The sequence below is a fragment of the Cryptomeria japonica genome, chromosome 7, assembly GCF_030272615.1.
Source record: "Cryptomeria japonica chromosome 7, Sugi_1.0, whole genome shotgun sequence".
NCBI lineage: Eukaryota > Viridiplantae > Streptophyta > Pinopsida > Cupressales > Cupressaceae > Cryptomeria > Cryptomeria japonica.
The window spans coordinates 426714218-426786306 of NC_081411.1; the positions used below are offsets into that span (position 1 = coordinate 426714218).

General features: G+C 36.7%; 1 protein-coding gene across 1 annotated transcript; it reads right to left on the minus strand.

Moving 5' to 3' along the window:
- Positions 1 to 22715: 22715 nt before the first annotated feature.
- On the minus strand, positions 22716 to 27848 carry LOC131030402 (lysine histidine transporter 1). Its single transcript, XM_057961226.2, has 8 exons — positions 27644 to 27848; positions 25577 to 25752; positions 24969 to 25352; positions 24490 to 24883; positions 23679 to 23784; positions 23464 to 23555; positions 23254 to 23322; positions 22716 to 23039 (listed from the first exon to the last, which is right to left on the minus strand). The coding sequence occupies exons 1-8, from the start codon at positions 27695 to 27697 to the stop codon at positions 22941 to 22943; spliced, it is 1374 nt and encodes a 457-aa protein (XP_057817209.2). The 5' UTR covers positions 27698 to 27848; the 3' UTR covers positions 22716 to 22940.
- Between the last annotated feature and the right edge of the window lie 44241 nt (positions 27849 to 72089).

The window sequence follows — 72089 nt, forward strand, 5'->3', positions numbered from 1 at the left end:
GAAACAACTCAGTGATCAAAAACTTTGTCCATGTCAGAACTAGTCTATCCTAAAGTCGAAATTCTGTCCAAAACTAGTCTGTCCGGGTAAAAAATCAATCCATCTCAGAATTGGTCATACTCAGTTGTCATACTCAGCTATCAAAAAACTCAGAATTTTAGTCTCTACCCTGTGAATAGTCATACAAATCTGATTATTTATCATCCTGCACCACATCCTATGTCGTACGAGTCTACTAATTTGTCGTCTTGCATCATATCCTTTGTCGTATGAAACCAGAAGTCTATCATCCTGAGTTAAATCCTGTGTCGTACGAAACAAAACTGCACTGAATCCTTTCTCGTTTGGGACATTACCCATTTATCGTACGGTACTAGGCAGCAACTCGTATGAAACAGAACCTGGAACTGTTATATTGTCGTCTGGCTCAGAAAAACATGTCGTATGAATCTCTGATTTTGTCAGTATAGAGAAGTCAAACTTGCCTAAAATAGTCTGCAATGAACATAATACTGGTTATCATCATCCTAAGCATAAACAGATCAAGACAGTGTATCTCTGCCATTTGTGTTGCATGATTTGGTCGATCATCCTTCAGCTAGTTCAATCAACTACCTATAAAACCTAAGTAACTTAGATAACATCTTACACAGGATAGATCATTCGTGAAACCAGACTGAATCTTAGTCACTATTCTAGAATCAACTTAGATAAAATGTCTTATACAGGATAGATCTTTCCTGAAACCAGACTAAGTCTCAATTGTTTCTCCCAAACAATATGTTAACCTAACAAACTAGCTCTGAAATTGATCTTGACCTCTGCATCACAAACAGCTTTAGGTCACACTAATCCATAAAAATGCCTACTCAAACCAGGAGTTCTCGTAAGAAAGAAGCTAAAGGCAAAGGACAACCCTCCTTCACATATCAAGATAACCCATATTACATGGAGGACCCGCTCACTGACAAACCTTCGTCATCAAGGGTACCAATTTTTTATGAACCTGAATCTCCCACTATATATGAGACAGAACACAATGAAAAGAACAAGAACAACATTAGCATTCATGAAACTGATAATGATTCCTCATCAAGTGAAGCTGAAGAAGACACTGAACCTCCCAAGAAAGATATTCGTGACTGTCAAAAGGACAAAGACTTTAGAAAAATGATGAAAGCTATCCTGGCTAGAGAGAAGGAAGACTATTTCTTAGAACTAGCAAAACAAGGTGCCAAACTTCCTGTTGGATATGATGTTCACACACTCATCACTAAAAAGGAAGACTCACCTATACTCACAGTACACAAACGATTACAAGCCTTACAGATGGAGCTCACATAACTGAAAAATAAGGATAAGTCCCCAAAACAATACTCTCTGGAGACAATATGCCCCTTTTCATTTGACAAAAATCTATACATGCCTCCATTTCCTTCACAAGTTGAGATCCCAAAATTTGACAAATATGATGGTACCTCAGATCCCCAAGATCATGTCAGGGAGTTTTGTGTTGCCTGTATGGAGTTCATGCACGATCAAACGTATCTCATGCGCCTTTTCCCAAGGAGTTTGGGAGGACAAGCCATGGAATGGTTCTCAAGTCTACCTAAAGGGATAAAAACATTTGAAGAACTAATCCAACTATTCTTGCAACAATACTCATACAACATTTGACATCCTGTGACTATGATCGATCTTTGCAATACTAAATAGAAAACAGGGGAGCCTTTTCTCACTTTCCTCCAATGTTGGAGAAAGATGTTCTCCAGGTATCCACAACCTATCCCAGACTCAAAGAAAATGGATATATTTGTCAATAACCTGGTCCCATAACTGAAATATAGTATACAAATGCAAGTACACCCATCATTTAACAAAATGGTAGATAATGTCATTCGAATGGAAAATGTGCTCATAAAGAAAGGGGATATCTCACCTTCGAAAGAAACACAACCAGGATCTAGCTCTAAAGAGAAGAACAAGTATTGGAAATTTGGCAAAGACAACAACAAGAATGTTTTTAATGACGGAGTAGTAGACACTGTTAAAACCAACTCAAAACCCATGATATTCAACTTGGCTAGTGGCACGCAAGCACTCAAAGTTGCTGAAGCTGCAACAAAAAATCCTCCTAAGAAAACAAAAGAGTGGTTCAAAGAGAAACCTTGGCTCTCCAAACCTAAGCGTGATTTCACTCCTCTCAAAGAATCATATGAATCTGCTTTCAAAACTCTATTGGCAAACAACCTGATAATGTTACCAAATAACTCCAGGCCATATGATCTGGAAATCAAACCAAAATGGTGGAGAGAAAATGAATACTATGACTTCCATCGGAATAAAGGTCATAACATAAACAATTGCATGAAGCTCAAACATGAGATTCAAGATCTCATAGATGCTGGTAAAATCATTGTCGGAAATCATCCAACCAATCCTGATCACAAAGCATTTAAGGATCCTTTACCTGTTTATGAACAAGGTGATTCATCAAAGACCAAAGAAGGTGCCAAAGTAAATTATACTTATACCAGCAATGACAACATTATCAACATGATTAAGCCTTCCCAATCAAAATATCACAATGTGATTATAGTCCAAGATAAACCAAATGACTCATGATATGCAAGAGCTCTAACCCGTTCTCAAAAGAAAGTCACTCTCCACGGGGCTAGTTCTTCCAATCCGGCTCAAGCAACATCAGACCCACCAGCCCCATTAAACAAACAAAAAGAATCAACCTTGGATAAATTTAAAAGGCTAACTTCAACATCATCCTCTAGATATAGTGTTGTTGAACAATTGAAAAGGACAAATGGTCAAATCTCAATATTTGAATTGCTAAAAATCTCTGCTGCTCACAAAGAGATCTTAGATAAAGCATTGCTCACCACTAATGTTCCAAAGGATTTAGATATTGATCGGTTTCAGTCTATGGTGGGTCATCTAGCCTCACCTCACTATCTGACCTTCTCTGAATAAGATGACAACTCGCTAAATCATCCACATAACCAGCCATTGCATATTGAAGCCATGATCCATAAACACAGAGTCAAACATGTTTTGATAGATGGAGGCGCGGGGTTGAATATCTGTACTTACAATCTGCTCACACAACTAGTATTCTCTGAAAATGTCATTGACCCCTCAAAGAAAATAACAATTAAAGCCTATGATGAAGAAGAAAGGACCTCTAAAGGTCTAATATCATTGCCAATCAGAGTGGGACCTGTAGAAAGAGATGTCCTTTTCCAGGTACTTGATCTTCCTTTGTCATACAATATCTTACTAGGTAGGCCATGGATTCATGAGATGAAGGCAGTTCCATCAACATACCATCAATGCTTAAAATTCCCCTATAACGGAGTTGAAGTCAATATTCCTGCTGATACAAATATCATCTGTAATGCATTGACAAAAGGTGTAGATACTTTTGTGCCTCATAATAGGACAACTTGTACAAATAAAAATCTAGAAGCTTTGATGAAAGACTTAGAAAAGAGATTGAAGATCACAAATACCGACATGGATGGCTATAAGATAGAACCGGTACTTTCATTAGTCTCTCTCCCTCCATCACCAAAATAGTTGGGCAAACCATCAGAATCTATGAGAACACAAACTCCAACTCCTAATGTCATATATGATGGTCTTTTTGTACAGTCTTCTACTTCCTTGGTAGATGAAATAGAAGAGGATGCAATTTTTAACGGGCTTTTTAAGGAAGATAGTCAACATGAGGAAGTATGACACTATGAGATTTCTTCTACTCAGTATGGTCCTGGTTACAAAATGATTCAGCGCATGGGATATTCAGGTACTGGTTCTCTGGGCAAACAAAAGGAAGGTATTATTGAACCAATTCAGCTACAAACAAAAACTACAAATGATAAAGCTGGACTGGCATACAATCTGAGAAAAACATTAGACCAAAAACATGCTTCTAAGACTAAATGGAAGAAAAAGAAACTTCCTTTAACATTACAAGAGGTAAACACTCAACAACAACTTCAAGATACCTACAAAATTGAACAAGAGGAACCAGCAACCAACAGAGAATAAACAATCATTGCTCAAGTCCCGATGGTATTAGCTACAAGACTACAAGAGGTAGAGGTCCCGAAAGATATGAGGGAGGAAATAGAAAGGTTCAGAGAAATGTTCACACCGCTGAAAATTCCAGTCACATACACTGGTAGACAATAGGTAGAAGATTCTGAGACTGACTCAAATGAGTATGAATGGGGTTCAGATCACCTCTCAGACACATGATCCACTACAAAAACTCCAGAAGAGTCTACTACCATCACAGATGATACTCAAGAGCTAATGCATATAAAAATAGAAAAAGAAATACAGGAAATCAGACAAAAGAGACAAGCCAACTATGAACAAGCGTTGACAGAAGGAAGATTACCAAAAAGCTTTTCATCTATGTACCCCTATACTAAGACAAAACAAATTAGGTATAGCACTACACAAGAAGAGTTGGAAGCTACAAAACAAGAACCAGTTATCAGTCCAGAAGAAGCTGAATGGAGTAGACGACAAGGAATCATAGAGACATTAAGATCATGTCAACAAGTATGTCAGATACAAACAATGAATGAATCAAGTCTTGAAGGAACTTGCAACATTAAAGATGTTGGTATTGATACCATACATATACTCACTAAATCACTTGAAGAAGACTGAGAAACTTCATCCGATGACACTGATGACTCTGACAACAATCCTATTCAGGACAATATCTATTCAACATCAAATTTTGAATCATCCGAAGAAAATAATGAAAACTTGTCTATTGATCTTGTTGTTGTTGAACCACGACATGAAGTCCAGTCTGGCGTAGAGAACGACACTACAAGTATGTCTGTTGGATTAGATCTACTAAATATTAACGTGAACTTTAATAATCATGATCTGACTCTTCCTGGTCTCGAGACACTTACGCAAGGTATACTTCTAGAACTCGACTTTTTGATCCGCAGTTATGATGACAATACCGTGAACGCTCTCGAACCTGCCCAAAATTTATCCCTAGTACACCCAGAATTGATTGACTACACGTTACAAAACCAGCCAATGAATATACCTAATTTTGCCAATGACTATACATTAGCCTATTATCTCAATGCAGTTGAACCTATGGACTCTTCCACCAGTGAACAAAGTGAAAACATGACTGAAGCAGATATCAAGTATCTTAGTCGCAAAAACAAGAAAAATAAAAATAAAAGATCTGATGGCGAAAACCACATTGTGGCAGTGTCAGAATCTAAAAAAGAGAAAATAAAGGACGTACCTAAAGGTGAAAACCTCTCTGAGGCGCCTGAAGGTGAGATACTTGATATACTACCAAGTCACTTCCAGGAAAGGTCTTCCATATTGATTGAGCCAACTCAGCTAGTGAACATTAGGAGTCAAGAGACACCACACATCATTCATGTAGATCAATCACTATCAGCAGAGGAATTGAAGGATTTCACTCAGCTATTCTCAAAAAAGAAAATAAACTTTGCATGGACGTACTCCGATATGCCGAGCCTGGATCCTAATCTCATCATGCACCATCTTTCTATCACACCAGGAGTTAAACCAGTTAAGCAAAAACTCTGTAAGATGCACCTCATGTGGCACTATTAGTCAAGGTTGAACTATAAAAACTGCTCAAAGCTGGATTTATCAGAGCTATAGATTATGCCGAATGGATTTCAAACATAGTCCCTATGTCAAAGGCAAACAAATCTATCAGAGTTTGCACAAACTTCAAAGATCTCAACAAAGCGTGTCTGAAGGATGACTTTCCATTACCAAACATTGACATGATAGTCAACATGACTGCTGGGTATGAAATGTACTCACTAATGGACGGCTTTTCTGGCTATAATCAGATTAAAATTGCTCCTGGAGATCAAGAAAAGACAACTTTCACCTGTGCATGGGGAACCTTTTGCTGGAATGTCATGACATTTGGGCTAAAGAACGCAGGAGCAACCTATCAAAGAGCAGTCACTACCATTTTTCATGACATGATGCACAAGAATATGGAAGATTATGTTGATGATACATTAGTGAAGACTATGAAGAGATCAACACATATTCAAGAGCTAGGTCCTATACTAGACAAAATGGAAAAGTTCAAACTCCAGTTAAATCCAAAAAAGTGTGCATTCAGAGTGACATCTGGTAAACTACTTGGCTACATCATTTCAAAGAAGGGAATCGAGGTTGATCCTGAGAAGGTCCAAGCCATAATGGAAATGCCACCTCCGAAGAACATTAGTCAAATGAGAAGCTTACAGGGACGTCTCCAATCCATTAGATGCTTCATTTATCAGCTAGCAGACAAAGGTCAACCTTTCACAAAAGTATTGAGGAAAGGAGTAATATACAACTTAGATCAAGAATGTGAGCAACATCTTTAGCAAATCAAAGATTACCTGTCAAATCCACCAATATTAATGCCACCTATTCAGGGTAAACCATTGATATTATACATTTCAGCAATTGATTTATCACTGGGGGCACTTCTGGCACAACATGATGACAATAAAAAGGAATGATCTATCTATTACATCAGCAGGACATTGGTGTTTTATGAAATGAACTACACTATAATAGAAAAAGAAGGCTTGACATTAGTCTTTGCATCACAAAAACTGAGACACTACATGCTAGCACATTTAGTCAAGTTGGTGGCTAAAATTGATCCACTTAAATATCTTCTTAGCAAAGCAACACTCACCGAAAGATTGGAAAAATGGGTCATGATCCTTACAGAGTTTGACATTGAATATATGGAACGCAAAGCCATAAAAGGATAGGTAATTGCTGATCAACTTGTTGAAGCTCCAATTGAAGACTCTCAACCACTGCACATCAAGTTTCTAGATGAATCAATAATGCACCTTACTCAACAACCCTGGAAGATGTTCTTTGATGGGTCTTTTACTCAAAATGGTTCAGGTGCTGGCATATTATTTATTACTCCTCAAAAGTACTCAATCCCAAAGTCTTATAAGATTTTGTTCCCTTGCACAAACAACATTGCAAAATATGAAGCTTTGGTAAATGGGATAAAGCTAGCCATTGAATGGAAGGTTGTTGAATTGCACATCTATGGAGATTCTCAGCTGGTAATCAATCAAATTAACGATACATATTAGAATCGAGACAAGAAACTAATGCCTTACAAGAGGATGGTGGATGATCTCAAGAAGTACTTTGCTTTTATATCATTCTAGTAGATTCCTAGATCCGCAAATAGAGCAATAGATGCTATGGCCACCTTGGCAACTATACTTGAATTACAAGAGTCCAATGTTTGCTTTGAATTCCTGGTGGAAGAGTTACATTACCCGACCTATGATTCTCCTGAGACCCAAATAATATGCTCTATTATTGGACATGACTCATCCCGATATAGTCACATCTACTCCTATCTACACGCGACCAAATTATCCCTGAAAATCTTACCCGAAATGAGAAAAGAAACTAACCCAAAATGCTTCGCGGTATGTTATCATAGAGAATGATCTATTTAGACGAGGTTTGGATGGTACATTGCTTAGATGTCTAGAAACTGAAGAATCTAAACGTGTATTATCGGAAGTCCATGAAGGTATTTGTGGATCTCATTCGAATGGTCTTACTTTAGCATGGAAACTACTAAGGGTTGGTTACTACTGGCCAGGCATGGAGAAGGATGCAGTCAAATTTGCTAAGACCTGTGAGAAATGTCAGCTACATGGGAACATCATACATGCCCCGACAAGGGATCTCATACCATTCATTACACATTGGCCTTTCCAGCAATGGGCCTTTGATCTCATTGGTCAGATCTATCCTGCATCATCTAATAGACATAAATTTATCATAACTGCTACTGAGTATTTCACCAAGTGGGTAGAGGTGGTTCCGCACATCAAAGCAACTGGTAAACAAGTCACCCTGTTCATCTTAAACTATATCATCTACAAATATGGGATACCTTCGTCCATTGTGACTGATAATGGAGGACAGTTCAAGAATAAAGCCCTAGACAAGCTCTGTGAGAAATTCAAAATAAAACAACATTGGTCATCAGTATATTACCCTCAAGGTAATGGACAAGCCAAGGCATCTAACAAAAACCTATTGACTATCTTGCACAGAACAGTGAACAAGTCAGGGAAGGATTGGCATCTGCAGCTCAATCCTGCATTACGGGCTTATAGAACAAGTATCAAAACACCTACTGGGGCTACACCTTTTTCTTTGGTGTATGGGTCTGAAGCAGTATTACCTATTGAAGTGGAAATACCATCTCTAAGAGTTTCTTTGCAAGGTCTTGTTACTGATGAAGACCATAGAATATCTAGATTGCAAGAACTCGAATTGCTAGATGAACGTCGACAAGTGGCATTTGATCATCTCAGAGTGTATCAAAAGAGAATGTCCAGAGGATATAACAAGAAGGTTAGACAGAGAGAATTTCAGGTTGATGACCTAGTCCTGAGAGAAAATCTAAAAAATCAACAGTTTCGAGACAACAAAGGGAAGTTTGAACCCAATTGGCTAGGTCCCTACATCATTACTCCAGTCTTCGGCTCTGGTGCCTATCAACTCTTAACATCGAAAGGAGTCGTGAACCGATTAACACCATCCACTTGAAGAAAATTTTCACCTAGCATTTTCTACTCTAGAAAAAGTCCTGAAAAAAAAAATGAAAAAAAAATATAAAGAGAGAAATTGCCCTGGTGAAAACCTGGTAAACAGGCACCTTGGTAAAAAAAAAAGAATCTCTACCAAGCAGGTGAAAACCTGGTAAACAGGCGCCTCTTGTACCCAAGCGCTCCATCTATCAACGCAACATTGGCATTCTCGCTTTCCTGCATATTTGCTTTCATTTGTACATAACTTTCAGTCACTTTCGTGACATCCTGGTTCATTGGAACCCTCATGACTTGAAACTAATCAATTTCCTAGTCTTAGGCTAATCAATAGAGCACCTTACATGTCCTACGCACTGTCAACCAAGTCATCTTTCCGTCAGTGAAACCTGGTCGTTCACTCCGAGTTAGTCACCTATCTCCTGACTACTGAAGAGTTCTGTCACTGAGTTAACAAGCAAAACAACATAACAGAAAATAATCACTAAACAGTTTGAGCTATGCATGAAAAATTTCTTTGTATGTTGTCTTTTATATTGGTTTTCGGTTATTATCCCTTTGAGTAACTCAAGGAAGTCTATCTTGACTAAGAGGAGCAAGGATTGGGGGCATAATATTTTCTTTGTTTTCTTCTTGTAGGAATGATTCTGATGATCTGAAAACATCTAATCAGCTAGGTGTCCGTGATAAGAGCCTTCACATCAAGGTGAAATCGCCTCACATACCTCGACTCTGCTTATTTGAATGCTACAGGGAGGTCCATATCATTTCTTTGTCTGTTTTGAGGGAATTTCTTTATGATGCAATTTGGGTCCCTGCGAAATGTGTCCAAGGATATGAACGAAAAAAGGGTCATTGCGGACAAGATAATGAAAATTGCACATGAAAAGAATGGAACTCTAATTTGCCTGTCATGTTCATTATGCTCGCTGATGAAACTTAAGTATTTTACATTCAGTGACTAGGTTTAGGTTGCATTTCATTTTGTATATCATTTTGCATTTCATTCTGTATTTTATGAATTTAGAGTGATTTTGGTGTGATAATAATGATCTCTTTATCTTCTAAATGAGAGCTGGAAGCATCATCATTTCTTAGCTAAGTGGTCTCTTTTTCATCATTTCTCCGATCGAGTACTTGTATTTTGAGATGTTAGTTGCATACATAAACATCTTACATAGATTCATTATTACTCATTTGCATTCATCTTATTGCATAGAAAAATGAAAAAATTGCATTACTTATTACTCATTTGCATACATTCATCTATTTGCATATGAAAATAAACAAAATAGACATCAATAATCATTTGCATTACATTCATCCATGCTGGAAAGAAATGTATACATATAGAATAAAGCATATAGAAAGCATCTCATAGTCGAATCGACACAAGTACGATGAAGTCAAATCAGATCTCCTATATATATATATATATATATATATATATATATATATATATATATATATATCGTATAAAGTCTCAGAGTACAAAATGATGTCAAATGACATATACAACTCCCATCGGAGAAAGAATCGTATAGGCTACAAAAAAATGGGTGTGTCTACAAAAAAATATCAGAGCTACAAAAAGAATATCTAGCTCTCGGCCTCTCCCTCATCGCCAGGTGGAGGAGGAGGAGCATGCTGACCGGGATCCTGACGAGGTGCCCGAGCTCCCTCTGATCGCGCCATATACTGCGAGTATGGGACAACCTGCTGCGCAACTGGAACTGCCACTCTATATGCTGCAACATAGTAGGTTGCCCTACTAGTCTGATGTAATACCTCCTGCCGCAAAGAGTCTCGCTCTACTCTCATCTCTGCAAGCTGTTGATCTCGCTTCGCCAGCTGAGTTTGAGCCACTGTCAACTGTGACTGCTGCTCTACTAGACGTGCCCTCATCGACCGTCCAACGTCAGCCCCCTGCTCTCTCGCAGGCTCTCCACCGCCATCTCCACCTCCAGCTCCACCATGCTCCTCTTGCCACTCCCAGACCTGTCTTGGAGTTGCTTGCTCCTACTCAGTCCCGCCCAACCACACACCAATGCTCCCAAGGGATCCTCCCTCACCCCTCTATTGTCCAAGCTCAGCTAGAACCCTGCTGCTACTAGCACTAGGATCACCACCTGCCCACCTCGGAGCCTTGACTCTCTGACCCCATCCCTGTCTCTGTCCCTGGCCCTGTCCCTATCTTGGTGTGAGGGCATCATCCTCAATCTCCTCAATGCGAGGAGCCTACTCAACTGGATCTGTCAACCTAGGGAAAGGGTGATACTGGAACCAATCCTTGTATTGGGGTAATACCCCTGCATTCACAACATCGTCCATATAGTCCCATCGGAGTCTTTGTAGTCTGGTCAACTCTTGTATACTCAAGGCATAGGATAACCTCGGTGACTATCCTCACCTCTCCTCATCAGCATATCGGGCATATGTTGTGAACTCCTATGATAACCCCCTGAGGCCGGTCATACTGCCTCATCACCCGTAATACTACAAATCGCTCCACTATAGTCTACGATCTGCCAATAAGTGGGCACGTAACAAAAAGGTCCCTGCGTACCAGCCGCCAATCATCCCATGGCTCTAAACCCCTATAAGGTCTCCATACCACGGCTATCAGGTCATCTAGCTTCCATCGCCAAAAATCAGTCTTGCCCAGATGGGGCTGCGTAACATAACTGGCATAATTATATACAATCGGCTGCCCAGGCTCTCTGCTATCATCTACAATCGGCTGGCATACTGGGAGGTGCTCCCAAGCCCATATCTATAAGATCAAAACTCCAGCGGCCATGCTCTTCCCCTCTCTGTACACTATCTCATGCATCTCACGATACATGTGGGCCAAAATGCAAGAACCCCAACCAAGCCTCTGAGGTGTCTCAATCAACCTCTCTAACATCCAGCCCCATCCACACTGGAAACCCTGTTGTCCTCTATTCGGCATCAGAAAACAACCGATAAACATTGCTAGAACACAAGCAAGAGGAAACTCATCACTATACCTGCTCATCATGGTGTCCCAACTGATGGAATGTGTCAATATATCTGGATCCCTGAAGACATGCTTGACTGCCTGTAATCCGAGAAGGTGTGCTACATCATAATCCACCTTATCCCCAACAAAAGGGATATAGAGGATCCTATATACATCCTCGGGAGCAATAGTCATCTCCCCAATTGGTAAGTGGAAGGTATTATGCTCAGAATGGAATCGCTCAACCAATGTTATGAGCATACCGCGATTCACATGGATATCAAGTAATCTAAGAAGGTGCGTCAAGCCATACAAGTCAATATGAGCCTGCTCAACCTTTGATAGCTGCCAAACTAAAGTCATGGTGGGTGGATAAACACATCTGAAGAGCACATGAGGTAATTGAACCTACAAAATTCAAACAACGAAGCATCAAAAAACAAGTAAAACATCAGGCAAATCCAACTACGTCAATTACAAAAATCAAAATTTCAAGTTTAGACCTTCAAAAATGCTCATTGTTTTCCAAACAACAAAACACAAAAGGGCAGAAACTTGTACGAGTCAGGATTAGGCATAGTATGACAAAAGACTCCCATACGACAAAATATTAGACCCTGGACGACAAAATGGTCTTTTATGAACGTTGTCGTATGACATAAGGGTAGGGTTCGAATGACAAAACTAGTGGCCTGAAATGACAAAACACACTTTGACAATTTGTCGTACGAGATAGGATCCTGTCTCACACGACAAAACGAGAATGGCCGACTTCAACGTGCCAAAAAATGTAAAAATCAATAAAAAAATTCAAAATTGAAATAAATAACAGGCTTAAGATTGATCACTTACCGTTGGCTCATAGTGTCGAGGTCAATTATGTCATCTTTGGCACTCGAATCGATGCTTGCGAGTAGGGACCACCATTTTCTTCACAAAAGGCTTTTTGAATTTTCAAACTGGGGAGGGTTAAAATGAATTGAAAATGACACTTTTACCCCTTATATAGCCAAAACCCTAATTTTTCAACTTGCTCCGATGGACAAGAAAATTATACCCTTAGCTAATTCGTCCATTTTGATTCCATTTTCGGGATCAAAATCAAAATTTGAGATCATTCTCCTAGTCAATTTCAAAATTTTGAGCACTTAGCGCTTTTCATCAAATGCTCATTCTTTCTTCAAATTGTGCTCAATTTTAACACTGAATCTCAATTTAATTCTACAAATCAACTTTGTGATCAATTCAACATCATCGCCAAATTTTCAAAAATTCCTCTGAATCAATTTGTGCTCAAATAACTTATCATCGCCAACAATTGCCTATAATCATGTACCCTCGCTATCTTTCGATTTTGCTCTCGAGGGGGCATACTCGTGACCTTATGACCTCACATCTTCAAAGTCAAGAAAATTTTCAAATCTTCATCAAAAGTCGAGCAAAAATATTTTCAACTAAAAAAAATCAAACAAATTCTTATTGCTCAGGGGCATCTCATCTTCATCGCTTCATATCAAGTTGAGATCTCTCAATCATCTGAATCGAATCAATCGCTAGGGGCATATTAGTTTCATCGCTTCATATCAAGTTGATATTTGTCTTCTTTTGAATTAATCTCTTAACGTTAATTAGTTTCATCGCTTTACATCAAGCTGATTATTCGTTTAAACTCAATCAAAAGTTTAAAGAGTATCTTTGATCACACGCTAAATCTAAGTAGGTGTTCAGTTTCATTGCATTGAATCAAGTTGGATAGTTTATCTTCGCTCATCATGTCTTGATCCATCAAGTTCAAGATCAATTTTTATCTTCGCTCACTGTATCTAAGTTCAATCAAGTTCTAGATCAATAAGATCCGCTTCTTGATCAATCAAGTTCAAGTTCGATATCTTTGTTTTCTATCATTCCTCAGTTCAATCAAGTTTGGGATCGGTATTGCTTTAATCAGACTTTATTCAGCTTCATCGCTTCAATCAAGCTAAACACCTTGCTCTTTATCAGGTTCGTGATCAATCAAGTTCAGAACTAGTATCTCCTAGACATCACATATTCCTTGAACCAACGCGTTGCTCGCACATTAACTCAAAGAGGGGAAAATGTAATACCCTAAAAATGGCCATCTAAACCATGGGCCCCTAATCTCGACAACATCACCAACGTCCTAACCAAAAGGCAATTAAATCAATTTTGAGCACATAATTTATTCTTTAATCATCAAATGTCACATGGCAAGTGAATTACTCAATATTAATTAAATATTTATTTAATTAATTGAATCATTCCAAGAATATCATTTTTGATCAATTATCCTATTTTAATTTATTAAATATCCTTGCATATTTAATTAATTAATAAATTTATCATTTAATCATGCAAAAAATGAATTAATTTATTACAAAAGAAGAATTGATTACAAAGCAAGAGTTGAATTGAAAATTAAATAAAAGAATTGAATTGAGAGAGAAATCAAACTTGAGATATTATTTCTTTTTCTAAATTTAGAATTTGAAATTAGAAAAGCAATTAATTGAATTATTGATTATTCTCTTAAATTGGAACTCAAAGCTTTTCAGAAAAAAGAAGTTCGGTTGCATTAAAAAGACTCTTTTCTTGAATAAATCAAAGAATTATCTATTTTTATCATAAGTGCATGGAAAAAATTAAATCTTATTTCTAATGCAACTTGAACTTCTTATTTGAATGCATTTCAATTAAACTATAATTGGAATCTATCTCAAGGTTAACTGAACCTGATTTCTCAATTATTTTTAATTAATCCTAAATTGAGCTTTTTCATTATCTTTCTTGAGAATTCTCTATAAATTTAGCCTTCAACTCTCATTCCAAACACCCCAGAGATTTTTGAGAATACGCTTGGAGATTATTATTATGCTAATTTTGCTCTGGAGTCATTGAATATATTGTGCTTTTTTAGATTATTTGCATTTTTTAGTTTACTCATTATTGCTTGAATTTATATTGCTTGAATTCATTATTGCTTGAATCTTTCATCCATCTTGCATCCATTTAGCTTAATATCATGCTCATATAGATTAAATCCTTTGTCTTGGTGTAGTCTAGTCACTGGTATTGTTTATAAAAAATCCGAGAGCAATCTTATACTCGCATCTTTTAGAAGGTAATTGGTCGATTTGTTATGGTTATATTATTCATGCTTATATCTATCTAACCATACATGTAATGACTTAATTGAAGTGTCGTGTCTTGCAGATACATATTCTTATTCCACTTTTCACACACACAACCATCAACATCCTGAATCTCCACCAAAAGCCACACCAATACCACTTATGTATATCATCAAAGATCTTCAACAAAGCTTTGTCAGTGAAACCCTCGCCGAATCAACAAACCAAGCTTGCCAGCAAACAAGATAGCATCTGATCACCAGAACAAAACCAACTGACTGAATATGAATCTGAGTAGCATGAATAAGCCAATTCCATAACTCAAACATACTGGAGCATATCGGATCATGATGATCCAATCCAAGTAGAAACCAAACAACCTACCAGGACCAGAAGGATGTTGGTAAAGCAGCCATAACAGCTAGTGTTGACATCAATGACAAAACATCAATGCAACACATAATCAATTCCTCCAAATGGTCAACAATCTCCCCCTTTGGCATTGATGACAACACTAGATGTGAAAAAATCCAAGTGCTAAGAAATGCCAAACAAGTCTCCCCCAATGGAAGACAACCAACAGTCTCCCACACAAAGATATAAAAATGAATTTTCGAAACAAAGACCAAAATCGCGTTGTGAATGATATCTCTGTAAAGCTTTGCTTTTCACATAAATCTCTCCCACTTTGACATCAATACAAGAAATCTAACAAAAATATCAAAGCATAAACATAAGCCACTAAATCACAAGGCTAACTACTCCCCCTGTGCAGTAGCATCCCCACATCAATCCAAAAATAATGACATCTCTGATAATGCATACCGGACTAATGCCAAATAACATCAATCAACTATTTGTCGGAGGGGCAAAAACCCCTAACCTATCTCTGAGGTACTCAAATGACTCTTTAGGCAAAAGTTTAGTGAAAAAGTCCGCAATCTGCTCTTTAGTGTTCACATAAACCAGTCTAACCTCATTTTATTCCACCTTCTCCTTCAAAAAGTTATACTTGATAGATATGTGTTTTGTCTTAGAGTGAAATACCGGGTTCTTTGATATGTCAATAGCAAGAGAGTTATCACAGTGAATAACTATCAGCCTAATGCAATGCACTTTAATGTCCTTCAACATTTGCTTTATCCATAGAACTCGTGTATAGTTAGTAGCAGCAACAACATACTCAGCTTCAGTAGTAGCTAAAGAAGTACATGATTGATTCTTGTTGGTCCATGAAACCAACTTCTTTCCAAGAAAGAAAGCTCCACCATAAGTACTTTTTCAATCATCAACATCACCTGCCCAATCTGCGTCTATATATGCACATAAAGTAAAGTCATCATACTTAGGGTACCACAAACCATATTCAGATGTACCTTGCAAGTATCTAAAAATTCTTTTCACCGTACTCTCATGATTTTCTCTAGGATCACTTTGATATCTTGATGCAATACAAACAACATTCATTATGTCAGGCCTAGTCTGAGTCAAATATTGAAGACCTTCAATCATAGATTTGTATCTTGTAGGATTTATTGGTGCAGATTCATCTTTCCTTTTCAATTTCTCACTTGTAACCATAGGAGTACTTACCAGTTTAGAGTCTACCATACCAAATTTCTTCAACAATTCCCTAGCATACTTAGTTTGATAGATGAAAATACCTTTGCCAATTTGAGTAATCTGCAAACCTAAGAAAAATTTCATTTCCCCAATCATAGACATTTCAAATTCTTTCTCCATATTCTTAAAAAAATTTATGCACAACTTATCTTCACCTCCAAAAATGATGTCATCAATAAAAACTTCAATCATCAGTATATCATCATTAGTGACTTTATAATATATATTACTATGAGGATTACCTTTAGTGAAACCAAGCTTCAAAAGATATTTATCTAACCTTGCATACCAAGCTCTAGGTGCTTGTTTCAATCCATATAAAGCTTTCTTTAACCTACAAACCATGTTTTTATCATTTGAAAGTGAAAAACCATCAGGTTTCTCAATATTAATTTCCTCATCAAGATCCCCATTCAGAAAGGCACACTTAACATCCATCTAATAAACCTTGTAGTTTTTATGTACAGCATAGGCACAGAATAAACTTATAGCCTCAATCCTAGCTACAGGTGCAAAAGTTTCACCATAATCATTTCCTTCCTTCTAAGAATATCCTTTACAAACCAATCTAGCTTTGTTTCTTACAACTTGTCCATCTTCATTCAATTTATTCCTAAAAACCAATTTAGTTCCAATAACATTCTTATTTTTAGTCCGGGGAACTAAAGTTCATGTGTTATTCTTCTCTATCTGATCTAATTCTTCTTCCATAGATTTCAACCAACATTAATCTTTACATGCTTCAATTACTGATACCGGTTCAACTTGAGAAATTAAACATACCTCATTAGTTGTCAATCTCCTTCTTGTCATCGCTCCATTGTTTTTATCCCCAATGATCTGATCTTCTGAGTGATTCAATCTCACATACCTAGGAGTCTTCTGACTCTCTGTTCCTCTTCCCGGTTCTTTAGTCACTATTGAATTTTTTCATACTACTGGAGTAATTGGTTCAACATTTTGTTCCGGTAAAGGTATTAACAGTTCAGTTATGATCATTTCCATTGCCTATTCTTGCTTATAAACTTTGATTTGACTTCTATTCAACTCATCCACCTTTATATTAGCGCTCTCCACAATTCTCTACAATATCTTGTTATAACATCTATATGCCTTGCTTTTATTAGAATAACCAAGAAATATTTCTTCATCACATCTAGGATCAAATTTTCCAATGATATCATCTCTCTTGATATAACATTTACTACCAAAGATTCTGGAATACTTAACTATAGGTGTATTTCCAAACCATAATTCATAAGGTGTCTTACCAATTTCTCCTTTGATATGTACTATGTTTAATGTATAGACGGTTGTGCTCACTGCTTCTCTCCAGTAGATATGAGGTAGACTAGCTTCTATCGTCATTGTTCTAGGAGCATCCAAGATAGTTTTGTTCTTCCTTTCCACAACTCCATTTTGTTGAGGTGTCTAGGGAGCAGAAAATTGTCTCCTTATGCCATGCTTCTCACAAAAGTTATTAAACTCACCGGATGTGAATTCTCCACCATGATCTGACCTTAAACATTTAATCTTCAATCCTATCTCTGTCTCAACTTTAGCTTTAAAGATTTTAAACTTTTCAAAAGCCTCAAATTTCTCCCTTAGAAAAGTAACCCACATCATTCTAGAATAATCATCAATGATTAGCATAAAATATCTATCACCTTGAAAACTTTTAACTCCGGCAAGGCCACACAAATCACTATGAATAAGATCAAGAAAATCATTAGATTTGTCTTGTATACTCTTAAAAGAGGTTCTGACCTGTTTTCCCATTTGACATTCTTTACATACCAGATTATAGGGCCTCACAATCTTAGGTATGTCTCTAATTGCCTTAGTTGAACTGATCTTTAAAATGCAATCAAAATTCACATGACATAGCCTTTTATGCCATAGCCAACTCTCATCAATTTGTGCAATCAAACATGTCTTCTCACCAAAATTCAAATGAAACATATTACCTTTTGTCTGAGTATTGGTTGCAATCTCCAATCCAGATCTATTAATGATTTTGCATTTTCCATCCTTGAACTATAATTGAAATCCCTTATCCACCAATTGACCTACACTCAAAAGATTATGCCTTAAACCTTCAACATAATAAACATTATCAGTATTGTGCTTACCATCCAATGATATAGTTCCTTTTCCCTTGATCATACATGCTTTGTCATCTCCAAATCTAACCAGACCGCCATCAAATTCTTGCAAAGATAGAAACTTCCTTTTATCTCTAGTCATATGATGTGAACATCCACTGTCAATTACCCATTCATCCTTATATTCAATTTTAGCAACAAGTGCCTTCTCTTCAGGTACATTCTCTTCCAGTACCGGAATATCTTCCTTGATAGCCAGGACCACCCATTCCTTTCCATTACCGGAACCACTGTCAGATTCTTGTGTTGGTTCATCATCAGAATCAATCACACCTTCCTCATCCGCTATGTAGCATGATTTATCTTTGTTTTTCATGTACTTATACTTGTTTTGATAGCCAGGGTTAGGCTTAAAAGATCTTATATCTCTCTCTTCAAATCTTGAATTCCTTTCAGGACATCTAGATACAAAATGACCTATCTTATTACATGCAAAACATTTAAAAGGTGTTTTTCCTTCATACTTACTTCCTATCGGTTCTTTAGGTACTCTTCTAGAAAATAGGGCTTGAAGTTCTTCAAATTCTTCATCTTCTCTCTTCATATCATCCAATCCCTTTGCATATAAAGCTTTCCAATCTTGCTTTCCAATTGATGATGTAGATGCATGAAAAGCAGGTTCAGACTTCACAGCTCCAGAGGGTCCAAATTCTTCAAGCTCAAAAGAAGATAATTTCCCAACCAAGGTATCTCTATTGACATAAGTATTAGCCATTGTTCTCAATTCATTAATTGCAGTAGCCTTCATCTTGTAAGTCGATGGTAAAGCTCTCAGAACTTTAGAAACTATTTCATCTTCACTCAGAGTTCCACCACAACATTGAATTCCCATAACAATCTCATGTACCCTTTCCATGAATGTAGTAATCTTTTCATCTTATTCCATCTTCAAGTTTTCATATCTCACTCGGTAACCATCAAGTTTAGCAATCTTCAAAATAGGGTCACCTTCATTAAGAGTCTCCAATTTGTCTCATATAGCCTTTGCAGATGATTTGTCAGTTAATCCCATTATTTGCTGATCAGAAAGGGCACACAAGCGGGCTTCTCTTGCTCTACAATCATTCTCAAGATCCTTATCCAGGTTTGTCGAAGGAGGACTGTTAGATGTCGTATCATAAGGTGTAACACCATTCTCTGTGATTTCCCAAATCTCCTTACCGAGACATCTTAGATGAGTCTCCATCTGAATCTTCCATACTCTGTAATTTGTTCCATCAAGCCTAGGATATCTTTTCGAAAGATAGCAACAAATGAACTTGAATTGTTAGTCACCATAGGATCTTCCTCAAGCGGTTAAGCTTCTGCAGAGATGACCAGAGCTCTGATACCAATTGTTAGACAATTCAAATAACCAGAAGACAACTAAAAGGGGGGGGGGGTGAATCAGTTGTCACCAGATTACCGAAACCTTAAGCAATTAAAACTTTAATACCGAAATGCATAAACCTATTACCAAAATAGAAAATAAACCAATTAAGCATAAACAATAATTAGAGAATAAATACCATCCACATGACACCAAGATTTGTACGTGGAAAACCCAGTAAAGGGAAAAACCATGGTGAGAAGCCTACTCATAGTCAGATAATACTTTTGTAGTAAGTATGTGAATTACAATTGAGGGGCCTGCACTTGCAGGTAAGCCAACGACCTAAAGCACACTGCTCATCACAAAAGGAGTCTCGCTGACTGCATAAAAATCCAGATTACAATCCAGAAGAAGGAATGAACTGCAAAGATAGCATCTCCTATGCTTGAGTACAATTCTGGTTAAGCTCAATACCAGAGGACTAAATCCTCTTACATAAACCCAACTCGATCACCAATGATTGACCAAATCCTTTGTCTGAATGATTATTACATTATTCGCTCCTTACATATCGATATCCCTTTCCTATATGATCTACAATGAGATCTTACATCATATATATACAAATCCTCGACCACAAACAATAAGGTCGACCACCAAACAATAAATAAATTACATAATTACAAAACATGTCATTCTAAGACCAAACAAATAATATCCAACCCATAATACATCCTGAAAACACATCGAGAAGTCCAATCCACACGTTACATTAAGTCGGTCCATAGCCTAGATAAACTGAGACCCAATTTCGGTCCACACACGCTAAAGCAATGATCCCGATCAACCAAGTCTCAAACATGATTACCATCAGCATCCTGAATCTCCACCAGAAGCCGCACCAACACCACTTATGCATATCATCAAACATCTTCAACAAAGCTCTGTCGGTGAAACCCTTGCTAGAACAACAAACCAAGCTTGCCAGCAAACAGGTTAACATTCGATCACCAGAACAAAACCAACTGATTGAACATGACTTTGAGTAGCATGAATAAGCCAATTTCATAACCCAAACATACCAGAGCATACCAAATCATGATGATCCAATCCACCCAAAAACCAAACAACCTACCCGGACTAGAAGGATGTCGGTAAAGCAACCATAACAGCTAGTGTTGACATCAATGACAAAACATCAATGCAACACATAATCAATTCCTCCAAATGGCCAACAACTTGAGCTTAAGGCAAGAAGTCATTGTGAAAAATCTTGCATGCGGGGTGGTTATAGTGATCATCATGATTGTTAAGGACATGCAACAAGTGTGCAAGGGAGAATTCAGTTGCAAAAAATATTCCTTCTCTGGTGGAATTTTTCCTATAAAATTTATGGGCATTTTTGTAATAGGAGTTTTGAATTCTAAGAAAAACACTTCAACACTTTGCAAGAGTAGAAGTTTTATAATTCATTTTCTTATAAAAATTAAAAGAATGTTTTAAAGTTCAATGATTTGTGCTTGTGATTAGAACTTAGCATGTTTGTTCTTAGGTTGGGAATTAGACTATGCTCTTGTTTGCCTTTTGTTTTCTTTACTAAAATGGATATTGTCTACGTCACTTTAATTTTGAAGCATTTGTTGTTTACTCAATCCAACTTTTTCATTTCCTGTTTATCTAAAAAAAATGGTTCATGTAGTGGAATTTACTCTATTATTATTCTCAGGTTTGGGAAATGGATTATTTTATTATAAATAGAATCTTTTAAGAATGGTTAATTATTGTGAAAATTCGAAAGAGTCACTCTGTTTCTTTCGAGCCTTGTGAGATGCAATCCACAAAAGGATTTGAAAGTTGTACCTTCTGTTTGCATGACTTCATGCATTTCATTCTCCTCTCAACAATGAAGGGTTGTGGTGGATGTGCTCATTTCCAAGAATCATTGTTTCTCTGTGATATTTCACAAAAAAGGAATTGAAGTGTTGTAAAAGCTTTGCGTTCGACATTTTGCCTTAGTTTAGCTTCCAGTTTTATTTTTATCCCTTTTCCTTCCCCCTTTTTTCAGAACGAAGTGTTGGCTTCTAAAATCTCGGAGGTTTTTTCACAAAGCGTAAAAGATGTCCCACAACTGTGAAACTTCTCGACTACCCTTATTTAAGGTGTGGGCCTTCTTAGTGATCAACAAAGCCCATTTGGTTTGATAGTTTGCAACTCTATTCCACTCCCTAGGAATATGAGAAAAGGTAACAAACTCGAATTATACCTAAAATGCAATTAATTTTCATACTAAAAAATTCATTATATTACTCATTAAATTATAATTATTTGACATAATTAAATTATACAATCATGTATCACAATCTATTTATAATTATGACTAATTATCATTTTAGTTGTTTAAATTAAATTTAAATGGAATAGTGAACAAATAAAATAGTTGCATCCATAATGATATCTCTGAACTTTTTTTACATAGATTTTTGAAATTTAAGTATTCTAGTTTGTACACATTCATCAATTGTTGAATATTTCACAGTTATCATTAAAAATTTGCTCATTAGGTATGTTTTTTTAATATGTACAGTAAAATTATGACTTTAAAAGTATTATGTTGCAAGCACAACATTTGCATTTATTATATTATTGAGAGGTTCTTTGAGTGTAGTTACACAATGTTTTACCATAAAATTTATTACAAATAAATTTAGTGGTACGACGGAATGAATTTCTTCAAATTGTTATAATAGTTTTATCCTTGGCATTGATCAATAATCAAATGGTTAAGTAAAAATCATAGTAGCACATATCCATGCATTCTATATAAAGTTAGCATAACATCACTTTCATTTTGTATTGATCAAATGACCACACATATTTTTATTGTACTCCCAACTAGGAGTGAAGTAGGTATAACAACTTGTAGTAGAATACAAACCAAATTAAACATCACAGGGCAAAGATAAAAGTACAAGAAAAGCATGAACAAATATCCTAGATAACAATAAAGATTGCTATTATGTAATGGAAGGTACCAATAGCTCTCTATATAATTTATGAATAGAATTTGTATGTTGATGCTTCCTTTATTATTGTCCTCAAACCACCTATGGATGATACTATCATGAGTATAACTCCCAAAACTATACATACCTGCAAAAAAAAAAGTAAATCCATTAGAAAATCTTATTAATGTTTCTTCATTTGCATATCTTATTTTTTAAGCTTATAAGAATGTAGCAAAAGTGGTTTAAATGTTTACAAGCAACATTGTTTATGCAATAAGTTCTTTATTACTTTTTTTCATTAAATAAAAACTATTTTAAGAAAATTCTCAAAATTGACAAGGAAGTATAGAGTGCAATACCCAATTCGCTATCCATGAAAAGCTAAACCTTCTTGGTTTGTATATTGCAAGCCACATGATGCATGGAAGCTGCAATGGAGTAGAATCCAACAAAGAGATTATAAATTAAATGTAATCAATAATTATTTATTTTGGTTAGAATGAATAAAAATAAGACTAACCCTAACTTAAATGTACAAGTTGAATAAAGATGGAGTATGAAGTACTTACAAAGTAGGTTGTTGGAGCAAATGCAAACCCTCCAAAGAATCCAAGTAGACCCCCAAAGAAAGGAATTGAAATACCAACGAAGCAAGTTGCCGCTGAAATTTATTTTAAAAACAAGTCAAGACAATCCTTGTATAGGGTTAGAAAGAAACCTCAAATGCCAAATACAATGTTCCTTCTCTTGATTTCAACATTTTAGTAAATACATTTCCACTTACCAACATAGAGTGAGCGAACAATCAAACGTAGCCGCATTCCTGGAGTAAAGTTAAGTTTGGTGACCAATGCCGTTTCCATCATGTCGAATACTGGCATGGCATAGATCTACAACAAAATATAAACATATCAACAGATAGAAAGATTACTTATATAAGACTGATGGTATTTAAATTAACAATAATATTTTTAAAGAAGTTTGTTGCACTTGAATTCAACACTAAATATTTGTAAACATGAATCTACTGTAAAAAAAAAAAATTAAATTAAAGTTTTTAGTTAAGAAATTAATCTTTAAAATTTTTGTATGAAATTAATAAAGATGATGCAAATTACTCATGATAAATAAAATATGTAAAATGTATATAAATATTAATTTGTAAAAATAAATGTTAAATATTTTAAGATTTGAATGGCCTAAATTACTTATGAGAAATAAAATATGCCAAATGTATATAAAAATTAATTTATAAGAATAAATGTTAGAATTAAATATTTTAAGATTTGAATGAACACTATGATGATAAACTTACTCTTAAATAACTTAAACTATAAATTTAACTCCTCAAACCAAAACTTTTTAAAAAATTCTCTATAGAGCAAGAGTTCTGATTATAAACTTACTTTCAAATAACTTTAAAGACTAAATTTAAATCCCCAAGAACCAAAACTTTTCCAAAATTCACTTCTAAAAATTCTTTATAAACCAGTAAAAACGCAACTAAATACTCGACCATAAAGATTATACTAGGAACCAAATAAGTAATTTAAAGCAGCATTTAAAAGACGAGATCAATGTGTAATGTATAATACCTGATAGCTTCCAATCACATGGATCACCACCATCATGTTTGCTGTTGCAATAAGCCATTTGGGTTTTCCAATCGATTTTAGAATATTGTCTTCAACACCGTTTCCAAAAGCCCAGTAACCGACCAGTGCTACAGGGAAGTAACAGACAGCAACAATGATGTATGCAACAACTACTCCTCGCCACATAGGAACCTTTGATGGTCTCTCTGGTTTGGATGGTATAGTAGCTTGGATCTCTAGGACCACATTGTGCCCAGCATAAGCAAAGGCCACGTTTCCCAGAGCATTAAACACATTAAACACTGCATCTGCAGTGGATGAGCTTTTTATACCATAGTGCACCTCGGGTTGTTGCCCCTCATGGACACAGGCTCCCCAAGCAATTGTGGAATAGCTGCACAATCCAATTGCCACGGGTTATTTTAGCATTTCCTATGCATTTGAGTTAAACTGTCAAAGCATAAATCATAAAGCTTTACCTGAGGGACATTACTGCTGCAGCCAGGGAAATTCCAGCCACTGAATTAAAATTGGGCAGCTGTGCCAGAACAAAGTGAACTGAACCAAAAATTGCAATGAAGTAAGACAATTTAATCTTCTTGCAACCTGTACAAACAAGTTCGTGAAACCTCTTCAGAGATGTCCCCCCAGTAACCATATACACTATATCTACTCCGACTTCTACTATCAATTGCTGTGGAACAACTATCCATAAACCAAGCTTTTCTCCAAAAGCATGCTGTCCTAGTTCGTGATATCGATCAAAACGTTTTCCTGGAATCATTTCATGCATTTCAACCATCTGCCAGAGTGTGTATAGGGTAATCATCCAAGATAGAACAAGCACAAGAACTCCTGGACCCCTGTGAATCAAACCACACAATTTAGAACTTAAATCCCCACTGGTAAAATCTAATATATAGTATATGAAGTACTACTGGTCGGCAAAAACCGCCCAAGAGCCAAGAGCCCTATAGACCATGACCATATGTTTCAAAGGATAGCCTGTGAATTTGTGCTAACTCGCTATTGCTGCATGTTTAAGGAAAAAATGGGTGTACACTGATGTTGTTTAGAGTATTCATACCATCCCAAGTGCGATACTGCATTGGGTAAGCTGAGGACTCCAGCACCGACCATAGCAGTGACATTGTGAAATGCTGCGTACCACCATTTTGCATTACGAGATGATGTGATTGGAAGCCAATCTTCATAATTCTTTCCTTCTTTCTTTTCTGTTTCTCTATTTCCATTTAAACCATCCTGCAAGGAGCACTGAAACTAGTTAAATTCAGAAACAGTGAATTCAATAGTGACGAGTATTTAAACCAGGCAATTTAACAAAGAGACTTTTAGTCAAGCACTAATATAATTGAAAAAGAAGCTTTCTTTTAGTTTTCTGAAGATGAATTAGGAGATCGGTCTTTTTCATATATAGTTAGATTCCCAAAAAACCTTTGAAAACATGGCATTACAAACGAGCTACATTATAAGAAAAAGCTACCCCATGCTGATCCTCAAATAAAATATGGCCTTAGGGGAGTTTTCCACAGGAATAGGTATAAAACAGGTTATTACCAGAAGATTGGAATGGAAGTTCAGAAATTTTTCTGCAGTACCCTGCACTAATCCTACTACCTACTATATGAGATTGAAGAAATTCCTTTTCAAGGTAACACTATTATTTTGCAAATGAAACGGGAAGATTAAAACAGGGCTTTTGACTATGATCTGATAATTAATTAAAGGGTAAATAAAATTATATGAAATTGAAGAAATTCCTTTTCAAGAAACAATATACATTGCAGATGAAACTGGAAGATTAAAACAGGGCTTTTGACTATGATCTGATAATTAATTAAATGGTAAATAAAATTATATGAGATTGAAGAAATTCCTTTTCAAGGCAGCACTACTTTTTGCAGATGAAACTGAAAGATTAAAACAGGGCTTTTGACTATGATATGATAATTAATTAGATAGTAAATAAATTAAATGTAAGTTTCTGATTGTTCCTTTTCATAGCTTTAGGGACGTGGGAGCAAAACCTTCAGATTATTTAATGTTCTGTTTGGCTTTTAAGTAACTGTCCACGATATATATATATATAAATAAAGGATGAGATTATTTAAAACAAATTTGAATAGATTCCTCCCAATACTAAAAAAAAAAACAATAATTTATACATCAATATTATAATTATAAAAGGTAATATTATAAAATATTTATAAATAAAATCGACCACAAAATATTCCTCTTAATTTCCACCTAAAAGTTATCTTCTCCCCCATATGTGCCAAAGTCAAAACATAAACGGCAACAAAATCAAATATCAGATCGCCTAAAACAACTGGTTTGGCATTTTCTGAGCAGCTGCTGCATATAATACTTAAAAAGCTCTTTCCATGAGCCTTGGCCATAAGTAAATTGTTGATAACAAAGCACTTAAACTTTATGATTTCAATTTAGCTCAAATGAATATCAATACTTGATCCAAGTATCTGCAAACCCCTGCACATGAATGGCTGAAGTTTCAGCTTAACAAACAGAGGGGTCAAGGTTGGAAAACTGCTGGTATTCAAGAAAGGGGGGAAACTGCACACAAGAGCGTTCTATTGAGGCTCCGCCTCTGCGATTTGATGAGAATTTAAATTCAAGCTTCTTTCAAAGACAGGGGTAGCAATTGCTGGAAGTCCCGTCAAGATTCACGTTTTATAATACTCTAGTTGAACAAGGTATTGCAAGCTCATAAGCAAACTATAAATGAAGCGAATAGGACTATACATATCAGTAACTACCCAACCCCCTTCGAAATCCTCAGTCGACTTCTCAAAAAGAACCAAAGCAGTAGTCGAAATTGCTGGCAAATCCTCTGCTTAAATGAACAGGGGCAAATTAAACAGGAATAATTGACAGTCACTTTGAACTCACCCTAAAAACTCTAATCAATTTCAGCAAATCTTAACTTAGCCCTGAGCTCTGTGGTCAAACTCAAATTACCAAACTGAAAACAAGAAACAACACGCTAACTACAATATTCTGCGCCATATTCATTCAATTTCAGCGGAATGCGATCTTGAACTACGGTAATAAAGCATGAAAGCACATGAATTTGCGTGGAAATAAAAAAAGGGGCACTAGTAGTCCTACTAACCCGTGTCACATTAAATGAGCTCTCGGGATTTCCATTTTCATTTTCAGAAACCATCTTGAAAATCTGAGCCTCTCAGATTGAGCTAACCAGACTCGAACTCGAGACCTGCTTCAAGGCGTAGAGCTACTGTAGGTTATCCCAACTCGTTGCAGGAGGGAAATGTACTCTGCACAAGAAGCAGGCCACTCATGTCTTTTGAGGTCCAGATGACCGGCCTTTAAACAGATCCACACCGTGGGAAAACAAAAAAGAATGGTATCGCGGGCCCCACGTATATATACCACCACTTCAAACGGTACCTTCCATCTGTTATTCCACCTCACCTCTCCTACGATCTCGACCGTCCAAAATTCAAAGATGCCCGAGCATTATTATTACCTCTTTTTAGTTTTTTCCTGGAAAGGTTCATGGAAAGGACACGGAAGAGTGTTTTAACCGCGTGTTTGAAAAATGTGGAAATTTCGTCTGTTTCACATTATGTTCATTGACATTTTTTCCTTGATATCCGCACCGATCAAGATCGACGGCTGAGGAGCGTTGACTGAGTCAAACACCCACCTTACCCCGGGCCGCAAAACCTTTGCATGTAATAACGTTTGCAAGTCGCAATCAACCCAAGAATTTGAAGCTAATCATGCATGTCCAAAAGAAAATCTGTGTGTGTGTCGTGTCAAGTTTAAACAAGCATTATAAATTGCCAAATATTTCAACATATGAAGTAGTAGACTAGATAGAGAGATTTTAAAAATATTTGGCTGATCAAAATAGCCCAAAAATCAAATAATTGTGCTGCTTTTGCTTTCAATTGTAATTTATTGTTGTTTTATTTTTGGAGTTTGGAGTTTTAATGATATTTTTTGTATATTTTCTTTTTAAATCTGATAGATAATGATTTTTTTGAAATTATCTTGATAACTTATGTCAAATGTTATTATTTGGGAGCATTGTATGATATAATGTATTTTGTTTTTACCCTAATTAAGATGTAGAAGAGATATATTCTCCCTTACTAACTTTATTTTAAAACATTTCATCCACACAACTCACATCTAAGATGTTATAACACTATTCTTAGCTGGACAATAAGCATCTTCATTTTTCACTTGACTTTTACTCCTATATAGACTTTTTGCTCTCAAGTACGATTAGACTAAATCATCTAATTTCTTGGTTTTTCTTCTAAATTGCTTTGCCCACACACTTGTTCTAAACCTTCCTTTCACATGATTATTATTCTCTCAACTGGTTTGTGGATGTTCTTATCAGTTAATACCCCATGTATTCATCGGTATCTTGTTTTGTTTCATTTGTCCTTTTTCTTTTGTTCATCTCTTTTTTTCATTGCGACCTTTGACCACCTGTCGTTCACCATTTCTTTATTTTCTTTATACAACCTATAAGACAAATTATAGGTACTACCTCTATTGGAAAAGCACCTATTTTTGCTAGTATTGTTTCATGTACGATCAATGCCTCAATCTTGAAGTTTCTTGTGATTAATCCATTTTGAATTGTTTCAATTGGTCTCTTTTGTATTCTCGTCATAGCACTAACCCAAAATTCACATTTGTAGAACAATATCATGACAAGTAATAATCTAAACAATATCTCGGTGGTTTTCTAGTCCTACAAACCATCTTTAAATCTAATTTAAGAAGAGTATATTAGTTCTCTCCACCCCACCTTCAATTCTCTTCATTATGCAAGCTTCCCAACTAAGCTTGTCAATGAAATATAGTACTAGGTATTTGTAATCTATGATTGTCTCAAGTGGGTTCCCCTCGAAGATAAAGTTTACTTCATTGTGATTCTTTTGATACAAGAAGATCAAAATCTTCATTTGTTGCAATGTCATGCATCTAGACTTTTTAACAAACGAGTTTGAAGGTTTTTGAATGGTCTCTTAGATTTTGTAGCGTCATATTGATCATGATAAGATCATCCATATAAAAGAGTTTCATAATGTCACTGCTGACCTTGACCACAACCCAATTTATCCATCTATTCATCTAATTTGGATTATTATATGAACTACCTTACTTTATTCGTATGTCATTGCTAAAGCACTCTAATAAACATGTACATATTTAATTAGATTTACATTTAAATAAAGGTAACGATTAGGGGAAAAAATTCCTTTAGGTTAACCGTCAAAATTAAACCCTATTAACTGACCACACAATAATAATATTCTTTAGAAAAACGCAAAGTTCCAAACGTGAAAGGTGGTGATTCAATCCAGAAATCTTGGAAGCGCATTCCATCGAGTTCGGAGTGCCTATACGCCGTCCCAACAGCATTTGTGGCAGAAAATTTGAGCAACCTTAGGCGATTGTGAATTTCATGGTCAGAAACCGTTACTTTCCAGGCTTGCGAGTCTCACAACGAAATTCAGTCGGTGAAAACGTGGCAAGTCGAACGTCGTTGTCGTTTGTGGAGTTGTTCACAATTTCATTGGACAAGTCATTTAATATTCGTCAATTGTGGCGCGTTGACCCGGAAATTGCCGGCTATTAAATGACGTGGCAGCCAACATGGCCGTCATCTTTGACTCTATTTTTATGGTGCTTGACGAGTAAAAGTGAGCAAGTGGAAGAATTTTGAAAAACTAGTGCAGAAATTAGAGTACAATTGCCGCCTCACATCCACCCAAGTCCAATTTTGCATTTGCTTCCCTCTTATCATCTTATTCCGTACACGTCACCCAAACCCAAAAAAATTAAGTTGACTAAAGAAGCTGAGTTTTGGCTCATATTTGATAAGTCAATTCAACCCAATAAACAGATGAGGTTGCATTATTGCAAAGCAGGTCGTATTCGAAGACTAACGCCTTGTTTTAATTTGAAGGTTATTGCTAACCTCTCTGAAGACAGCAAACGAGTGGTTATCTAATTACTTATAAAATGTAGTTTTGTTATTTTGGAAATCTGAGGGAAGAGGATTGATTTCTCTTCTCTTGTTTTCTTCTCGATTTTTTCTTCTCTTGTTTTTGTTATTTAGTTGAATTTAAATTGATGGAAATTTAGGTGACAATCTTGTTTCTATTTTCAAATAGATTTAACTAGCATTTGTACGAAAAGGAGGTGCAAGGATTATGTTCATAGAAAAGTATTTTTAAGTTAATATACAATAGATATATTGTGTTTATATTTTTTTAGTATGAATTTGAGATACATGCAATATATTCTAACAGCCAACCTTAAACCACACATACTAAGCAACATATTAAGCCTAGAGAATGTTAGTCAACTTTGAATGTTTTATCACTTTTAAGCCTAGAAGTGTATTCTTAGTGTGACAACACACCTTAAGCAACATATTAAGCATAGAAAATGTTAGTCAACTCTGAGTGTTTTACACTTTTAAGCGTAGAAATATAAACTTAGTGTCTGTGATTTAAGTCGTTCCTATTCGAACACACATTTCACACATATACAAGACAAATACTAAAATATAAACATACACAAAATTAATTCAAACATAGAAAAGTACAAATACACAAAAGTGGAAACGTGACTAATTTAAAGACATTTTATAAAAAGTTACTTAACCACACACAAGGTAAACACTTAAGTTCAACACATGTCAAAATACAAATACAAAAAATATGAATGCCAATGAGAAAAAATATTCAACAATCATATTGGTTTGAGTCTAATAAGAGAACATAATAGTAGATTAAAAATAACACGATTGCTACAAATTCCAATAGTAGTATTATATATAAAAGTAGAAATATGTCACAATTATAAATTTATATATGATTTGCCCACAAAATAGCTTATTTTCAAAGTAAAATATTCTATACATTTACAAAATATCTAAATCTAAAACAAGAAGCATAATATCTAAGTAAATGTATTAAAAAGGTGTATTTTATTGTCTATATATTTTGTTAGCACGACTTTGAAAAACATACAATCTTGTTTGCAACGTTAAAAAAATATCCATATTACATATTTAGTCATATTGAATTAAGGAAAGTTTTTTGAGAATTTCAATTTTTAGAATTTTGAAGTTGATGATATTGAACCCAAGGTAGGACTAAGAGGTGGGGTGAATCAGTCTAAACCAAAATTAATGTGGCACATAAACAATTAATCAGCAACACAAGGACAACACATCAACACCAATATTTTTTTTGTTGAAAACCCAAACAAGGAAAAACCACAGTGAGCACCTACCCACGAAATATATCCACCATGTATACAGATTACAATGAAAGAGCTCACTTCTCCGGACTTGCATGCCAAGGCTAACTGCTCTTGGGGCAAGATACAAAAATGACTTGCAAACTTGATGCTAAGTACAACAAGGAAATATACAACAAATTGATTTAAAAAGAAGGATTACCTGATCATGAAGTTGTCCTCACTAATACATTTGGCCTAAAATTCCGACGGAGAAGGTATATTGTGAACAAATTTGACTTTTTTTTTGAAAAATTGCTCGCATTCGTCAGAATTCCGATGATAATTCAATATCTGTTTTCGACAGAGAAAGAATTGGAATGAAATTTGTGCTTTTTTACAAAAAGTGCCCGCGTTCGTCGAAATTTTGACGACCACGGGCATTACTTAAAATAAAAATAAAAAGACCAAGACATTTCAAATCATTTTCGCGGCCTCTTCCTATTCTCATGTTGTCGCCCTAGCAGCGTACTCCCCCCTAGAGTAAGCATACTCCAGGTTTTGGATGAGGCATGTGAACCGTTTTGATCGATTAATGCTAGCTCCAAGCATTCTCGGCTCATGGAATAGGGTTTGCGAAAATGGGAGCAATGTCGGCTCATGGAATAGGGCATGCTCCTGGGGGCTAAAGACCAATAAGCTTCATTCCCCTTCTTTCATTCATTAGTATCGGTCACCCATCTATTTTGCACCTACAGATAGTGATGTTTCTGATTCTCCGTTGGCTTGGGCACAGGTGTAAAGCTCTGTCTACATCCCCCAGCCTGTGCGAAAATGGGAGCTTTGAAATGGCACGTTGACTGTTTGACAGACTGCCTCACAAAAATTGGAAGTTTTGGAACAAGGTATGAACATCTATCATAGGATAAATAATAGAGGAATTTTGTCACATGTTGTAGCTGCAATTGCTAGGGTACATGTTTTAAAGATGTTTTATATCATAGAATCAACATTCCAATGGCTATTTATTTTTTAAAATTTGGATGTCGTATTCCCAACTGACGTCTATTTTCATGAAACTATTCCTTTAGGCAAGCAAAAAAAGCCTAGAAAAACTACACAAAGCTTAAACCATTATTCATAGCCCCTAGAAAATCTCTTCATTACCAAAAAAACCTATTCATACTTGAAAACATTATTTACACCTAAAACATTGTCCATGCCTAAGACATTAATCACAACATCAAATAATATTCATAGTGTAAATAAACACTATTCATGTTTAAACTATTGTTCATAGATTCATTTAACCTCAAAAATTACTCTAGAAGCTCTTGAGTCCAAATTTGTTGTTCTTTATACAAATTATGGGGTTTGAAATCTATTTAGTATGATTGTGTAATATCCCTTGTCCAATGATGACTGCAAAACAAGGAATATTCACTGTCAAATCTGCAAGAGTCCTCAAAAAAGGGCGTATGATGACACAACCTCAAATTCCTCTTATTTCATATCTAAATCAAACAAATGCCTCATTGACAGTCATAAATACATGTTATAGGCAAATAATGTAAAATTACATGGACTGTCACAATAATGTATCAAAATTAGACTTCACTAGATTATTGACATTTCATCAAACATGTCATGCAACCTCTGAAAACATATTACAGCTACAAGCCCATTCAAATCTTATTATAAACCAGTTCCAATGTAATCATAGGATCTTTACATAGGCTAACTACCAAGAGATATGCTATTGATTTTTTCAAGACATTAGACAGTCACTAACTAAAGCATATATCTCAAAATTACAATGAAAGAAGAGGTCTGAAGAACCTGATTAAGCTATGCCCAAGTCTGGCAATGTAAACACCAACATTACTCATCCCAAATAAAGCCATGTTAGAGTTATGATCTTCAATACTTTCTCTTAGACAAGAGAAAAAATTAAAAAACCACATGATTACTACAATAAATTTATTTTCTTATTAAAAATATAAATAATTACATTAGATATATATTCCACATAAAGAAAAGAAATGATGAAAATAATTTGTGTCTTAAATAATCAGATCAACAACTAAAAATGGGAAAATAATATCCTAATTACGACTCCCTAATTAGTATAAGATACTATTTCCAATATTATACTAAGGATAAATATTCAAAAAGTATAATAATTACACTAATACATATATCACTCTCATGCCTTCCTTAATTTGATATAAGGTCCCTCTATCCAAATATGAAGTCTCAAGGGAGTTGTATGTGTCAATTATTCAAGCTTCTTCTAAATATATTCCAACCTCTTCTTCCAACACATGTCTTGATGATGGTTGAGGATCTTTAAACTTTGAAAATATGAATGAACACACTCCTCTAGACATGATTTAAATACCACATTTAATTATACACATGGATGCAATGGACATGATTTAGGATGTGTGCAATGAAGTGTGGAGGTTCATGATAAATATACATTACATTTTTCTAAAGAAGATTTAGGTTTCTATCCTCCTCCTTTGTTGACATCCCCTCCCACATTGTCTAATATATCTATGACTTTTCCAACAACTTATAATCACAACAAGAGATAATTTTGTATGAGTTTCTTAAAGCCAACTTAATTACTCCCCTTGAAAAATTGAAGAAAAAACCATAAACAAAATTAGGACAATCCTTTTTTCAAGCATCATCAACTATTCCACTAATGAATGTCATGACTTGGAGATTAAAATTCAACAACTTATTGTAGTTCTAGTAACATTTAAATAATAGGTGACAATGAGTTATACACTCATCATATCCCTTCTAAATGACATTTATAACCTATTATGTTTTTATCTTGCTATATGACATTGGTAGCTTAATTACCTATTATGGGCTCATTGTCATTCATGGTACTACGATTTCATGTGCAATCATAATTGGGAGGCAAGGTAATAGCCTAGTTCTTCTTGTCTCTACATTGTGGAGAAAGAATAATAGTTGTCAATTGTTCCTCTTTTTTAAGGATCCACTTTACCTTTGTTGATTTTTATCTTTTATAACTTGATATCCTTTCTTGCATAGAATTGTTCTCAATCCAAATTCTCTCCTTGCTTGGACGTGTGTGTTCCTTGATTAGGACCTCTTTCATTGTTTTGTAGGTAAATAAACAAAGACATCGACCTCTCCTCTCTACTTATACACAAAATGGCTAATTGAAACCACTTCATATTTAATTTTCAAACTTTTCAACTTTTCAACTTGTGCCATGTTTTATACAAAGATGCAAACAAAATTTGCACGTATATTACTGTTAGTAACGACCCATTCACTATCTTGTGCTGAATGAAAATCATTCAACTGAAATATATCACTGTAGCCACCATTACCAACTTCATGCATTCATATTTCTTCACTTGCATAAGAAGCAAAGAGGATGTCTCCTTGCACTGATCGAGCCTAAAAATTGTGACACCCTTGTTCAACAAGGGTTGATACTCTACAACACGATGCCTATCATTCATGAGCTCAAGGTGGTTGCTTTCATGCTCAATAAAAATATGATCAAAACTTTTTGTAGTTTCGTCACCATCATAATATCATTTTGCTATTGTTGACATCATACATCCTCATGATACGCTGGCAATTCATCAAGCTCTTCAATTTATTCACTCTTTATATGTTAGTGACTACCTTTAACTTATGAACCTTCAAAGAAATCATCATAATGACCCCTTCACTATCTTGTGTTGAATGAAAATCCTTCAACTGGACTACATTGTATAAGAATTTGGTGTGGATCTTTCATTCTTTCCTTGATTTGTCATTTTTTATTGTTCCGCCCTACAATTTTGTATTTGAGGTATGTAAAATAGTTGCTCTATAGAGTTTTTTTTATCTCTCTGCATTCCTTTGGTTGCCTTCATTTAAATTATGTAATATTTTCATGATTTCAAAAAATAAAGATTTTAGGAACAAGGTTTGATATGCATATATTTCTTATATACCAACACAACAATTGAATTTTGGGGGTGGTATGGATATTTAAATACAAACATTTAAAATATAGAAACCCTTGTTATAAAATCTTAGAACTGATTCCAACACCAAGAAGTAGGGTTATTTTAGAGATTTTGGAAGTAACTACACATCAAATTTTGGGTGCCTTTGAAAAGAAAGTGGTATGATGAATCTTTGGGCATAAAATAGATGAAATGCACTCCATACTACTGCTGCACAATATTTTGGTCGATGATATTTTTAAAATAGTATAGGAAGGTGTATGGAACAACCAAATTCTTATCATTATAAACAATGAATATTTTAAGATCCTTTTATGATGTGTAAGTTGAGAATATTTTATGAAAGGTCCCTAAATGAATACACTTTAAACTGATTTTAGCAATGACTATCGGATGTAGACAAAATGAATTCTTTTTGGATTAGGATGGTACATAGAATCTACTATCAAAAGGTTGGCAAAAATTCTTGGGACTAGGAGGTGTGAACTATCCTACTCTTCTGCTTTTCATGCCATCAAAATTTGAGCTTGATTGTCATCATTTACTTTGCCAAATTCTTCACATGTGACTCCTGAATTAATTTCCTACACACAAAATGACAAAAATAGGTTTGTTGATGGGGGCTTTCCTAGGTCAAATCTCGAGTTGTGAATTAACCTTGAAGTATAATGTTTTCCTTTTGAGGGAAAGGATAGATCTAATCTAAAAATGCTTAAAATTGAACATGATATCTTGATGAATCTTTCTTGAATCCTCACACAAGGTTTTAGGATGTCATGCAGACTGTTGATCATGAATGTTGTGCTTTAACTTGAATTCTCCTTCAATTCTTGATGAATTCTTGATTGATTGTTCACTTGGAATTGAATTGATTTTATAATTAAGAGATCACTTGAATTGTAGGTAGACACCTTCAAATGATAGGGTAGGCTTCCTTTTATACCTAATCATACATAAAGTGTTTGAATTTTTTCTCACACATGAGGCAAGAAATGAGGGGTCATATTTTGGGTCCCAATGACGAGTACCAGGGCACCTAAGGCATCCTAGTCTTGTCAATGAGGACTTACAATTGAATGGAGGTGGAGGAAGGAGTTGAAAATGCAGATTTCAAGACGATGTGAGTAGAATCAAAGTGTGCACGAAGCAAAACATGCCTAGGGGATATTTAGGATGGGACATGCTAAAGTGGGCATCAATGTCTCAAGATCAAATGGACCTTAAGTGATTGTCTCCCTTGCATATGATTTGTTTGGGTGATAAACTTCACCATTCTACTCACAAGAATTTGATTAAGTCTCAAATATAGGGCTCATAACTTATTAATGATGCAGTGAAAGTCCTTCACGAAGGACTTCTAGACGTATTTTTGGATGATTCTTTATCAAGTGCAGAGAAAATACAATTGATGCTTAATAGATTTAAGGAATGTGCTTTCAAATTGGAAGCCAAAGTTTTGAAGGATGTAGAGAAGGTGGAAGAGAAAAGACCAGAAGTTTTGGTGATTAGATGTGCAACAACACATATCCAACTACAAGAAAGCATAATTTTTTTTTAGAAAAGTGTAAAGGATGTAGTGGCGGCATACATGTTTTAAAGGCAATGGTCTAAATATACTAAGGATATTAAGGGTCACATAGATATTATAGCATCACAAATTGTACAACTATTCAATACTAAATACATGAAGAATGATGCAGAAGGAAACGAAAGGCTTCAAATAGAAAACTTGTACATGCAACTAAATCCATTGACTAATCAGAAGAACAAAATTAAGAAACAGTTCGATCATTTGAGAGATGTTGTAGACTTGCTACTCATCAACATGGTGAGACTGTTTGAAGACTCTTAGAAGCTTGATTTTGTGGTGAAGGTTTCAGATAACTATAGGGAGGTAGAGGATATTCTTTTGAATATTTAAAGTCAATACAATATTTTGGCCTCTACGTAAGAAGATTGGAAGACCTCTTGGTATCAACTCAAGTTCGTTCGCAAGTGCATCATGCCCCCTGCCGTGCAAGCTACTTAGTTTTTGCGGGTAAGAATTTTTTTTGTTTTGGTTATGGTTGTGGTGTTTGTAGGGAGACATTTACAAATTCATATCTATTTTCACTATTTAAATGTTTATGGGTTTGTAATGGTAATTTAATGTTCTTTCATATTTTTGTATAGATACTTTATAATAGCCTATTATGGTGATTTGTTCTATTATGGATAATGTTGTGGGTCAGACGGCTTTACCATCGGTGCATGAAAGCATTGCATGAGTTCTACTTTTAAAAATTACTTGAAACATTTTTAATTTATTTGATTCAGTGTTCTTTGAAAAAAAGGTTATCAATGATGTTTCCTTTCTCCAAGAATTGGATCTAGGATCTTTCCATCAGATAATATGTAACATCCAATGACTAAATATTTTCTTTACAAATGCTTATTTTATTTAATTATCATCTAAGCGTGAATTATAATTTATATCTGTGTGGAAGCAGAAGATACAAACTGAAGACTCGTGTGCAAGTAAATTTCGTAAAAGAAAGCAAGCAAACATTATCTTGAATGACATGGAAACAAGCTCATCAACTGCCTAGAAGAGAGCAATTGGAGAAAAGAAGAGGAAAGTGTTAAAGGGTGATAAATACATAGAGAGTATGAAATACAAACAAACAATGTCTGGAGTGTGTGATGTGATGTCTCTAATTTATGTCTAGAGGGACTAACTAGTTTTGGAATTCCTAGGAAACCTATTGGGCCACGCTTGGAGGAAATCAATGTGTTCATGCAAGGGCCACCTTTTTCTATTATGAGAATGATGCTTTTGCACCAAGGATATTTGGAAGACAATATCCGAAAATTTCTATATTGCATGGAACCAGAGTTGGTGGACTCGAAGTACTTTTCTGCTTCCAGAAGACCAAGAGGTTATGTACACAATCTCCCAATAGAAGGGCAATTTCAAGCATTACCTCTCCCCCCCATGACTGTTCAAGAAGCACTTCCTCAGAAAAAGGACTATTGGCCTCCATGGGATCAAAGAAAAAAATTGAATTGCATAGACTCTAGATGATGTGGTAGTATCCTTCGTGAAGAACTCTGCACTATAATAGAAAATTCATGAGGGAAACTGCAAGATAGTGAACATAAATACATTCTTGAAAAGTGTGAAGAATGGAACTTGGTTTGGGTGGGGCTAGGTCAGGTGGCTCCTCTAGAGGTTGACGAGATAGAAATTATATTAGGATTTGAAAAAGATCACACTCATGGAACTTCATGTGCGACTGATCGATTGCATTGTTTGGGTAATGCATTCCAAATAGATACAGTTGCATACCATTTATATGTCTTGAAAGAATTTTATCCTAATGGCATTAAATTAAAGTACTTTCTCTACTATCTGGTATTGGTGGAGAAAAGGTTGCATTGCATCGACCTAGGATACATATTTCCGTAGATACAACACAAGTTAAATGTATCCCAGGTCGATGTAAAGCAACCTCTGCTCTAGAGATTACCAGAAAATAGAGAAAGAACTTTAATTTAATGCCATCAGGATAAAAGGCTTTCAAGACAGATAAATGGTATGCAACTGTATCTATTTGGAATGCATTATCCAAACAACGCAATCGATTAGTCGCACATGAAGTTCCACGAGTATGATCTTTTTCAAATCCTAATATGATTTCTATCTCATCAACCTCTAGAGGATCCACCTGACCTGGCCCCACCCAAACCAAGATCCATTCTTCACACTTTTCAAGAATGTATTTCTATTCACTATCTTGTAGTTTCCCTCATGAATTTTCAATTATAGTGCAGAGTTCTTCACGAAGGACACCACCACATCATCTAGAGTCTATGCTTCAATTTGTTTCTTTGATCCCATGGAGGCCAATAGTCCTTTGTCTGAGGAAGTGCTTCCTGAATAGTCATGGGGGGGAGAGGTAATGCTTGGCCCAATAGGTTTCCCAGGAACTCCAAAACTAGTTCCGGACATAAATTAGAGACATCACATCACACACTCCAGACATTGTTTGTTTGTATTGCATACTCTCTATGTATTTATCACCCTTTAACACTTTCCTCTGCTTTTCTCCAATTGCTCTCTTCTAGGTAGCCGATGAGCTTGTTTCCATGTCATTCAAGATAATGCCTGCTTGCTTTCTTTTACAAAATTTACTTGCACACGAGTCTTCAGCTTGTATCTTCTGCTTCCGCACAGATATAAATTATAATTCACGCTCAGATGATAATTAAATAAAATAAGCATTTGTAAAGAAAATATTTAGTCATTGGATGTTACATATTATTTGATGGAAAGATCCTAGACAATTCTTAGAGAAAGGAAACATCGTTGATAACCTTTTTTTGCAAATAACACTGAATCAAATAAACTAAAAATGTTTTATGCAATTTTTAAAAGTAGAACTTGTTCAATGATTTCATGCACCGACGGCAAATCCGTCTGACCCACAGCATTTGATACCGTCGGAATTCCGACGACAACTAAAGAAACATCCGACAAGGATGTTGTATATTCGACGTCACTTCCTTGTCAGATAATCATCGAGGAGAAAACATAGCACCCGTCGGAATTCTGACTATAATTTGTCAAAATTTTTGGTCGGGGGAGCAAATATAGCCGCCATCAGAAAAGTTCATAACGTCGTCGGACTGCCGATGCAAATGACATCATCAGGAAGACCGACGACAAGTTTTCAACGGTTAAATTGGTCGGAAGTTCAACGTGGTGTCGTCGGACTTCTGACAATTAGCCGTCAGAATTTAGGCCCAAATGTACTAGTGCCTTGAACTTTACATCAAGCAACCAACATCAACACACACAACTCATACCTCATCTGTCAACTCATTGTCTCATATTTCTACTACAATCTCAAATAGCTTGCATATCATTCAAACACAACTCTTCTTCTTTTCTCTTCATTGAATTTAGTTGAATATCACCACATCACACTCACTTTCACACTTACAACTCAATCACATACATTCTTTATATAAAAGATAGATCATCAAAGCTTGAACCAAATTGGCTTGAAAACAAAATACACCTTCTAGACCAAAAACACACACATTGATCCATTCATGGAAGCTATTGTGAAGAACTTGAAGAGGTGGTGCATACCTCTTTGCTGTATGGTTCAAGCTAACTAGTTTGCTCATTAGGGTAAGTGACTTTCTATAGAGCAGGTTCAAATGTGTTTACCTCATCTATTGCAACGTGTTGATGCAATGGGTCTTATTGTCTTTAAATAGGAGGAATCATCAACTATCATTTGAGGATACTTTGGATGGCATTGGAACAAGCGATAATGGAAAATATCAAAAATCTATTTTCTTGGTATTTTCTATCTTCTACTAAATCGATTAATCGAAGATCTTCAGAGTGGAATTTGGGGTCGAAACTATTTTGAGTCCCTTACATTGATATCCAAAGGCATGGTGTTAAGGGATTGAAATTAGATCTTTTGAAGACCTTTCCAATAGCATATGTGGTTTTGAATTTTGAGCATCGAGTAGAAAGTTATGGCCTTGCAAAGTTGGACTAATAAAATATATAGTGATTTGATAAATTTTTTTATCTCATTATAATAAATATTATCTAGATTTCTCATTTTGATTTCCAAAGGGTTTTGGTGACTCTTGGGATTCTTCGTAAACTAGATTTAAATTGATTTTTTGAAATATAATGAACTACCTTTTGGACTACAAACATCTCTTTTCGAGTTTATTATTCTTGATTTTTGTTGAAAAGGTCTAAAATACTATAGGTTACACACAAGGTATTGTAATTTAAATTCATAATTTAAATCATTAAATTACTTTGACTATGGTGTTAGGCACCCCAGTCATTGCCTTTTCTATTAAAATTTGTTTGGCTGCCTTTGTTTTTGTCTACACTATGCTTATTTACCTCCAAAATGATCCAATGACCCATTTCTAAGCCTATAATTGCACTTTGACGAAGAGGAAAATGTTGTTGGGTTGTATAGGGGCTTGCCTAAGTCAAACCCCAGGTAGGTGTTAACCTCCATTACAACAATGATGATTAGAAAGAGATCTTACCCTTACAAGGTATATGCTAAATCTGAATCGAAATACTAAATGAAATGATTATACCTTCGATTGATGATGCAATGCTCTTTAGATAAGTCCTCTTAGTGTTGATGCAATAACATGATAAATTATAATAACATTCATCATGGAAACATAATTGAAGATAACTTTCTATAGCTTGATGCTCCTTGTATTTAGATATGCTCTTGAGGAAGATGTATTAAGAATAATGTCTTGTATAAGGTTCTCGAGATCTTTTTGCATTTTGGCTGGCTTACAATGGTCATATCCCAATTTCAAGACAATATTCGACGATGTTAAGGCCAACACATTACTCTCCAAAAATTGAAGTTAGAAAACACCAGACTATGCTAGAGGAAGGGAGAAAGGGAATTAGGTTAACACAACTTACTTAAGTTTGATTACCATAACTAAAAATATAAACTTGCAACAACAAAACATTCAAGAAGTACTTGCTAATCAACTCTAGAAACTAATTGTCTTGAATACTATTGTATTTTGTACACATCCATGTAACTCATTGTCATCCTACTCGCGTGCTATCATCCTAGAAAATCGCAAAACTCAAATGATTTTATTTTTTATACATATATAAAAAATAAAACCACAATAACAAAGAGGAGAAATCTCATTTATAACTCACAAACGATAAAAATAAAGCTAAACTAACTTAAATCAAATGAAATTACAAGATGAATAAGAGCACATAAAAGTAAAAGCAAACGTCTATGCATTTGAATTCTTTAAAATTTATGGATTGGATAAGATAAATCTTTTGAATTATTTGGGAGCTTGCCAAAAATGGTCAAGCACCTATTCAACCTTTTACCTTCTACGGGTAATTGATGTTGAAGGAGGAAATAAAATGTGTGCACCTAGCCTACGAGTATCTAGAACTAAGAGAAACAAATTAAGATCTAGGAACATCACTTCCAAGTCTACAAGAAGAGATAAACTAGTGTCATTCAAAAGTGTCTGAGTAAATGTATAACCCATCAAGTACCAACAAACCTATAGGAGTTCACAAACACAATAGGGAAATGAGAATAAAAGAGAAAGTTCTAAATATAGTCATCTCACAGTGAAATGGAGATGAATACCCACAAATACCACAAGAAAAATATCCTCAAAAATAGAAGAGAGCCAATAAGGCCACATCATTGTAGTGAGACGTGTAGGAGTCAGGATAATAATGACAAGGTAATCCCTAGGGAAAGAACCCGGTGATGGATATTAATTCTGCTATCACATCTTACTACATGTTGTGCCTCCAGAATGAGCAGAGGATTAAGGAAAGATACATGTATTATTATGGCCTCGATGGCCTGCATAAGACTAGGGTCCACATTTTTTGTTGCGTTTCTGGGACTGAGTTCACAATTTTTTTTGTGTTCCTCTAGTTTTTTTGTGAAACCTTCTTATTAATTTTAGAATGGGGGGAGACCATGTGTGTGTTGAGCCAAATAAGCCAAATGAGTTTAGGAATATTGAGATTGTGTGGCACATTTGTAAGGAGGGAGGGGTTAATGGGTACCTTGAACTCTTGAAAGGGTTTGATGAGGAATTATCTATACAATTCACCACCTCTTGGGTCAATAGGAGAGTCATAGTGGAGGAATTTCGTTTGAAGTTAGTGAAGAGGTGATTGTGCAAGCAAATGACCTTTCCATGGAAGGTAGGAAGTGGAAGAGAACCAATCATGTGGCGAATAGTGACAGCCTAAATAGGATCTTTCATGGGAATGAAGCCCCAGTCAAGCTGTAGTGTGGATTTGTGAGAGAGGAGTTTCCTTTAAACCACTGGAAAACAATATGCCTAATGATAATGAAGTATTTTAATTTGGAAGGCTTTTTTAAAGTTTACTAATTTTATCATATATGCCACTTGTAAATCACTTTAGGAATCATGACATTATCTCCTTCCATTTTACCTGTTTCACTCCTTGGAACCCTCTGTTAAAGAGGCCCTATATCTGAAAACCAAGATAAAAAACATGTGCCCTTGCACCAGGTTTTGATTTATAGACTCTATTCCTTCGACTTGGCTTTGTGTTCGCCTAGGAATATCATGGTTATGGAATCCCCTGCCTTGAGTGCCCCCTTTTTAATTGGTACACTCAGTGCTTGGAAGAAATATTGCATTCGCCAATCTAGGGCCGCCTTCATCACTTCCCCTAAAACCCCCTCTACCTTAGTGCTCATTATTGAGATTGGTGTGTCTAAGGACCAAAATCTCTCAAAAAACAAGAAAAAATGAAAGAATACTAGGCACCACAAGAAGATTACTATTCTAGAAGAGTCAATCAAGGAGGAGGAGGATGGGAGGGAGAGCAACAACAAGAATGAAGGTAGAAGAAGGTTGAATGGGTTGGCATCTCATAGTTCTAGGAAAGGTAAAAGATTAAAACTTGTAGACTATGGCTCAAAAGATGAAGGGGTAAGTGCACCAAGATGGTGAACAAAAAGCGGGGTATAAGTGGTCACTTTTTTCTTTTTTCTTTTTTGAAAAATAGGTAAACTTGAACTTCAAAGAGATTTTTGAAGGTCATGCACTCAAAACTAGGAGTTAAGAAAAGAATAAGAATTCTAGTGCTCTGAATCTAGTTTCTAAAATACTAAGTTTTTTAAAATTTGATAAGATTAAGAGGGTCAAACCTTTCGTGCACAAAAAATTGTTCCTGATTTTTTCAGAAAAATATAACATAGCTATTTTTGTGCACTGCACAAAATATATAGTTAGATTTAGTATTTTGAAAAACCCTTTGGTTGGATGATAGGTAAGAATGAGATCTAGAAGTTGTTTATTTTTTTGTAATTTTTCGTTGAGTATTTTTTATATGATTTTTTGAAGTGATCGCATCCTGAAAATTTGGTACCTGTTTGTGCGATGGGCATAACTTGCATCAAAATAATAAAAAGCACAAACTTGTTTTTTAAAAAGTATATAGAATCTAGTGTAGAAGATAATATGTAATTTATTTTAAATTTGGTCAAGTATATCAAAAGTTATTAAAAAATGGTAGACATATATCTAAGAGGACTGTCAAGGCATTGGTAAAGAAAATTAAAGTTTACTATGCTAATGTTGTCCAAAAATTGAAAAAATTATATGGTAAGAAAGTTGAGAAGACGTGTGAGATTATGGTGGTAATTTTAGAGATACCCACTTGATCATTTGTAAACCTGATGACGACGAAGTCGATAAATCATGTTGGAAGATGAAAAAACATGTAAAGGGACAAAAATGGAGGGAAAATGGGCTTGCAAGCCTTAGGGTCATTTTCAAACCCTCTTACCAAGCCAAAACCCACACGGGTTTTAAAAAACAAAAAGTACCATTCATAGTTCTACATAACCCATATGTGTTATGCAGAACTAAAACCATCATTTTGAGTTTCTCAAAACCTGTACGGGCTATGAAGACATCAAAATGTATGCTTGTAAATTTAACATTTACTACACATATGTATAGACATACATATATAATATGTGTTTATGTATGTATATATGCATATATATGCATATATATACATATATTTATAAAAATACACTTCTCTCTTTGATGAGTCTCTCATCCTCTTCTCCTTCTCATTCTCTCTCTACCTCATGTCTCTCACCCTTTCCTCCTTCGCCTACTCTCTCTCTCTCTCTCTCTCTCTCTCTCTCTCTCTCTCTCTCTCTTTCTCTCTCTCTCTCTCTCCTTTTCCCAATCTCCCTCTCCTTATCCTATTATCTCTCTCTCTCTCATCCTCTCTCCCTTCTCTTTCTTTCCACCTTAGTCCTGATTTTGATAGATCCATTCTTGATCAACAACCATAAGGAAACCTCACTCCTTCTCATATCGTCACACCTATTCTTCAACCTCAACCAATCGCACCCCCACCCATCATCCAACCCCAATCAACAGCACCTGCGACATCCATCCCCGTGGTCTCCATTCAACCTTCTTCCTTCTTAGCATCTATCCCAATATCCAATCCGATCTCATCTATTATCCAACATGCTTCTATGCCATATTCTTCTACCCGACCATACATTTCTATTCCACAATCCTCCATTCCTCTCAACAATGTCGCTAACTTGATTCGAGCTTTGCTTCCTCCCGTCACAACAATTTGTGGGTCGCAAACAATTGTCACACAAGTCCCCATGATATTGGTCATCACATCTCACATTACTACTTCCTCGTCATATCAATACATTAGTGGTGGTGGTACACCTTCCAGGACTCATCCGATTCTAGGGACAAGCACAATCCATCATGTCCAAAATCTGCAACAAGATATCATCAAGGAAATCTAGGACATGAAAAACATCATCAAAAAACATGAAGGAAGGGACTAACACGAGGAAACCTTACTTGTTTGAGGAATTTTGTCCTTGTCCTTATGACCCATCCATATCAGTTAAACCATACCCACCAGTGTTTGAGATGCCCAAGTTCACGAAGTATGAGGGGAAAGGGGACCCCCGATACCATGTCCGTGAGTTCCATATCTTATGTCAAGAAGTCTCCTATAGTGATTTATATCTTCGAAGGCTCTTCCCTAAGAGTCTCATGGGAGACACTCTTGTGTGGTTCTCATACTTACCTCGAGGCTCTATCACCTCCTTCCCAGACTTAGCGAAAAATTTCATGGCCCACTATGCCTATAAAATTGTCAATGATGTTTCTATGATGGATCTTTGTAACATGAAACAGAGGCTTGGAGAAAATTTCGCTAATTTCTTACAAAGGTGGTGACACCTTATCAAGAAATTTCAGTGGGACAATACCAGAACAACATCAAATTGAATTATTTCAGAAAAATCTGGTACCCAAACTATCAAAACCCTCGACATCTCAATGCATAAAGTCTTTCCAGAAGTTGATTGACAATGGTTTAGCCTTTGAACGTGTCTTATTAGAGGAAGGTACCTTAAATCATTATCAAAAATCAAGCCAAAATTCATCCTCTTATCACAATGACAAACCAAAATTTTGGTCTAAGAACAAAAACATAGTCAATGATGGTGTGTCTGATGCAAAACGAGTCCAAACTTTGGTCGCTCCTCCAAAGCCCACCACCACTAATCGCCAATTCAATAATTAAAACAATCAAAATCAATCTCAAAATCCTCATAACAATGTCTCAGTTCAGGGGCGACCATCTTGATCTAACAACAGGACTCCAAGAGACTTCACTCCTCTTGTCGAGCCCATTGAGGTTGTGTTCCAAAAGCTTGTCCAAGTAGGCATGATAGTCTTTCTGATAACTTGCCCATTTGATCCTAATCAACCCAAGCCTAGGTGGTACAATGAGAATGAATATTGTGAATATCATCGTATCAATGGGCATGATACACAAAAGTGTATGAAGCTGAAAATATATATATACAAGACCTCATTGATAAGGGTGATATTGAAGTAGCAACAACCAAACCTGGTAATAACAATGAAAAACTTAAGATATACCAAGAAACTTTTCTAAAGAATGAAAAAGGAAAGGGCTCATCATCTAATGTTGTGAACTACGATTACACCAATCATATAGCGGGCTTTGACTTTTTAGTGGGTCGCAATGAGCCTGTAGATAACCATGTCAATGTCATAACTATCCAAGGATATAACCCTCCTCCTTCCCAAAGAATACCTAACCTTGATAAGATAGTCATTCAAGGCACCACACATTCCACTTCCCACCCTTAGAATGACTGCAATGTAACTACCCGTCGAGGGAGAGTAACTGTCCAAGGAGCACCTCCACCACCCAATCCTCCCCCCATGTCCTCCACCCGTCGATATGACCTCCTTGACCATCTTGGGAAGACCCCCGCATAGATCTCCATCCTAGAGCTCTTCAAAACTTCCCCCATCCGCGAGGAGATTTTGGAACAAGCCCTCCTTGAGTCTCATGTCCCCAACAAAATTAATGCTACCCAATTTCAAGCTCTCATTGGAAACCTTGTTGCCCAACAACACCTTGTGTTCACCTCTAATGACGCTCCTATAGAAGAAGACCATAACAAACCATTAGATATTGAAGCCCTTATCCAAAAACACAAGGTTAAACACATCTTGATAGACGGTGGATCTGGACTCAATCTCTGTACATACAAGTTAATAAAAAAATTGGGACTTTCTAAGGGCTTAGTAGATAAGTCAGGAAGAATCACAATAAAAGCTTATGATGATGCAAAAATGGTTTCTAAAGGAATGATCACTTTGCCTCTTCAAGTGGGCCCTATTACAATTTAGACCCATTGCCAAGTCTTGGATCTTGATCTCCCTTATAACATCCTCCTTGGATGACTATGGATTCATTCCCTTCAAGCCATCCCTTCCACTTATCATCAATGCATCAAATTCCCCTTTAATGGAAGATAGATCACTATCAAAGGTGATCCACAATCCTTTCAATATTGCAAGCTCTTAGAGGGGAAACATCCATATCATTGCCCATTAAATAGACCCTCTCCAACTCCTCCATCTGACACATCAAAAATCGCCTCCACCTCATCCCAAGAAGAGCCCAAAGTCAAGATCCTGGATAATGGTTGCCGAGAATACAAAGTCAAGGATGTCTTATTAATAGGCAATCTCCCCTTGTCTTCCAAGTCATTTGGCAAGCCAAAAGAAATAAAATAAAGATAAAAAAATTGTTATGCAATGTAAGAATACCACCTTCAAACAATGGGGTCTACTTGATGAGGAGAATCTTGAGACATATGTGTCTTCATGGTTGTATCGGGAAGAAGATCAAGATCCAAAAAAAATACCTAAGAAAATGTATCTAAAAGAATCAGCTATAGTAAAGAAGATGGGTTACAAAGGACACAACCTGGGGCTGGAAGAGAAAAGAATAAAAGAACCATTAAATCCCATCTCATACAAGTATAACAAGGGCTTGGGTTATACTCTAGTGCCTAAGATCACTATCACTAGTGCCCCTTCAAGTCCTACTTTGGATGTCGAAGACTCTGATGAAGAGGATTTCTATGAAATGCCTTTTGAATACGAAGATGACATCTTCTTTGACACCCATGTCAACACCATCACCCCCATAATCCCCTCCACTCCATATGAACTACAACTTGCCCACCTCGAGCTTATAGACTAGGGCCAATGAGATAAAAATTCTTTAGACGTTTGCACCGATGACAATGCTCTCATGACTCTCCTGACTATGTGTAGTTTGGAAGACTGCAACACAGTTCATGGGGCTCAGTTACATGAAAAGGATACTTTGGTAGTCAAGTCAATACCCTTGGTCGCAAAAAAAATAATAAAAAGAAAAACCATGATTCCCTAGGTGAAAAACCTCCCCGAGGCACCTTTGGATGATGAAAATGTAAAAATAAAGGGTGTATCTGAAAGTGAAAACCTGGATCATGCACTTGAGGATGAGGGACTTGACCTCCCTACCATTTTTCCTCCTCAACAAGACAAGTCAAATTTACTAATAGAGGAAACATACGTATCAATTTGGGCACCAAAGACACTCCAAAGAACGTGCTCATTGCCAAGTCCTTAACGGATCAAGAGAGACAACACTTTATCAAATTTCTCACAGAAACAAAGATCAATTTCGCTTGGTCATATGCTAACATGCCAAGCCTAGATCTTGAATTGGTAGTTCACAATCTTGTTGTTCGTCCAGATGCAAAACTAGTAAAGCATAAGTTACGCAAGGTGCATCCACATATTGCACTTTTGGTCAAAGCAGAACTTCAAAAGATGTTGGATGCAAGATTCATCAAACCAATAGACTACCCTGAATGGGTATCCAACATTGTACCTATCGGTAAAGTTGCTGGGGGCATCTGCATTTGTACTGATTTCTGAAATTTGAACAAAGCTTTTCATAAAGATGATTTCTCGCTCCCCAACATAGACATGATTGTAGACCTCACAGCGGGATGTGAGATGCTATCACTTATAGACAGATTTTATGGATACAACTAGATCAGGATCACACAAGAAGACCAACACAAAACAAAATTTACAACACCATGGGGCACCTTTTGTTACCGAGTCATGCCTTTTGGTCTTAAGAACATCGGAGCTACATATCAACGAGAAATGACAACAATTTCCCATGACCTTTTGCACAAAATCATGGAGGACTATGTGGATGATCTTCTAGGAAAATCCAAGACAATACATGAGCACATACTTATCTTAAAGAAAATCTTTGAGAGATTGGAAAAATACAAATTGCGTCTCAATCCCAAGAAATGCATCTTTGGTGTCACATCGGGGAAACAGTTAGGCTTCATTGTTTCGCACAGATGCATAGAGGTTGATCTTACAAAGGTGAAAGCTATCAAAGAAATGCCTTCCCCAAAGGCCCTTAGACAACTACGCAATCTCCAAGGAAAGCTTCAGTCTATTAGACGCTTCATCTCACAACTTAAAAACAAATGTCACCCATTTGCTCACTTATTATCAAAGGATAGAAAATTCAAATGGGACTGCCCGTGTCAAAAGGATTTTGAGAAGATTAAAGAATATCTTTCATCACCTCCAGTTCTCAAGCCTCATGTTCCAAGGAAGCCACTTCTTTTGTACATAGCTGCTACTGCAGTGGCATTGGGGGCATTATTAGCACAAACAAATGATCACGGAAAGGAGCATGCTATATACTACATTAGTCGCACACTAGTAGGGTACGAGCTCAATTAAACCCCTATTGAAAGAGAATGCTTAGCACACAAAAGATCTGGCACTACATGCTTAACAACAAAACAAAATTGATTGCTAAGATCGACCCCCTCAAATACCTCTTGTCAAAGGCTTCTCTCACTAGCAAAACTGCTAAATGGGTCATGTTGTTAAGTTAATTTGACATCGAATGTGGATGGAAAATCAATCAAAGGATAGGTAATAGCAAACCATTTGGATGATGCTCCACTTCCAGGTGATCATCCTATCCTTAAAGAATTTTTAGATAAATTCATAATGACTGTCACCATATCCTCCACATGGTAGTTGTACTTTGCTGGTGCTTGCACCCAAAATGGATCAGGAGAATGAATACTGTTGATCACACCTCAAGGAGATTGCATCCCAAAATCATACAAGATAGCCTTTGCATGCACCAACAACATCACAAAATATGAAGCACTGATTATTGGACTACGTCTGCCTATCAAATGGAAGATATTGGAATTATATGTCTATGGTGATTCCCAACTTATCATTAAACAAGTCAATGATGAGTATCAAACAAAAGATGAAAAGCTTCTTCCCTATCACAGTATGGTTGAAGATCTCAAGCAACATTTTACATCAATCAAGTTTGATCAAATTTCACGCACAAACAACAAAGCTGCAAATGCAATAGCCACTATTGGCTTCCTCTTTTAGATGCCAGCACATAGTCAGAAGTGTGAGTTCTTGGTCAAGCAACTCTTCATACCGGCATATAATTTACTAGAGTTTGAAATGGTGTGCGTACTTATTGGTCTCGAATCCCCTTGGTATCAAGAGACCTTCACTTACCTAACCATTCCCCCACATCTTACTAAAACCCAACATCAAACCTTTATCCATTGATGTGATCGCTATACTATCCTTGGAGACACCCTATTCAAAAGGCATTTCTATGGTTCCCTCCTAAGGTGTTTAGACAAACAAGAGGCTGAATGGGCACTACATGAAGGGAACAAAGGTATTTGTGGGGCACTCTCAAGTGGGCTCACTTTAGCTAAAACTCTCTTGTGAATGAGGTACTACTTGCCTACAATGGAAGCAGATGCATACAATTATGTGAAGAAATTTATCCCTTGCCAGAAACATGGTGACAAAATCCATGCTCCATCACAAGAATTGCAGTCGTTCATTACACCCTGGCCCTTCTCATAGTGGGGGCTTGATCTCACTGGGAAAATCCATCCTACATCTTCCAATGGTTATAAATTCATTATCACCGCCATTGAATACTTCACCAAGTGGGTGGAGGCCATCCCTCTTACCTTCACCACTGGTAAATAGATCTCTAAATTTATTTTGAACTACTTGATGTGTTGATATGGAATCCCCAAAGTTATCATCATAGATAACGAAAGACCATTCAAAAATCAGGATGTTAAATAACTTTTTCAAAAATTTGATATCCAACACCGCTTCTCCACTCCCTACTACCAGCAAGGTAATGGTCAAGCTGAGGCTTTTGACAAAACCTTAATCAAAATCCTAAAAAAGATAGTCAATGAAGTTGGTCGTGATTGGAACCTCCAACTCCATCCTGCTCTGTGGGCTTACTGCACCTCCATTCGCACCCCCACAGGCACCTCCCATATTCCCTTGTCTATGTCTCTAAATTCATCCTCCCTCTTAAGATCGAAATTCTCTCCCTAAGAATGTTGCTACAGAATATCCTCCTAGATGAGGAATACAGGGTTGCCAGACTACAAGAGCTAGAACTGTTGGATGAAAGGTGCCTCAAGGCCTTAAACCATCTCTGGGTATATCAGAATCGCCTATGCTTGAGTTACCACAAGAAGGTCAGAACCTGAGAATTTGAAGTTGGTGATCTTGTCCTCATGGAGAACTAGAGAAACCTTCAAGAAAGAGAAAAGAAAGGCAAGTTCAAGCCTAATTGGCTTGGACCATATGTGATCACAACAAAATATGGATCAAGGGCATATCAATTGGTGACTCCTAAAGGAGATCCTTTGGATGAGACAATGAACATCATGCACCTGAAGCAATTCTATGCCTAGTCCTCAAAAGGTCACCAATTGTCTTAAAATCTCAAAAATCTCAAAAAATAAAAAAATAAAAAAATAAAAAAATAAAAAAATAAAAAAATAAAAAAATCAAGAAAAATGCAAAAGAAAAAAATATGAGAAAAAGATCTTGAAAAAAGATCATCACTCTGTTGAAAACCTAGTAAATAGGTGCCTAGTGACACACAAAAAAACAGAGGAAAAGAAGCAAAAAGTAAAGAAAAATCAATTCATCCATTGGCGAAAATCACTTCCTAGTGCTATGGGCAAGTACCTTGGTGAAAACCTACATGCAGGCGCCAAGGTAAATAATTGGGATCCATTGTCTATCAGGACATATTTCCTCCCCACTGCTTATCCACCATATATCCATGTTCGTTGCTATCCAATCCTTCTACCAAATCATTCATCACCTTCCTACTCACTGACATTCCTCGCAACATAATCATTTGTATGATGATGAGTCTTTGCCCAAATCATGAATAAGGATCACCCCATCAAACTGAGCTTTTGTCCTCCATATACTGAAACTGCGCTGCTATGTGAGCTTCATCAAGTCTAGATGTTCGTCCTACGCTTGCAGGTTGGTCCTCATGGTCATCTGGTCAAATTCCTAGCCAATCATATCCACCTTATCCTTTTCCCTTGGGATGAATCGTTCCCTCGCCTGGCAATTTAATCTTTTATCCTAATCCTACTATTGGCAAGAGATGTCAGTTGGTCATGTATGAGTGACTTGTTTGATTTCCATATTTTCTTTTTTTGCTTGCATCTTTTGTCCTATGACTGCCCGGATCTTCCGTATCCTGGTATGTTTATGATGGGTGTTTATTGGGGCATGTTTTCTTGGTATGGTGTGTTTTGGATCCCTCGTGTATGAACCAAAAACCTGGTACTAATGTTTATCAACACTTACCTTGTCGTGTACAAGAGGTATCGGTGTGTTTGAGGGTTTCCTTGCATGTACCCACAACTTTGTATCAGTGTTCTCCAACACTTACATAGCTATGTGTAGGGAATTCCCGCTTGTCTGTGGGTTAGTCCACACTTTGGGTTTCTCATGGCATCTCGGTTCCTATCATCAATGGTGTGGGTTACCTAGGGCAGTATTAAACTAGGTTGGCTCTCCACATCTTTTGTTCACAACTCTCCCCATCATTCCATAAATTCCTAATTCCCCTCATCTAATAACCCCTTGGAGTCTTCATTTTTTCCTCCTATTCTTCTAGTTCTATCTAACTTATTGTGTTATTATTGGCATATTCACAAAATCATTTTCCATTACTCATTTAGGTTACATTATCCATTCATTTCTTTGCATTATTCATTTATTTAGATTGCATTATCCATTAATCGTTTTCATAGTATTTTCCATTTAGATTACATTTATCACTTATTTAGATTGCATTTATTACTCATTTAGATTAATTTTACTTCGATTGCATTTTTCATTAATCATTTGCATCCACATTTATCATTACATTGCATATTATTTTTCTCACATCATCATATCCATTATACATTAAACATACTCATATACAACATATATACACATCAAAATATCTCAGAAACATATACACCCACATAATTAATCATCTTGCATCAATAACCTATCATACACACATGCACATGCATCCACCCTGCATCCATGACCATGTAAGTAACACATCATAAGAATAGATATATAAGCATCCATCCTGCATCACAAATAGGTTAGCGCAATACATCCATAATCATCATCCATGCATCATATCATAAAATAATAAAAAATAGAGTCCATCATAATGTCCATAATAAAATACATGTATAACTGCCGCCAAAAATCACACACACACACACACACACACATATCTCAAAAATGAATATGTCTGTCATAATATAATGATCACCCCGAAGGGTCAAAAATAGCACATAAGCCAAAATGGAGCTAGCTCTCTCCACCTATCTCCCCTGCCCCCTCCTCATCATCTCCTCCCTTGGATCCTCCTTCTCCCCCTGATCTAGGTGGCCTGAAACCCACCGATCCATCCATTTGTTGGCTCTGTGTGGTTCGTTGGTTGTGTGTCCTATGGGAGCGTACACTCTCAGTGTATGAGGCTGCTCATTGCTCTGTTGGTACCACCCCGTGGTACAGTCCCCTATAATAGGCCACCTCCCAACCTACCCTCTCCGCCCTCTCCCTCTACTGCATCATGTTTGAGTACATCTGCCAAAGCCCTCCGGGACGAACATATGTCGTGTTGCATCCCTCTCCCCCACATGCATGTAGCATCTGCCTCTACCCTGTGCACCCTACCTCGCAGCCCCTCCAACTCCTCATCCTGTCATCGAAGAGCATCCTGTAATGCCCCAATGGCAGTCCCTGACCTAGCCTCCTCCAGCATCTACTCCGACTCCTCTCTATCCCTCCTCAGATCATCCACCTCTATCCTCGCTGTCTGGAGGCTCTCTATCAAATCCCCCATCTCCCATTGCAGCCACCCAACCTTTGCCTCCAGGCTCTCTCTCCTCGCTCTCTCAGTTTGCACCTCATCCTTGAGCGAGTGTAACCTCGCCTGGGTGGCATCTCTCTGTTGTAAGAGTCTGTCAAAACCAGCTTATGCAACTCCTCCTCCAACATCTAGCCCTGTACCCTGTACTTGTACCTCTAGTATATCCATAGGTACGGTCTCATTTGCACCACCCTCCCCTCCTCCGGCTGCCTCCCCTATCATTGGTGCTGCTGCATGTCCCTGTGCCACCTCAGCCTCTCCTCCATACCACCCTCGCCCCCCTTTGCTACCACCAACGCGCCTCCCTGCTCTCGCCAAAACCTTGTCATCGGGTCCATCCTCCTCTCTGCTGACCACCTCATCCACTCCCAACTGTAGCTCATCACCCTCCAAAACTCCAATAATGGTGAGAAGCACTGGAAAATTTCCCTCCCACCATCTCTTGTAGCCTCCAATAGTCCCTGGATCCTCTCTCGCTCATCCCAAACCAAATACGGCGCCGTATGGAAGTTGGTCCTCCCCTCCAATTGACTCGCTGTCGGGGCCCACCTCTTCACCTCTCACGTCGTCTGAGGATATAATGGTATGTCCCCCACTATATCATGTACTAAGCCAAACTGTCTACCTATCCTGTAAGGGGAATAATACTCCATAATATAAACAGACCGATTGAAAAGCCACATCTCCACTCCAGCCCAGTGCAATTGCCAATCCCCCTCCATGCCTCATTGTCCAAAAATGGTCACCAAGTGAACTCCATGAGCTCGTAAAAAATGTGACACCAGAACCAGATAGCACCTATCCGTGTGTAATGTAAGAGGCCCCTATACCTGTCTATACATGGTCATTAGGCTTGCCTATCCTATACACCTAATGGATGTGTAACTGCAATATGCTCCCAAGCCCATATGTGAAGATGGGTCACCCCCGCGGATAGGCTAGCATATTCTTGATATACTGCAAGGTGCATGTCATGATACAACTGAGCCAACATCGTGGCTACCCAAGCATACTCGACAAAATCCTGAATCATGTAGTATATGCATCTGCTCCATCCAATGGTAAATTCATGCCCTCCTAGATTAGGCATGATCCGTCCACTCAAGAACCTGCATATCACGAGTACCAGATGAGAAATGTGTCAAATACCCATCACCCTGCCCAGGAGCATCCTGCTCATGTCTAACATCGATAGTGCATCATGCTCACAAACCTCCCGGATGTAGAAATCTGATGCATCTAACCAGTACTCGGGGATGATGTCGCAAATGGGGATCTTCAAGATCCTCCATACATCCAATAAGGTCATTGTCGCCTCGCCGGTAGGTAGGTGGAAGGTGTTATACCTATTGTCCCATCTCTCTACAAGGTTTGTCATCATCGCAATATGAGCTTTAATCCTCGGCCATCGATCGATGAAATGCAATCCCACTATAGCAAGAATCTCTAACTCATCCGCCCGCAACTGCCTATACAGTCTCATGGTCACCGGCCAGTGCTCCCTCAACACCAAGGGTCCTAAATCTATTTGCATCCAAGCAAACCACTTCATCATCTCATATTACTGGTTGTATCCTATGCTCGAGGCATTTATGATGCCCCCCAAGCCATCTTTGATACCAAATTTCTCATTTTCTTCTCCCCTAGCACATGTGTTGATTTACTCAGTGCTCATGCCAAACCCATGGCGCTTGTGCTATGCCATAGTCACACGTGCTAACCGACCTTGACTTTGGGTCCTCAAACCTAATCAGCATGAGCGCGAGCGTCGCTACCTTTCTTCCCTCCCCGACCTAACCCTAATCTACCCTAGTGCGAATGCTCACTCTGCACTACCTTTTCTCCCCTCCCCAACCTTACCCTAATTTACCCTAGCGCGGGTGCTCACGCTAAATGTGCTTGCATGCCCTAAAACCTCCTTGGGACCCCTTCTACCTACGAGTGCTCATGCTGCCCTAGGGGCACATGCGTTGAAATGATGATCAACACGTCCACCTCGTTAGACTTTTAAGCCTATTCTAAGCCCTAATTCTAGCCTAAATCTACCAAATCAAAAAGGAGGTTAGTCGTACATATCAGTGGTCCATAGCCCTTAGGTCTCTCGTATCGACAAACCCTCTCGGTACAGTGCTCACATGTCTGAATGCAATCCATCTCTTCTTCTCTTCTTCTAGGCTCTAAAATGCTCCAATACTTATGTGTGACAATGACCCTTCATTGGGCCCAATGTGGCTTATATGGGCCCCCTTGTGGGCCCACTCCATTCATATTCTCCCTTCTTCTATATCCTCCTCTATTTCTCCAATCCTCTCTATATTTCTTTATTGTTCACTCGTTACTTCTTCTCCTTCCTCCTTTTCAAGAATTTTTCGCCAATTTTTCAAAAAATTCTAAAAAATTCTTGAGGGGGCATACACCACCTGCGCTTTGCACTGGGGCATCCTTTTTCTTCTATCTTTTACCCATCGCCAAATTTTGTCGTTTCATAAAAGAGGGGAAAAATTTAGACACTTAAATCAATTGTTTTTAATTAATGTAATTGTCTCACATAATTAGTTTAATAATTATGATAATCCTTGTTCTTTCTCAATATTAATTGAATTTAACTAATATTGTCAGTATAGTCCAGTAATTGATTTATTTAATAAATCAATTTACCCTTATTCTTCCAAAGTCCCCAAAATCAATTCTTCCCAAATCCCCCCTTTAAATAATTAATTTCAATTAATTAATTAATCTAGGTGATTCCTGCAAATCACCTTTTCCTAATCCATCATTGACCTAATTAATTCTTCTAGAAGCACCCTTAATCTCACTTATCATTATTCTTCTAATTTTTAATTCCCTCCACTCATTATCTCTCCTAGTCAAATCCTCTTACAAATCCCAGTTGCCCTAATCCCACCTAATCATTCTTCTAATCTATCCTCTAATGAGTTGCTAGTGGCTGATCCTCATGACTAACCTCAAAGTCAACTCCTTGTCCCCTCACTCACCCACCTTCCTTAAATGCTTTTTTCCTAGGTGAATGTGAGATTTTCAAAATCTCACATTCCTCTAGGTATCCCTTCACCCAAGTAATTTTTAACTCCTTTCTATTCCTCCAATCCTTATGAGCATTCTTTTAAAGAATTTTAAAATTCCTTCTCCTCATCACTCAAGGAATATTTTATTCCTTTTCTCTTCCCTAGGTGCATTGGGAAGCCTTCCCAATAAACCTTGGGGAGTGTGGAGACAAGAAATTCCCTTATGGCATATCTCTTGGACTCCACACTTGTCTTGTAAATCTCTCTTGATCCTTGTGTGGGCTCACATGCAATCTTGACCCTCCATCTTGGATCAATCCTATCCCTTAATTTCCTTCCTTCTTCTTCTATAAATTGGAGACTCCATTCCTTAATTTTCCATCTCCAAGCTATACAAGTTCATGCTGCCCATTTGAGTTTAGAAATCATCGATAGCACCCAAACTCTAGCAAAATTCCCACTCATCCTTCACTTAGTCCTTTAGCAATTCCATCTTGCCTATCCATCCCATTCTCAATCCATCCATCCTTCATCCATTTCATCATATTTTGTGCATATTTGGAGAGCCAATCACATTCAAGCAAGGATCCAATCCAATCAAGTCAAGGAGGGGTGCATATTTGTCTTCATCAAAGGCTCAATCCGAAGGAGAAGGTAAAGTAGTAAGGTATAATGGTTTTTACTGTGTTTTGATTTGTTTATTTGCATATTAACCATTGAATCTACCCTTCCTGATTTTCACCCTCTTCATGTGGATTGTCATCATGATGTTATGTGTAGGACAATCAATATCAACAATGGGGAAGAACAAGAGAGGAATGAATGAACAAAGAGAGACAGCAAAGGAAAGACAAAGGGAGCGTATAGGAGATTACGTGAAGGTACATCATCTAATGCACCTAATGAAAGTTATTTACATTCAATAATTGAAATTGATATGATGAATGCACCAAATCAAAATGATCAACATACACCAATTCAAATGCATATGATGGATGCACCTAATGAATGCAATGAACATACACCATTTGAAAATGATGCAATGAATGCACATGTTAATGAAATTGAAGAAGATATACCATTTGGATTTGATGTGATGCATGCATCAATCTTAACACCTCCTAGAATAATTCGTAGAAAACCAGAGTTCCTAATAGACATTGATGAAAATATTGTGAAGTCAATGCATGATAAAATTTCTGAAAGACCTTGTAGAAGAATGGTTAGAAGAACTTGGAATAAGTATTTTGAAAACTTAAATCAAAGTGGAAGATGTCAATTAGTTGTTGAAATGATTAAAAATCTAAAATTTAAAGAGATTGAAAATTTTGGGGTTAAGAACATCTGAAAATAATAGTGAAAGAACCATTGTGAGAAATGTTTTTGATGCATACCAAGCCATTGGATCAAAATCACACACTAAAGATGCTAATGTTACTTGACATGTCCTCACATCAACCATAATGGGAAAAGAAATTAAAAAATCACGTTTATTAAGCAAAACAAGCAAGTCATTAAGGATAAGTAGAACCACATTACACCATGCCTTAGATAGGCGAGAGAAAATTGAGGATCCTAACAATAATTCTCTTTGGGCATTCTTGGGTAGACTCACATGCAAGGACAAGGTTGTTGCTGATGCACTAAGAATGTTAATTGAGAAATATTGGCATGACAACACAAGGGTTTCACCCAACCAAAGAGATGTTGTTAGAAGGATATTTGGAATTAGAAATCGTGAGACACATCCAAAACACTATTTAGATATGACTCAAACACAATTTTATGAAAGGTTTCTTCAAAGCTTTCCTTAGATTAAAATTAGTCAAAGATTTTTTGAGATGAAAAAACATTTTTATGTTAAGATTAATCATGCATGTACTACATGTTGTTGTAGGGTCCATGTTGATTTTCCATGCATTATGATATTTATCACTATATATGTTGTACTTTGTACACTAACAATGTTTCACAGAAATGTGGTCTACAAGAACCTCCTAAGTCACTAGGAGAATTTATTTCAAGTGTACTATGTAGACGAGGCAATGGGTGCATTTACTATAAGACGATGTGTTTGAGAGGTTTTTGTCCTACATGTGGTGGTTTGCAACAGTTGCATAGATGCCTATATCTGGATAGCACACATGAAATTGGTAAGGAACTAGTTTCTATTGGATAATACAAGTCAGTCACATATGGTGTTAAAGATGGAAAATAATTAAAGAGGTGTGAGTTAGTGAAAAGGGATATATGCATAGCTGATTTTATGAAGATGTTTCAAGAGAAACTATTGCATGAGTACATAGGTCACACACATAGAGCTAGGTGGTTAGATGAGAAATTAAAGTTGTGTAAGGACACTTTCCCCCTCGACACTATTGTCTCTATTGTTGATTTTGCTGAGAATTATATACTAAAGCCACAAAATGAAGTACAACCTATGTATTACCACACTACACAAGTTACAATATTTGTACACATAACATTCATTCATGCACATGATAGCACAGAGGAGGACATAAAGGTTATAAGAGAATATCAATTCTATATCAACAATCATCGTGTTCATTCCTCAAAGTTTGTGCAAGGATGCTTTACAGTCTTCTATGATAGTTTAAGGGAAACAGATATAAGATACAACCAACACTTAATATGGTCGAACAATTGCACCGCGTAATTCAAGAATGCAAGGATGTTCCACTGGTTGACTAGGATGCATGTGACAAGTGGTGTGCAACATTTTTGGAATTTCACTGAGGCAGGGCATGGAAAGCGAGAGAATGATGGTGTAGGAGCATGTGTGAAAAGAGCTCTTACTAGAGAGGAATTGAAGTATGAAGGTGGTGCAGTGTTAATTGGTGCAGGAGCACCTAGTTTTACCTAGTTTTATTCATGCATTTTTCAAAATTTTGGAGTGAGTGATCATTTTTGGGATCAATAAATGAATAATGGACTGTTGAGAGGTCCACAAGTGTGTTTTGGAGTTATTTGAAGTGTGTTTGTCAACAAGGTTTGTTTGTTTTCTCAGTTTTGGCCAATGTGCCCTTGTAAGCCAAAAATGGCATTATTTTGCAAAATAGTGTAAAAATATTTGTAAGGCCTCATTAGGCATTTGGTCATGTTAGTTTGATGTTAGGGAACCATCCTAGGGGGTTTAGAGTGAATAGAAATGCATAAGTTGCAAAAATGCAAAATGGAGCAAAAGTTGTCATTGTTGCTTGACAACTTTTCAAAATTGGTCAAATCGGTGGCTAGGAAATCGATCGGGGGCTGGTTATGAGAAAGGAGGCATATAAAATAATTTTTCAATGATTGTAAATGGGTTGGAAGTTCCATTATCAGACTTTGAATAATATTTGAAGGCAATTTTTCAGGTTTTTTGCATAAGATTTTGTCATTTTGGTAATAACAGTCTATACCAGATGATCTGATCTTGGTACTGTCCTTTCATGGTGGTTTAGTATATATTGTTGGGTTGCTCAGGAAGTGATTTTATTCTTTCTTAGTGAAAGTTTAGTGTTTGATTACAAATTGTCTTCTATTGCACTACTCTCGGTTTGAGCAAGGTTTTAAGACCCTAGACATGGTTCCAACTTGAAATCCCATTGTGTTTGTTCGATGGACCTTGGGATTCAAGTCATGGAGCCTATGTATAGTGTACATATTATTTGTAAAGTCCTAGGGGTTTCTTAGAAGCCTTTTTCTATCATATCCTAGGTGAGCTCTGTCATAGCCCGACTAGGGATATGACTGTCATTTTTGTCATTGCTTGCAGGGAAGATAAAATATGGATGTGCCAAGTGTTTGGCATGAAAGAAAGTATCCTATTGGAGTCTCAGTAGAAGAAGGGAGGTGTGAAAGGGTGTAGAAACCAATAAACCCTATTGGAGAAGACTATTAACTCTCAAACCCTCAAAAAGAGCCATTTTTGGGGTCCGTACCTGTACAGACGTACCAGACAGCCTACCCTACTGAATCTAAAAGTTTGTCCAAAAGGGTATCCAGATCACTAAATATTTTGGGAGGTCTTTTGGAATTTTTCTGAGCAATTGAACAAAAATTGTGAAGGTAGGGTTAATAGGGGTTCTAGGGCTAGTAGGCCTAGAAAATAGGAATAAGAGAAAGCAATGGGAAAATGGAGAGAAACCAATCAAAGACCCACATGAATGGAATTGAAACACCTAATCTACACCCCCTGAGACCCTGCAAGTGAATGTTGGAGGTTTTGACAACTTGATGGTTGCATTTACTCTAGTGAATCCCAACCATGCTTGTGAGTAATAGGAGAAAACAAGTTGAAAGGGAGCACTCCAAAGGAGTTTAGTTGTTTGAATTGATATTGGACAAGAGAAGGGAATGAACAAGGATGGAAGCCCACTAAAACATCTTTTACCTACCTATTAAACAAGGTGCAACTCTTTTGTGAGATCCTACCCATCAAAGTGGTATCAGAGAAAGTTAAGATTTGGGAAGAAACCAATTGATGTCAGAGACTAAGTCAGTAGGTGAAAATAGCCTCAGGGTGGTGACTAATGCAGAGTCAACCAAAAAGGTAGAAGACCAAGAGGAAGATAATAGACTCCTCAGGGTAAGATTGCAACAATTGGAGAACAAACTAGGTGAAGTAGAAGACAAGACTGAGAAGGTAACTATCAAAATCAATGAAGGAAAGGGTAAAGAAGTGGTAGAAGAGGATGACACACCTGAACCATATCCTATTCTACCTAAAGAACCTTTCCTTAGAGCCATCAAATACTTAGGAGGGAAGTCCCTAGAAGGAGTGCCTCTTTTCTATGGAAAGATGGAGCCAGAAGTTGTCATGGAGTGGATTGAAGGGTTGGAGAATCACTTTGGATGTGATGGAATTAGTGAAGCACAAAAGGTGAAGGTAGCCAAATCTAGATTGAGAGGAGTAGCCTTGACTTGGTGGAAGTTTATCCAAGAGGAGAGGCAAAAGGAGGGTAAGAACCTAATTTCCACTTGGAAAGGAATGCTAGCCAAGGTGAGAGAAGCCTATATCCCTGAAGACTATGAAATTAAATTACACAAGAGGAGACAAAAAATGAGACAAAGAGAACTAGATATGAGTAGCTACACTGAAGAATTTCAGAAGTTGTGTTTGAGACCTATGGTGGTGGAAGATGAAAGCATCAAGGTAGGTAGGTACTTGAATGGTTTGCAGTGGAATATCCAAGAAGAGATAAGTTTGTTGTGTCCTAGTATTGTCCATAAGTGCTATCAATTAGCATTCATGGTGGAAGAGAAAAGTAAAAAGAAACAAGAGCAAAGCAATAGAGGTAAAGGTAGGGGAAGAGATGGTAGAGGTCATAGAGGTAGCTATGGGGGAAGAAGTGTAGACCAAAGATCCCAAGGGGAATCCAAGTTGGTAGAGTATAGTGGGGATTCCAATAGCAAGAGTAGCTATAGAGGAAGGAGATCTAGAAACTCTAGTAGAGGAAGGTCTAGTGGATCAGGAAGAGGGTCCTATTTCACCATAATGAAGTGCTACAATTTCCATCAACTTGGACACCCAACCTATAGATGTCCTGAGAAGTCTTCTTCATCCCAAGGAGGTGAAAGGAGAGTAAATTGTATTCAGGAAGATGTAGCAAATGTGAAGACATCAAAAGTGAGTTTAGATTATGAGGTTGGAGAGAATCTCATGATGAGAAGAGTTTTGATCAAAGAACCGGTTAAGGAGGAACCTAGCCAAAGAAGATCCTTGTTTAGGATAAAGTGGAAGATCATGGGTAAAGTGTGTAGAGTGGTGGTGGATTCAGGTTGCCCTGATAACATAGTGTTAGAAGAAGAAGTAAGAAAACTCAACCTGCAAAGAATTCCACATAGTGATCCTTATAGGGTTACTTGGCTCAACAAGGGGTAGCATGTTTTGGTGAATGAACAAACTTGGGTGGAGTTCACTATAGGAGGCTACAAGGACAAAATCTTGTGTGACATATTGCCAATGGATGCATGCCACCTACTCCTAGGTAGGCCTTGGCAATTTGATAGGAAAGAAATACACCATGGGGAAAAGAATTCCTATACTTTTCAAAAAGATGGAGTTACCCATAAAATTAAGTCCATAGGAGATCAAGAAGAGAGCAGATCTAAGGGTTCCAATGTGCTATTAGTTGGGTAGAAGGAGTTCATAAAAACTCTCAAGGAAGGAGAAGGAGTGGGGTTTTCCCTTTTTGTGAAACCAAAAGAGGAAAACAAGGACAAGCAAGTATGTATTCCTAATGAAGTGCAACATATATTAAATCAGTTCAAGGACATCATAAGTGATGGAACACCTGCAACCTTACCTCCTCAACATTCTATAAGTGACCAAATTGACTTCATACCCAGAGCCTCATTGCCCAATAAGGCAACTTACAAAATGACACCGGAGTAGAATAAAGAGGTAGCTAAACAAATCCAAGAACAGTTAGACAATGGTATGATAAGGAAGAGCATTAGCCCATGTGAAATTCCCACTATTTTGGCACCAAAGAAGGGAGGTACTTGGAGACTTTGCACTGATTCAAGAGCCATCAACTGGATTACAATCATGTATAGATTTCCCATTCCAAGAATGGAAGATTTGATGGATTGTTTAGGGGGTGCTAAGTATTTTACCAAGATAGACCTCAAGAGTGGCTACAACCAAATCAGAATCAAGGAGGGAGATGAATGGAAGACAACATTCAAGACCACAGAAGGACTTTATGAATGTCTTGTTATGCCATTTGGACTCACAAATGCCCCTAGCACATTCATGAGGCTCATGAATGAAGTACTCAAGGATTACATTGGTAAATTTGTTGTTGTTTATTCATATGACATCTTTATTATTTGTAAGTTTAAAGATGAACATCTTAAGCATATAGAGATTGTATTGAAGAAATTATGTGATGAGCAACTAACTATGAATTTGGAGAAATGTGAGTTCATGAAACAGGAGCTGGTATATCTTGGGTTTGTAATCTAAAGTGATGATTTGAAGATGGATACCTCAAAGGTGGAAGCCATAATTTGTTGGCCTACACCTAAAACAACAAGTGAAATGAGGAGTTTTCATGGTTTGGCACAATTTTATAGGAAGTTCATCAAAGGGTTCAATGAGATATGTGCACCTATGCTTGATACAATCAAAGGAGGTGTAAAGACTAAGTTTCAATGGACAAAAGAGGCACAAAAATGATTTGATCTCTTGAAGAAAAAGGTGGCTACTCAACCTATCCTTGTTCTTTCAAGCTTTGACAAGCTCTTCACCATGGAATGTGATGCAAGCAATATAGCAGTTGGAGTGGTCCTAAGTCAAGACAATAGACCGGTAGCCTTTTTAAGTGAAAATATCAATGAAGCCAAGAAAAGGTATTCTTCCTATGATTTGGAGTTATATGCACTTGTACAATCACTTAGGAAGTGGATGCATTATCTATTACCTAAGGAATTTGTAGTTTATATTGATAACCAAGCTCTTAGTTTTATCAACTCACAAGAAAAGTTGAATTATAGGCATATCAAATGGGTAGAGTATTTGTAGTCCTATACTTTTACCATTAAACATAAGAAAGGTCAATGCAATAAAGTTACTGATGCATTAAGTAGAAGGTTGCTAACAGTTCAAGAAGTGCAGCTCAAGAGCATTGGAGTGGATAGTTTCAAAGGGTTATACCAAGATGATGAAGACTTTGCTACCATCTACAAGGTTTGTCAAGAGTTTAGAAATCATTTTTATGGTGAACATGAAGATTTTACCTTACAAGATGGTCTTTTGTTTAAAGGAGGACAACTTTGCATGTACCTAGAGGGTCCATGAGAGAAAATTTGATGTAAGAGAAGCACAATGGTTGTTTAAGTGGACATTTTGGGTTGAATAAGACTTTGGAACTTGTCCAAAGATTCTACTATTGGCCAAAGATGCAAAGGGATATCAGAAAATATGTGGAGCAATGTGTGGTTTATCAAAAGGTAAAGGGGACCTCTTCTAATGCTGGACTCTATCAGCCTTTACTTATCCCAAACCAGCCATGGGAATGTGTAAGTATGGACTTTGTTGTTGGTTTACCCAAGACCAAATGAGGATTTGATAGTATCTATGTTGTGGTAGATAGATTTAGCAAAATGGCCCATTTCATTCCATTTAAGGTGACTCATGATGCTAATCATATTGCTCATTTTTTTTTCAAGGAATTCATTAGAATGCATGGCTTACCCATCAGTATAGTATCAGATAGAGATGCAAAATTCATTGGTCATTTTTGGAAAACTTTATGGTAGAGATTGGGTACTAACTTATCTTTCAACTCAGCCTACCATCCCCAAACGAAAGGCCAAATAGAGGTGGTAAATAGGAAACTTAGAAACCTTCTCAAGTGTTTGACAAAGGAGTATGGAGAAGCTTGGGATCAGACCATCCATCAAGCTGAATTTGCCTACAATGATAGTGTGAATAGATCAATAGGTAAGAGTCTTTTTGAAGTAGTTTATGGCCTTCATCCAAGAGGTATGTTAGAGCTTAGAGATATTGGGAAGATGGAAAAAAAGAGTGGCAATTCTATTGACATGGCTCAGTCCATGAAAGAGATTCATGAGCAGTTTAGGCAGGCTTTACTAGACAATTCTCAAAGAATCAAGGACAAAGTGGATGAAAAGAGGAGGGGTGCTCAATTTGTTATTGGTGAGTTGGTCATGGTTTATTTAAGAAAAGAAAGGATTCATAAAGGTTTCCCTATCAAGCTTCAAATTAGGAGGATTGGACCAGGTAAGGTCTTATCTAAGTATGGGTACAATGCCTACAAACTAGATCTACCCGGGGACATGGCTTTATCTCCTATTTTTAATGTTGCATACTTGGTGCAGTACAAAGGCACACTTTTAGAGGAATGCAGTGGATTCTTAGAGGTCTCTCAATCACTTTCAAACCTTCCTTTACCACCTACATCTATGATACAAGCCGAGAAGGTATTGGATTAAAGAATCCTCAAGAAGACTAGGCATATCGCCTATATGGAACATTTGGTCAAGTGGCAGCATCTTCTAGAATCTGAGACCACTTGGGTACCTAAAGTAGAATTTCCTAAGCTTGGAATTTCCCTCTCTTTTTTGCCTAGAGGAGTCACTTGACTTCTTTCTCATTGGGGGAGTAAGGTGCAGGAGCATCTAATTTTACCTAGTTTTATTGATGCATTTTTCAAAATTTTGGAGTGAGTGATCATGTTTGGGATCAATAAATTAATAATGTACTATTGATAGGTCCAAAAGTGTGTTTTGGAGTTATTTGAAGTGTTTTTGTCAACAAGGTTTGTTTGTTTTCTTAATTTTGGCCAATGTGCCCTTGTAAGCCAAAAATGGCATTATTTTTCAAAATAGGGTAAAAATATTTGTAAGGCCTCATTAGGCATTTGGTCATGTTAGTTTGATGTTAGGGAACCATCCTAGGTGGTTTAGAGTGGATAGAAATGCATAAGTTGCAAAAATGCAAAATGGAGCAAAAGTTGTCATTGTTGTTTGACAACTTTTTGCAACTTTTTGAGCAACTTTTCAAAATTGGTCAAATTGGTGGTTCAGAAACTGATGGGGGGTTGGTTATGAGAAAGGAGGCATAAAAAATTCTTTTGAAATTATTTTAAACAGGTTGGAAGTTCTATGATCAGACTTTGAATAATATTTGAAGGTAATTTTTCAGGTTTTTTGCATAAGATTTTGTCATTTTGGTAATAGCAGTCCGTACCAGATGATCTGATCTTGGTACTATCCTTTCATGGTGGTTTAGTATATATTTTTGGGTTTCTCATGAAGTTATTTTATTCTTTCTTAGTGCAGGTTTACTGTTTGATTACACTTTGTCTTCTATTGCACTGCTCTCGGTCTGAGCAAGGGTTTAAGACCCTAGACATGGTTCCAAGTTGAAATCCCATTGTGTTTGTTTGATGGCCCTTGGGATTCAATTCATGGAGCCTATCTATAGTGTACATATTCTTTGTAAAGTTATGGAGGTTTCCTGGAAGCCTTTTTCCATCATATTCTAGGTGAGCTCTGCCATAGCCCGACTAGGGATATGACTGTCATTTATGTCATTGCTTACATGGAAGATAAAATATGGATGTGCCAAGTGTTTGGCATGAAATAAAGAAGCCTATTGGAGTCTCAGTAGAAGAAGGGAGGTGTGACAGGGTGTAGAAAGCAATAAACCCTATTGGAGAAGACTATTAACTCTCAAACCCTCAAAAAGAGCCATTTTTGGGGTTCGTACCTGTATGGACGTACCAGACAGTCTACCCTACTGAATCTAAAATTTTCTCCAAAAGGGTATACAGATCACTAAAGATTTTGGGAGGTCTTTTGGTAGTTTTTTGAGCAATTGAACAAAAACCATGAAGGCAGGGCTAATAGGGGCTCTAGGGCTACTAGGCCTAGAACATAGGAATAAGAGAAAGCAATGGGAAAATGGAGAGAAACCAATCAAAGAACCACATGAATGGAATTGAAAAACCTTCTCTACACCCCTTGAGACCCCTTCAAGTGTATTTTGGAGGTTTTGACAACTTGATGGTTGGATTTACTCTAGTGAATCCCAACCATGCTTGTGAGTAATAGGAGCAAACAAGTTGATAGGGAGCACTCCAAAGGAGTTTAGTTGTTTGACTTGATATTGGACAAAAATAGGGTTTGAACAAGTATGGAATCCCACTAAAACATCTTTTACCTACCTATTAAACAAGGTGCAACTCTTTTGTGATATCCTCCCCATCATTAATAGACGCAAAAACAATTGTGCAATGATGTAACTCTACGATGGGACTGGGTAATCCAGGTAAGTCTATGGTTTCTAGATATTTTTGGTTAATATGTGAATCTAACATTGAAAACTATCTAGATTGTTGTACACATACATGATCAAGTGACATGCATTCATTTAGAAGTTCAAATGTAGCATCACTAGTTATTTATACTAGACAGATTGCATGCTTTTTCTCTTTGTATATGCATTTTGTGTAGGATGAATGTGAATCAAAAGAGTGGGTTGACCATTGGTCTTATAGCCTTTGAAAACCCTAGATACATATCAACTTCCTAGAGCACTACAAATGAACCAGATTGAAGCATCAGTTGATTTTGACCATGTATCAAACCTAGTTGAACCAGGTAAAGGGTTGCAATTTGTTACTTGGGTAAAATAAATTTTAAGCTCAATTTATTAGTTCTTTATGCTGATTTTGGTATTAACGTATATCCTTCTATTCAATATAGGTCATGTATATGCAGTTATTACGGATGAGAGTAATGAAGAAGGAACACATTACTTTTTGTGTTGTTGTATTGAGGCCAAAAATAAATTGACTACTACAGTCATTGATGGAGAGGGTATTGAGTACCCAATAGGATTCGTTGTTGTGATAGGGACATGGCTTAGAAGGTACCATTGTTGTGTTGAGTTGTATTGAGACCTCTTAAACTCATTTGTTTATCAGTCGTTGTATTGATTTTGGCATTAAATTATCCTTATATGAAATGCGGGTACTCTATCAAAAATTCTAATGCTTGGTTGTTTGAGGACTTTGAGACACATATACATATTCTTCATTACTCAAACCTTCTTGTTGCAATAAATATTTAATTGATTAAATATTATGGTAGACCTCTTAACAAGAATTTGTGGAAAGTCCATGAATCTGACCACGAGGTAATACTTGAGACACTAAGGGTTAGAGATGATCCAGAAGGTTCAAGCTAGAAGAATAATTATACAATATGGTAGAATAATTTTGACAAATTTGTATATATCTTTTGCGAAATATTGTAACTTCGCTTTTTTGGAGGTGCTCTATGTGCATATGAGCTGTAATGTGCATATGTAGATGCCAAATTTTGTATATAAAAATATCAATGGGTTGTAATGTGCATATGTAGATGCCAAATTTTGTATATAAAAACATCAATGAGTTGTAATGTGCATATTTAGATGCTAAATTTTGTATATAAAACCAATAATGAGTTGTAATGTGCATATTTATATGCCAAATTTTATAAATATTGGTGCAGGAGCACCTCCTTACTCATCAGGCCTTCATGAGGTCAAATATGGAAGACAAGTGTTTTGATGGATTCTTAATTTAAATAAGGTCAATTATGTTCATTTTTGATGTAATAAGGTCATCTAGACCAATATTTGTTATGTCTAATCATAGGTTACTCATATTGGCAAAATTGCTTAAAATTGCTCAAAAATTGTAAAAAGTTGTCAAAGAGTGCTCAAGGTGTCTAAATGGTACATTTTTATGTAAAACATGATGTGAAGATGTTCTTATGTCCATTTGGACCTATTTTGATGTTTTGGGGGTCATAGGTTTGTCTAAGTTCAAAATTGTCAATTATTTCTAAAAGTTGTCATGTGAATGTTGTCAAAGGCTGTCAACTTTGGTCTCCAACGTACATTTGGTTCAAAAGGTGGTTAAGGGTAGTTATGCACGTTGAGGAGGATTTAAAAGAATATATAAATTCCTGTCCTCATTCTATGTAGGGTTTGAATTCCACGAGTTAAGGAGAAAACCAATAAAAAGTTAAAGTTTACTACATCATCTGAGTATTCTACCACGTAATAGTCTGATTTTGTTCATTTCTCGGTATCTAAAATCAATCATTCACCTAAGAATTTGAGTGGATATTCATAAGGAATGAATTTACTTTGATTCCTCTTTTGTGGGATTTGATTTCATTGATTTTTGAGAGAGATATCTTATTTTTTGTCAAAATTGTCCAGAACCCTTCCTAGTGTTAACAGTGAGTAAACAAAATATAGAACTTAATTTGTAATCATTGTAAAATCCCCAAAATGGGTGGAATCATGTATGTTAGTGTGCTATTTCATTTTTTGTTGGTGGCAAGTCTCCATGATACATTTGGCACGTGCAAGTTGAATGCAAAAGACCGATTTATGTGTCTCAGTTTGAGAACATAGTGTATGAAAGGAGTTTTGAGTGGTCTTGTGGTGGAAGTGAGAGGTGTTCAAGGGAGTTACCAACATATTCCATGAGGTTAACATTTATTAGAACCAATCTAACCTTGATGCTTTATGACTGTCCACAAATCACAATGACTGTCATAGGTTGATAGTGGGTTATATCAATGTCTTGCAGAATTGGAAATGAGTTTGTTGGTTAGGTTTGATGGCAGGGGTGTAGTGGAAGATTCTTTCATCTTCTTTGCCAATATTTTAAGTGTCAACAGAGAGAAGTGTCCATATAAATTGTGACTATTCCCACATTATATATGACTGTCCTAAAGTCAAAAAAATTACAATAAACGTTGTCATGTCCATTTGGGTGATTGGAAGGGTAGAGAGAGCTTTGTCTAGGCACGTTGGAAATATTTGAAGATGTATCAAGGAAGATATTTGAAGGTGTATCGAGGCATGTTACTCATATTGGCAAAATTGCTCAAAATTGCACTAAAATTGTAAAAAGTTGTCAAAGAGTGCTCAAGGTGTCTAAATGGTCAATTTTGATGTAAAATATCATGTGAAGATGTTATTATGTCCACTTGGACCTATTTTGATGTTTTGGGGGTCATAGGTTTATCTAAGGTCAAAGTTGTCAATACTGCAAAATAAGTCACAAAAATTGTCAAGTTGTCATTTACACAAAAGTTGCATTATTGTACCCAACGTACATATGGTTTGAAATATAGTTGGAGAAGTTGTAACTACCATGTGGATGCATAAATAGATCTTGGTAACATCGAAGCAAGGTTGTTGTTGAATGTATGAAGGAAAATTCAATAAAAATCCTATTTGAGTGTGAGTCAATGGTTGGATGAGGGTTTTTGAGTATGGGTGTGTTTTGGGGTATTGAAGCCTTCTGAGTAACCTGTGGCCTTGTGAGAGGTCTTGTGAGTCAGTGAAGGGTTGACACCTAATTGAATAGGTGAGTTGGGAGAAAGATCTCCCTAAGTAGTTGAGTTTGTGTGGATGCTTTGCATCAAGTTGCTGGAGTT

Excerpts from the sequence above, each read along its gene's own strand:
- LOC131030402 (XM_057961226.2), bottom strand. The coding sequence starts at position 27,697 with ATGGTTTCTGAAAATGAAAATGGAAATCCCGAGAGCTCATTTAATGTG. Across the intron at positions 23,556-23,678 it reads TGTTCGCTCACTCTATGTTG|CGGCAACTTGCTTCGTTGGT; the intron begins GTAAGTGGAAAT and ends AATAAATTTCAG. Across the intron at positions 23,323-23,463 it reads TTGCTCCAACAACCTACTTT|CTTCCATGCATCATGTGGCT; the intron begins GTAAGTACTTCA and ends ACTCCATTGCAG.